General features: G+C 44.9%; 11 protein-coding genes across 11 annotated transcripts; 5 read left to right on the top strand and 6 right to left on the bottom strand.

Moving 5' to 3' along the window:
• Window positions 1-2,795: 2,795 nt before the first annotated feature.
• A1O9_09450 (uncharacterized protein) lies at window positions 2,796-3,098 on the bottom strand (the record flags this gene model as incomplete). The annotated part of the gene is made up of 2 exons (XM_013401420.1): window positions 2,796-2,847; window positions 2,899-3,098. The coding sequence occupies 2 exons, from the start codon at window positions 3,096-3,098 to the stop codon at window positions 2,796-2,798; spliced, it is 252 nt and encodes an 83-aa protein (XP_013256874.1).
• A 13,686-nt stretch (window positions 3,099-16,784) lies between these two features.
• A1O9_09449 (uncharacterized protein) lies at window positions 16,785-17,400 on the top strand. Its single transcript, XM_013401419.1, has 3 exons — window positions 16,785-16,893; window positions 16,963-17,058; window positions 17,204-17,400. Exons 1-3 carry the CDS (start codon window positions 16,855-16,857, stop codon window positions 17,249-17,251), a joined length of 183 nt encoding a protein of 60 aa, XP_013256873.1. The 5' UTR covers window positions 16,785-16,854; the 3' UTR covers window positions 17,252-17,400.
• An 894-nt stretch (window positions 17,401-18,294) lies between these two features.
• Window positions 18,295-21,873, bottom strand: A1O9_09448 (uncharacterized protein; the record flags this gene model as incomplete). The annotated part of the gene is made up of 1 exon (XM_013401418.1): window positions 18,295-21,873. The coding sequence occupies one exon, from the start codon at window positions 21,871-21,873 to the stop codon at window positions 18,295-18,297; it is 3,579 nt and encodes a 1,192-aa protein (XP_013256872.1).
• A 1,047-nt stretch (window positions 21,874-22,920) lies between these two features.
• A1O9_09447 (uncharacterized protein) lies at window positions 22,921-23,603 on the bottom strand (the record flags this gene model as incomplete). The annotated part of the gene is made up of 2 exons (XM_013401417.1): window positions 22,921-23,029; window positions 23,089-23,603. 2 exons carry the CDS (start codon window positions 23,601-23,603, stop codon window positions 22,921-22,923), a joined length of 624 nt encoding a protein of 207 aa, XP_013256871.1.
• A 1,631-nt stretch (window positions 23,604-25,234) lies between these two features.
• Window positions 25,235-25,509, top strand: A1O9_09446 (uncharacterized protein; the record flags this gene model as incomplete). The annotated part of the gene is made up of 2 exons (XM_013401416.1): window positions 25,235-25,255; window positions 25,291-25,509. 2 exons carry the CDS (start codon window positions 25,235-25,237, stop codon window positions 25,507-25,509), a joined length of 240 nt encoding a protein of 79 aa, XP_013256870.1.
• A 1,832-nt stretch (window positions 25,510-27,341) lies between these two features.
• On the bottom strand, window positions 27,342-29,611 carry A1O9_09445 (uncharacterized protein; the record flags this gene model as incomplete). The annotated part of the gene is made up of 7 exons (XM_013401415.1): window positions 27,342-27,530; window positions 27,597-27,944; window positions 27,990-28,133; window positions 28,183-29,139; window positions 29,186-29,238; window positions 29,320-29,451; window positions 29,500-29,611. 7 exons carry the CDS (start codon window positions 29,609-29,611, stop codon window positions 27,342-27,344), a joined length of 1,935 nt encoding a protein of 644 aa, XP_013256869.1.
• Window positions 29,612-30,315: 704 nt separating this feature from the next.
• On the top strand, window positions 30,316-31,028 carry A1O9_09444 (uncharacterized protein; the record flags this gene model as incomplete). The annotated part of the gene is made up of 2 exons (XM_013401414.1): window positions 30,316-30,357; window positions 30,411-31,028. 2 exons carry the CDS (start codon window positions 30,316-30,318, stop codon window positions 31,026-31,028), a joined length of 660 nt encoding a protein of 219 aa, XP_013256868.1.
• A 3,301-nt stretch (window positions 31,029-34,329) lies between these two features.
• On the bottom strand, window positions 34,330-35,152 carry A1O9_09443 (uncharacterized protein; the record flags this gene model as incomplete). The annotated part of the gene is made up of 3 exons (XM_013401413.1): window positions 34,330-34,532; window positions 34,606-34,910; window positions 34,971-35,152. 3 exons carry the CDS (start codon window positions 35,150-35,152, stop codon window positions 34,330-34,332), a joined length of 690 nt encoding a protein of 229 aa, XP_013256867.1.
• Window positions 35,153-36,681: 1,529 nt separating this feature from the next.
• A1O9_09442 (uncharacterized protein) lies at window positions 36,682-37,776 on the top strand. Its single transcript, XM_013401412.1, has one exon. The coding sequence runs from the start codon at window positions 36,742-36,744 to the stop codon at window positions 37,708-37,710; it is 969 nt and encodes a 322-aa protein (XP_013256866.1). The 5' UTR covers window positions 36,682-36,741; the 3' UTR covers window positions 37,711-37,776.
• A 1,315-nt stretch (window positions 37,777-39,091) lies between these two features.
• On the bottom strand, window positions 39,092-40,831 carry A1O9_09441 (manganese transporter; the record flags this gene model as incomplete). Its single annotated transcript, XM_013401411.1, has 2 exons — window positions 39,092-40,159; window positions 40,208-40,831. The coding sequence occupies 2 exons, from the start codon at window positions 40,829-40,831 to the stop codon at window positions 39,092-39,094; spliced, it is 1,692 nt and encodes a 563-aa protein (XP_013256865.1).
• Window positions 40,832-45,808: 4,977 nt separating this feature from the next.
• Window positions 45,809-46,413, top strand: A1O9_09440 (uncharacterized protein; the record flags this gene model as incomplete). Its single annotated transcript, XM_013401410.1, has 2 exons — window positions 45,809-46,174; window positions 46,221-46,413. A coding segment is annotated over one exon (290 nt), but the record flags the coding sequence as incomplete, so codon positions are not given.
• Window positions 46,414-60,688: the final 14,275 nt, after the last annotated feature.

Here is a 60,688-nt window from a genome sequence, read left to right as displayed (position 1 = left end):
AGAGCACCACTATCACATCTTAGCCTGTAAGTCCTACTGTAGTGCCCGCAAGCCAAGAGGCAAGAATTGGCAAGCTCGAACAGGAAAATAGCCATATTATGGGCATTCTATCGGACATGGGCGACTGGCTTGATAGCTTAAAGTGGGAAGATACTGAAGAGCCAATCTATGTATAAGCATACCCAGAAACCTCCTCAATATACCCACGACGTACGCTTCGGGTATCCCTGTTCGATCCTGAGCAGTGACTATCAATCGCACTATTTTTCGCGTATAGGCAGCCGTAACTTTTTCACTAGGGGGTCTGAAAGATTAGAGATTCTTCGGCCAAGTCAATTTCCGACTATCTCAAGCGAGATGCTCTCTGAAATGATGATTTCGTAGTGTACAGCACTAGGGCTGTGCTATGGGCGGCCACATTAGTGATGTTGCACTGACGATTGGCCCATTGGCTTGGCTTACTCCAGCCGACAATACGATTGTACGCATGGCTTTTTACGCAAAAGTGGAACTGACGGCACCTAGATGTTAGATATTGATAGTCAGGGGGAACCAAAATCAGCACCACGCACCATACGTGGCGAGACGACGGGATGGTGGATGTCACGAGTCATCAGCAAAATCGTAATGTCTCCAAAGAGCGCATCGGGCGTCTTCCGGGAGAATTTTTCTCGAGGTCTACCTCGGTCGACCCATGTCCGTAGCGTGGGTATCGGCCATCGAAAAACCATTAGACACAATAGCGTAGTAGTTTGGAAGCTGTAGGCCTTGACTTCTAGCATTTACGGCGGGCAAAAACTTTAGACCCCTTCGAGTGGAGAGTCATGTGTCAAGCACTACAGACAGCGCCTGGTGGTTCTTGTGTCTAGATCGTACCGAAGTTCGTGTCTGCTGCAAGCGGTCGATCCTTTGGTTGAGCGCAGTGGCAGTCTCCTTCGATTTCTATAGACTAGAAGGGAAGCCTAAGGGATCCTTACTCCAACGATTAACTCGACTGAACTCATACCGTAATCTTCTCCTCGCTATACCTACAGCGCGATACACCTAGCATTCTTGGTCACTACTCATTACGTTGTCTAAATCTGTGAGTTTTAATCCGCAACATTCGCCCAAGCGATGCTGGCGAGCATATCGTAACTTCATGTTTCCCCATTTTCAGTCACTATAATGAAAATCTATCCTCTCGTAAAAACACATAGTACTTCACGGTTCAGGCTGGAGAGAGGAGTAAGATCTAGATTTGAAACAGTTTGAACAATTTCGTTGTAATGACAACCGCCTACGAGATATCCTTTACAAGAGAGTGAAAGCTTTCGAACTAAAATAGGATTGTGATATACTATATGGGGTGTCAACTAAAAGTGCGGACTGGTCGAGATAGACCCGCCCTTCGCTTAATGAGATGGTTCCCGCTGAAATAATAGACCATTCAGACTAGTTAAATCGTGCCATTGAACGATGCGCTACCTCCGGAGGCTTTTAGTAATGCTTATCCAGCCTCTAGGAACATTACGCTAAGCGCTTTCGTCAATTTGTCACTCAGCCTAATATATACCCTAAGGCTGCCTAGCTTTACGTTACTCGTCCCTAACTAGGTTCGAAAGTTTTAGAGTTTTAGAGTGGGCGATGGAACAAGCATCGCACGATACCTAAGTACTGAAAGTTAATTGAGCGTTGAAGGCATTAATCTATTTACTGTATTTAATGATGCTAGAATCGTCCCTAACTAACTGAAGGGCCTGTGATGCCGAAATGCGATTCGACGGTAAGAGGTTTGTCAGCCCTTGAATCACCGGAAGAAGAGCCTTCAACTCCGGTTCCTAGACATATTTATCAAACTGCCTCTCTAGTCGCCAGTCCGAAGATTGTTTCCATTTTCCAGCCCCGGGATCCCCTCTAGCTGCAGCATTAGACCTCATCTGTTCCCACTTTGACTCCCACTCCGGCGGTAGCTCCCTAAAAACGTCGATCATCGCTTCAACCAAGGGGTTAATTCCCCACTAGCCGTAGGGTAAAGCTCCGAAGATAAGATAATAAATCTAGTAATACATTTTTATTAATTAAGTTTAAGCATAAGGAGCGGAAATCTCACCACTAAACCTACACGCCATAAGTCTTATTTATAATTAAACTTGCCGGTAAAAATCGATTCGGGTGCTTGCAAGCCTCCAGGCTGTGCGAGGGTTTAAGGTACGGCATTGTTATCAAATGCCTCACCTAGATCGATAATGCGAATGTTGTCATCGTCTTCCTCGTCATCAAGTGGCTAACCAGTCCACAGTGCTGATTTGACCAGTTGGGAAGGGATGCCTTGTCCGAGGGGTTTGTCATCTAATCGAGCTAACTTTTCTGGATTCGGAGGCCCAAGTACTTCAAAGAGTTCTTCTTCGGATAGGCGAGATAAGCGGCCGTTATAAAAGGCAAGGTTTTTCATGCTGAGATCTACGCAAGTTAGATTAAGAGATATAAATATCCTGCGAATGCGAAGTAACAAGACCACAGGCGGAAGCGGCTATACCTCCGTGTGTATAACCAGCCTTATGCATAAAGGCAACAGCTTCCAGCATTTGAGTCGATATTCTAATAATAACATCTATATCGAGACGCTCCCCAAAGTAATGCGCGTCATTTACCATTAAGTTAACAGTAGGGCTAAGAAGTTCGAACACGAGACACTGATGACATCCATTGGGACCTTTATGGAGGAAATCGTCCAGTAGTCGAACAATATATTCAGAACCTAGTTTTTTATTTAAGTATTGCGCCAATGCTCGTAGAATTTGAAGCTCTTGAGACTATTTTGTCCTCTCTGCTTTAGCGATTTTAACGGACACCCATTGCTCGAGCCTACGCACTGTCAGCAAAGCGAAGTGAATGGTGGGCAGGTGAGCGACATACCTATAGTCTCTAGCAACCCAGACTATTGAGAAGCCACCGTGGCCCAGTTTATAGTATATTTTATACCGGCCGTCTTTTAGAGTATCTCCCAGGGCAATAGGATGATATCCGCCCGGTCGATAGTTAAGGAAGTTCTCCTCCTCGAACACGACGTTCGATGGATTATTATAGAGCTCGTGGATGTTTGCGAATCCGCTCATTTTGAGCAGTAACCTAGTTAGAGAAGTGCGTCAATCCAGCGTTAAAACTTAACGAGGTATTAGTTTGGCAAGTTGCAATCGAGCCCAAGCCTTAGCACAGGCAAATAAGTCACTTGTCAAAAAAATCTCCCTAATTATATAACTATTTAGTACTCGAGAACGGATAGTATTTAATTTAATTTAATTTAATTTAATTTTATTATAGTCTATCCTAGCCGCCTTATATAGTAGCAGCTATATAGCGTACGACTATAAGTATAGGTATCTCCCCCCGTTTCGTTTCTATAAGATAAGCCGCTCCTACTAGAACTACTTCTACCTCTACTCTACGTAGTTCCGACACCCGTACTAATAGCCTTAATAACTATATCTTACGTCTATATACTTATCCGGCCTTTTCTAACCGTCCTCTTTCTTCTATTTACTAATATATACTCGTCTACGTTAAGTATATTCGAGTACCGTAGACGATACTATTCGGAATTACTCTAGTAGTCCCGTTCGAATTATTATCTTTATCGCGCGTACGATACTTAAAGGGCTATAGAGAATATACTTAATATCTATATATAGAGTTTTACCTATCTATATTTTCTATTATTCTTCGTACTAATTTCGATATTCGAGGAGGATATATCGTACTATTTAGTAGTCGTATTCGTAGTCGTATTAGTCGATATCGGTCTTATTAATAGCGTAAAGATATACGCGTAGGCCGATTTTACTATTATATATCTATATTATAACCGAGCTAATTACTCTATACGTACCTATATATACGATTAAGAGACCCTTTCCGGAGCGGACTTTAAGCCCGAATAGCTTTCGTCCGTATTTTACCGCTTCCTAGGATCGTTTCTATTCGATCTTTATATTTCGCCGAATAGTAGTCTTTATAGTTACTATTAGAATCCGAGGTGTAGAGGCCTCTACGTAAGGATCTAGGTTGTTCATTATACCCGTCTAACCTGTAGCCTCTTTCGCCGCTCGATCGGCTACTTCGTTGTAGTTATTTCTAAATAGTACGTAACGAGGTAGCGTATATACCTAGTAGGTATATACGCTACGATGGAGTCTATGGCTTAGCTGCCTAGATAGGTAGACTAAGCCTATAAGTATATAAGTACCTAGAAGCTTATAGGTTAATAGGATATACTTAAAGAATTATATTTATAAGTTAAGGCTCTCCGCTTTCCTTGATCCTATACCTCTTTTACAACGCTAACCTCATCGAAACATGTAAGAGCGACAATACTGAGGCCGTGGGATATGTCGACGATAACGCGATCCTCGTAACTAGACCAATACCACAGTACAACTGCAAAGTACTCAAAATGCGTCATCGGCAAGCCGAGAAATGGGCCATGCAACACGGCTCACAATTCGCACCCAAAAAATATGAATTGGTGCATTTCAGCAGAGATCCGTGGATGAACACCACCCATCCCCTCCACCTACCCCAAGCTGTTATCGTGGCTTCACCCTCGTGCCGATATCTCGGCGTTCAGATGGACTCCCAACTCACATAGGACTATCACCGTGAGATAATGGAAACTAAAGCCACGAAGCGGTTGTCGGCCCTGTCAGCTCTCGCATCATCCATATGGGGGGCCGGTCTAATTAATCTACGACAACTATATAGAGCGATGATCGTCCCTCAGATGCTGTTCGGCTGCTTAGCGTGGCACATTCTCGGCCGCCGAGGCGGTAGAGTCAACAGTGCCATGCTCAATGTAATCACAAGAATTTAGTGTAGGGCGGCACAGATCATCACCGGAGCCTTCCGAACCACGGCGCGTACGGCGGTTGATGTAGAAGCCAACCTGCTGCCAGTAACACAACAGCTGGAACAAACAGCCCTCGAAACGACGATGCGCATTCGAACCACCCCTCTCCACGCAGAAATGGCACTCATTGGAGACAACGGCGGGATGAGCACCTTAGATCGTCTTTCCAATCTCCTCGAAAAGAAATATCACGTTCGGCTCGACCACCTAGAAAAGCGCCAACAGCATGTGGTGCCACCTTGGTAGACACCACCAGACACACACATTGACCGCTCAGCTGAGGAGGCCATCAAGCGACACGATACCATAGACTCGCGGACACTGCGCGTATATACAGATGGTAGCGGCATCGACGGTCATGTCGGTGCGGCCGCGGTCGTACTCAACATACCCGTGGTAGATGTCTTGACGAAGAGAACCGCGTACATGGGTACCACAACCACCTCGACCGTGTACACAGCCGAGCTGCGAGGCATCGAGTTGGGACTCCAGATAGTACTAGATGTCCAAACAAAGACAAACACACCGGGCCGATGCGTCATCTTCACCGACAATTAGGCCGCCATTCAAGCCATGGCTAACCCCCAGTGCCCGTCTAGACAATATATCCTCGTACGCGCGGTACGACTACTAGACTAACTCCGAGATAAAGGGTGGGAGATTTAGCTTTATTGAATCCCTACACATCTTAGCGTGCCCGGCAATAGTTAAAATCCTAGATTACGTATAGCTACCTAATAGGCAGCTATAGGCAACTATAGCTACTACCCTATATAAAGATACCTAGGTACCTAGTTAGTTATAATAATTAAGCCTATTATAACAATTTAACTACAACGAAGTAGCCGATCGAGCGGCGAAAGAGGCTATAGGCTAGACGGGTATAATAGACAACCTAGATCCTTACGTAGAGGCCTCTACACCTCGGATTCTAATAGTAACTATAAAGACTACTATTCGGCGAAATATAAAGATCGAATAGGAACGATTCTAGGAAGCGGTAAAATACGGACGAAAGCTATTCGGGCTTAGAGTCCGCCCCGAAAAGAGTCTCTTAACTATATATATAGGTACGTATAGAGTAATTAGCTCGATTATAATATAGATACGTAATAGTAAAATCGGCCTACGCGCGTATCTTTACGCTATTAATAAGGCCGATACCGACTAATACGACTACGAATATAGTCGCTAAATAGTACGATATATCCTCCTCGAATATCGAAATTAGTACGAGGAACGATAGAAAATATAAATAGGTAAAACTCTATATATAGATATTAAGTATATTCTCTATAGCCCTTTAAGTACTATACGCGCGGTAAAGATAATAATTCGGACGAAACTACTAGAGTAATTTCGGGTAGTACCGTCTACGGTACTCGAATATACTTAGCGTAGACGAATATATATTAGTAAATAGAAGAAAGAGGACGGTTAGAAAAGGCCGGATAAGTATATAGACGTAAGATATAGTTATTAAGGCTATTAGTACGAGTATCGGAACTACGTAGAGTAGAAGTAGAAGTAGTTCTAGTAGGAGCGGCTTATCTTATAGAAACGAAACGGAAGGAGATACCTATACTTATAGTCGTACGCTATATAGCTACTACTATATAAAGCGGCTAGGATAGACTATAATAAAATTAAATTAAACGAGGAGGAGAGGATATATTTCGTAGGAATCCGGAGATATAGACGGAGAAGGTATATAAGAGGGTAGATTTACGTCTTAATAGGTCTATAATACTTAGTAGGCTAGGTAGATATAAGATTAATCTATTAACTAACTAATTAATAGGTCTATAATGCCTCGAGCCTACGATACTCCGCGATGGCCTCCCTATCGACTACGAAGGCCTCGAGATCGAGCGAGCTAATATCGACGTCGTCCTAGGTACGCGCCCGGCTTATAGTCGTATAGGCGTAACTAGACGCGAATATACTACTATCGAGGCTAACGGAAATCTTATCTAGGGTTAGCCCCTACGTCTTATATATAGTTAAGGCGAAGGCCATCGTAAGTAGTATCTACGTACGTCGATGCGGCACTCCGTTTACCGAAAAGTAAGCGGTAGCTAGCCGTACTAACATTACCTATATATCCGATAAGTATTAGTCGATAAAGGATAGTCGGGGCGACGTACCTTAAGACCGCTAGGAGTACTAAAGGTAACTCGTACCCTAAGCTAGGTAGCGAGTAGATCGGCGCTATATTAGGTCGTAAGTCCGTCGAAATCCGTAATAATCCCTATAGACCTATTCGATATATACTAAGATATTAGAGTATTATTTAGAAATATTACCTTCGCGCCTACCGAAATATTTAACTAAATAGAATAGTTCGTATACCTCTTAAACGAACGCTCCGACTTACTATAACGAATTATAGTCTCGCCCTCGAAGTTTACGCTTACGTATATAAAAGTTAAATATATAATATCGTATAGTATTACCGTTATTTTAGTATTAAGAGCTACCGCGGTAGATCGTAAACCGACTAAGAATATCGTTTCTAATATAATATCCTTACGTAGATAGGCGAGCGACCGGTTACGTAATAATTTTAATATTACCGGCGTTATATCGCCTACGCGGATAGTATTAAGAATATCGTAGAATAGGGGATCGGTAGCCTACTTCTACGACCTACGTAGAAATAAGGGCGTAAATATAGACTAGTAGTAAGCCTTAAAAACCTACGAGCCCGAAACTAGCGGAAGCTATATTAAGTCCCTAAGTAATATAATATAAATAGGACCGAACGAAGTAGTCCGTCGGTAAAGACGCGTAAATAGCTTCGTAATAAAGTTAAGTAGCTCTACTTTAAGTATTAATACCTTATTAATAATAATAACGCGAACCTTACGAAGTTAAGACTTCGACTCCTCGGTTAATAGGGCGAGGCTTTCGTATCTATAGCTAGACTTCCTAGAACGAATACGTAATATAAAGTAAACTATAGTACTATTAATATTAAGAGCCGCGATACTCGTAGGCGCTATCTTAAGGGAGTATAGGCGCTTAGTTTTAAACTATAGCTTAAGCTAGTTTAATAGAAAATTCTTATCTATATTAGCCGCGTTCGTAATAAAGAAATATATTTCTATTTATATATTAGGCGAGAATCTTACTATAGAGGTAATTTTATAATATACTTAATACTAATCCTCGTTTAAAGATAAAAGGTTTAGGGTAGAGGAAGGAACTAACGCTTCTATATTAAGAATTTTTAAGCGGTCCTCTAATTAAAGGCGTACTCGAAGTTAAATAGTTAATAGAAACTTCTATACCTAGTCGTTATAAGACTTAGTAAAGGCGGTCTACTATAGCGTAACTATATCGCGGTAAGAGTAAAGTAGGTCCTAATACTCGGCGGCGCGTAACTATAAGAATCGCGATTTATAAGTCTAGTTAGGTCCTAAGAGTTCGTCCTTCCTCTTCTATGAGAGGATAGCTAATAATCGGTAATAGAAAAACGACTCGCTATATTAAAATATTCTATATACGGTACGAAGAAGTAGGAGCTATTACGACGATAACCTTAGTAAGTTATTAGTAAGGTTAAGCTAGGCCGAGTAGGAGATAGCTTATAGACCTTTAGACGTAGCTAGACCTTATATTCTATCTCGTCGATAACTAGTCGAATACTTCTAGGGTTCGGAGCTAAAGGAGGATAGACTATATATCTTATATAGTACTCGAAATAAGTTATACTATTAAAGGGTAATAATCGGGGGCGCGTAGCGTATTTTTCGAAAGTATCTTTAAAGAAGAGGTCGTTATCGCTCGTAGCGTCTAGTATTAAAGAAACCGGCTTAAGACTATATATACGGTCCTTCGGAAGCTACGTACTTAGCCGAATACTATTACTACTAACGCTAAATATTAGCTTTCCGAGTAATAGAGCTATAACCTCTATACTACCTAATCGTCGGGCCTAAATATAACGGTTTATAGTCGAACCGAGTATGCTACTATATAAATTCGACGGCTTAGCCTTTATTACGTACTTCGTAATATATCGGGCTAGGCCGCGGCTTATATAATACTAAACGTTATAGTAAGCCTACTATACTAGTAGTAGGCGCGGCGAGTAGGGAACTACCTAACGATCCGCGTCCCTTAGGCGTTTATACGTATATCGTAAGTCCTTAGGCCTCTAAAATATCGTCTAGGATAGGTTCGCTAGAAAATCCTTCGTATATTTAATGTTAGTATATCGAAGACGTCTACGATATAGCTATATAGAGTAACGATAGATCTAATATTTCTAGATAAGTTTAAATAGCTCGGGCTTAGTCGTCTTATCTAGTATATTAGCCCGAATAAACTCCCGGCCGATTATAGCTTCTATCGATTCCGATACCTAGTATAAGTAGTAAGTATAAATAGCGCCGCGCTACTAGAACTCGTACCTCTCTACCTACTTCCTTAACCGGCTAAAACCGCTTAGATACTTCTTTCTTAGGAACTTATTCTTTAAGTTTTAAAGACGACGGTAGTAGTATATAATAGCCTTCTATAGCCTATTCGACGGAGTCGGATTTCTATTACTAGTATCTACTAATATATGTATATAGTTCGGTTACTACTCCGAGAACGTTAGCGTAACGAATAATTATAGCTCGGCGAAAGCGTTTAATATAGCGCCGATCTTTACCTCCGCGGTTATAAAGAACTAATTCCTAGTTCGAATAGATAACGGGACCGTTATCGTTATTATCTCGTTAATTATCGGGCCGTTACCGTACTAAGACTACTATATAAGCTTAGTAGCGCGTAGCCTCTTCGTCTACGCCCGACGGCGGAAAGCGTATACGAAACGAAAATAGTTCTAGAATATCCTTCGTTACTTAAGCTATATATATATAAAATAGGGCTAGTAGTAATTATTACGATAGTATAGAATTATCGATCCGAGCTTAAGCTAGATATCTTTAGTTAATGTATACCGTCGACGAGGAGTAGTAGCTAAATAAGACGCGGAGTCGTAGGCTCCTTGACTATTAGGGTATAAGGTAGGAAAGAGTAGTATTTTCGTTTTAGCTTCTAATTCGGCTAAGTAGTCTCTAGTTCGAAGGGCGTCTATAGCGATTAGGAGTCTACGAAAAGAATAGTTCTCGTTATACGTTACGAGATTAAACTAGGACGAATCTAGTACTATATTAGGCCGACTATCTAGTAGCCGCTCCTTCGAATTCGCTATTATAGAAGGTAGTATCGAGTAATCCTATACTATCTATAGTATAGCCTATCGCTCGAAGAAAGGGTTATTTTAACGTAGCTAGGTCGTCGCCCGAGAGAGTCGTTCGACGTCTAGACTTATAGGGCGCTATTCGGTAGAACTATATAAGAAGGCGCCTAAGACGCCTAAAAATAGGGCTAGGGTAGCTTTGTTCTTTAATATAGTTATACGCCCTACGTAGGCGTAAGTAAATTACTTAAGGAGGATATTTTAGAGGGCTAATAATAGTATAGAATAAATATAGAGGAGTACTTACTCGTTATACTACGATATATTAAATACGAATTAGGATTATCGAACGTTCTATAAACTTTTTCTAGGTTCGAGGAGAGGCGTAGAGGCGATAGATATAGACGGTAAGAGTACGATATTTCTACGAGTATCGTAGGCTAAGGCTCTACGAGAATAGGAGGCCGGGACTTCGTTTTATAGCGGTAATAGACTAAAATCTATTTCCTTTTTATTCTATCGATCCTTCTCGTTAGTAGAACGCTAAGAATAGAAAGTAGGCCGTATTCTACGGCCCGATCGTAGTTAACCTAGTATACTTTCTTAGGGAATATTAGAATACTATAAGAGCTATAAGGAGTTATAGGGAACTCTACGTTATATATATCGATAAACCGTCTATATAATTATAGAAATATCGGTTCTTATAGAGGCGAATCTTCTATTAAAGTAGATCGATTCGGAGGTATATTATATTAATATTTAGTATAACGTTAAAGACTCTATATAGTAGGATAGGACCGATTATATATAGAGTATATATATTATATAGAGGTCCTAGGTTAGGGGGGCTCTATATACTTCCGTCGTATATATCGTTTAAGACTATCTAGACTAAGATACGAAAGGCTATATATAGAATAGATATATCGTATAGGTATAGTAGTAATACGACTATAGATAGTCGTATAGATCCGAAGATAAGCGGCGCGATTAAAGGCGCGCCTATAGTCGGAATATATATACCGCCTTATTAAGTTATATCGCGCTAAGCTACTAGGTAGCCGTAACGTAATATTTTAGGTTATAAAGTATCGAATAACGTCGAGCGTAGATAATTATAGCTCGATAAGAAGCGAGTCGGCTATCGTAGATATAACGATATAGATAGGCAAGAAAGCTAGAGGAGTAGAGATATAAGGAGAATATCTAAGACCTAAGTAGCTCGGGTTCGTTTATACTCTATATTACGCCTAAAAAGTAAGACTATAGCGCTATTAATACTAAATATTACTAGCGGCTATCTAAAAACGTTAAGGCGAAAGACTAAAGTATATATATTATATAGAAGCTAAGACGACGTATAATAAAGTAGTATATTATTACTATAGACTAATAAGGTACTAGCGCCTAGAAATTTATAAATCGCGATAGAAAAACTACCTACTCGTTAGATATCGACCGACGAGTCCTCTTACGCCTCGGTCTTAAGGAAGACTAATCCTAAGTAATATTAATATCGATCGTAGAGGAGTTTAGAGGCTCCGGAAATTCCCTCGAGATAGACGGTAATAAAGGCGACTCGGTACGATATAAGGTAAGGACGGCTATATTATCGTCTTTATTACTAACGAAGCGGAATAGAGATAGTCGACCCTTCGTTATCGAGTTCGAAGCTTTACCCTTATCCTTAAGCCTTAGAGAAGATACTACTAGCGACGAGTCGATAATCGGCGGTAGAAACTTAAGTATACGCGGCTTCGTCGGGATTATAAATACGAAAGACGAAGACTTAGACTACGACCGCGTATTCGACCTTAAGAGACTAATATTTAATAGAAAATCGTACGCTATATACTAGATTTATACGTTAGCTACGTTACTTATAATTCGTATAGAAGGAAAGAGCTACGTACTACGATCTTCCGGCGTCTCTAGCTAAAGTTTTATATATAGATTAACGAGCTTATCGACCGTTAGGAAAGGTAATAGATTCTTAAATTTACCTCGAGCCGCTTAGACCGGTAGAGTTAGCTCTAATATAACGACCCGCCGCTCCCGAAGATTATACTAATTAAATTAAATATCTACGAAACTAAGACTACTTTCCTTATCGACTTTATATAACTTCGTAGTAACTACTATAGTTATAGATAGTAAGATATCGGTAAAGAGTAGATCCTTAGTTTTCGTTAAAGGTACTACGAATATAACGTAGAACTATACCTATACGAACTTAGTAAAGGTTATATAGGAGTAGTAGACGAACTTTCGGAGGAACGTAGCGCTTAAGGACGATTATACTAGATATATAATATATATTATCTATAATAAGCCTTAAGTCGTCCGATTTCCGATAGTAGATAATAATATCGGCCGTATTCCTAGTATAGTCTCTATACTAGTAGGTTATATTACGTTACGTACTAAAGCCCGACTTCCTATCGGCTCTAGTAATAAGCTAGAAGATTACCGTTATATAGCTAACTTAATAAGGAGCCTAACGAATAGTAAACGGAGGAAAGTAAGGAGGAGCGAATATAAAAGTAAATAGTCGTAGTAAAATATCGTACTTACGATTTTAAGTTATATAGAAGTAGCGAAAGGATTAAAGATACGAGATCGCGAGAGGAACTAAAAGTAAAGAGATACGGAGTAGAGTAGGAATAGTAGACTAATACGGTAGAATAATATAAAAAAAGTAAATAAAACTATAATACTAATTCCTCTTATAACGTAGATAAGAGTAGCCGCTATAGGTAATAAGAACTCCGAAAGAAATAAGTCTCGGCCTAGCGAGTAGAATACTTATATCGAGAAGGAGTTAGGGCGTAAAAACTAGCCGATATAGATAGCTATATTATATAGGAAAAGCGAGCTCGTAGGGGAAACGTAACGAAGAATAGTTAACTAATAGATAAGATAAGAGGAGAGAGAGACTAATAATATCGTATCGTAGAAGGTAGTTAGCCGAAGGAGGATAAAGCTATTCTTACGCTTAGCTACCGCTAGGATATCGTAAGCGCGAGAGATAAAAAAAAGAGAGATAAAAAAAAGGAAAACTTAAAAAAAGAAAAGAAAGCGGAGAAGCGCTCCTAGGCCGAGCTAACCACGACGGGCGTAGCCGACCTAGCTAACCGCTAAGACGAGATTATAAGGGTATAAGGAGTAATTAAATTAAATCAAATTAATACTACCCCTTTAGAAGGAACGAAGTTACGTAAAGAAATTAGCTAAGAATTTTTCGCCGGCTCAACCAACTCTCATAAGGTTAACGGAAAGTCTCATGGAATTATTTCGTACGATTGGAAAGATAGGGAAGCTTCTAGTATATTACTTCAGTGTATATATACTCCTACATTCTAATGAAGTCGAAGAAGATCAATAATTAATATATACTTCTACTGCTGTAGTTGTTGGATGACGGAACAACGTTATTCCGTTGTCGAGAGGCATGCAGAGACTCATGGAATCACGGAGTAGCAAAACAGCGCCAAAACGCTGGTGATACCACTGAGGAGCGAGTGAAACAGGAGTTTCTCTAACTAATGCCGACTAGATCACTTTGTAAGAGGATTTATATAGGATTTAGAACAGCCTACATGAGGAGAGAGAATCAGAGACCTTGAACCGTCCATATGAGACTCACTTGCGGCCTGTTGTGAATTACGGCAGTGGAAGCATATATATATATGTTTTTTTTATTTTATATCTTTCTACTCTCTCAGAATGTAGAGAGTATAAATACAGTGAGAGTAATACTCTAGAAGCTTCCTAACAATTTCCAAGCACGCGGAATAATTCCATAAGGCTTTCATCAATAACATGATAGTTGGTTGAGCCTCATATCACAACACGGCCGACAGTAATTCACAACAAATTGGAGCTCTTGAATTTTAAACGCGATAATCTGGACAATATAACATAGAGGCGGCTAAAGATCCTGGGGTTGGTGATGAGCCAACAGCTGCGCTTCCACGAACGCTACGCACGAATGGCGTAGCGAGGGTTGAGGCCATCGTAGCACTAAAACGGCACCGAGCATTATATTCATGGCAACCGTGGCGCCCGCCGTCGACTTTACATCGTTTGTCTGGTCAACACCAAGCTAATATGAGGACAGAAAAGCCTGCTGAAACCCTTTCAACGTCTTGCCACCCAAGCAATCGTGAGAACATTCCGGGCGGTGGCATATACGTATTGCAGATAGGCTGAAGCAGGCATCGAACCACTATACAGGTGATGGCAACGACAAGCACACCGTACGTGGACTCGGTGGCATACCCTACCGCGTAAATTTGGAAAAGCCAGCGGCGCATCGACATGCAGAACCCCATTCTTGTATCGCCTCTGCGGTTACACGCACAGCACCACCTGTTCACGACCTTCTCACGAATCGAAACGATTAAACCCTACAGTCCCATGCCATTGGTCGACCGAGTAGAGGTTTATATTGTGGAAGATCGTGAGCAGTCCATCAAACAGGTGCAGAACGGTCAATTCATAATCCGGTGTATCTCGATTTAGTCCATTTTCTGCGGAATAGTACAACGTACGTTCGAAATTCCATTGGGTCCCTGGCACGCGTGAATCAACCTTAACGAAATAGCGAACATATGCACAACATGTGACCAAAAAGAACAGCACATCGCGGCAACCACGCCATCCTCGATTCCTGGCAGCAGTACGTTGTCTCACCAACCGACTGGGGTACAAAACCGAGAAAGACTCGTTCCGGCAACACATCGACCAAGCTATAAGCGTTGAACGCGAGCATTGTATGACCGCCTCAGCCAAAAAGACGCCAGATTACTGGTACAACTCCGGACTGGCAAATGTCGCTTAAACCACTACCTCTGTCTCATCAATGCGGTCGAATCTGAGACGTGTCAGCCTGATTGTTGTAGCGCTAATTTTGCGTATTTTGATTTTCTCTGGTAACGTCAAATACCACGATGAATATCTAGAACATCTTGGCAGGAGATGCTATATCCATTAAAACCATGAATCACTGCCCTGATCACGCCAATCAGCCCTGCTTCGGAGGTTGGCTTCGCACTTTGCCCCTGAGTACCCCAGCTCGTTCTTAATCCCAGCCTATCATGGCTCTCCCCGCTGAGGCCTTTTCGCGTATTTCATCATCCCCATATCCTGCGATGACTTTTCGACATACAATTGGAAGCCTGACGCGGATAACGTCCTGTGGCGCCGCGAAATTGGCCCGCAAGAGCATCATACTGATGACGTCACGGAACAAACATCGAAAGGGGCATCAATTCTTTGTGGTCCAAAATCCGCCGAATTAACAAAGGATTATTTCTAAAAGGAGATTATAACGCCATAGGTATCAACAAGCATAATATATGAATTTATCGGTGAGAGCCGAGCCAAAGTCAATGCTCGCTTTCCCCTCTTCTAGTTATTACTTATTAGTAACAGCTCAGTACGAACCGATGTAGCAGGGGGACTGGCACGGCAGTATCCGCTCGCGGGACCTAATAAAGTACTTTGTCCTCACAAGTTTTGACATGGCACACTAATTTTATATAGGTCGTCGGAAGAGCAACACCTTGAATGTTCTGGAAAGGGCGTCCAAATCACCTATTGCCCAATTGGATGTAAGCTAGGGAAGTGATATGGATTAACGTCTTGAAATTTAACTTAGTTTGGGGGCTCTAACATCAAGGCGCTGCAAATATCAGGACACCGCTATCTCTGTTTTGTCTTGCACATTTTCTAGAGCTCGGTTCATTTTCCTTTTTGTTGCTGACTTGAGCTGTCTGAACTGACCTTCTATCCTTCTCCATGTTATTACTTTCGTAGCGAGGAACAAGCGTGAGTTGATTGGATGGCAATAGCATTCTCTGACTCTTATTCATAAGATAGCAGAGCCGCGCTACCTTTTCCAACTTGAATATCGACATAGATTCAGGACAGGAATACATTTATCGTTCCAAAGGCCAATAATGGTATCAAGCCGATGCCGGTAAGCAAGCCTTTAGCAGGACCAAGGCTACCTGGGGCAGCGTTTGTTGCAGCAGCAGCGGCGCGGGTCGTAGAACTAGCGCCCATAGTCACGCTCGAGCTAGCTGCGGGTGTAGTTCCACTTGAAAGGGCCGCAGAGGCCGTGGCTAACATTGTCGTCGAAGAGTCCATGGTGGCAGCGGTTGACATGACCATCGAAGAGTCCATGGACATTTGTGTGAGGCCACCACTGGCAAAGAGGAACGCTGGAATAATGACCGCCTTGAATAACATGGTGGATGATCTTTGTTTTATGATGGGTTTCCGGTTCTGACTCTGAAAACGACAAGAATGGACGAGTAGAGCTGTGAATTTAGATGGCTTGAATGGGAAGAAGATCGGTAATTCTAAGAGATGAGGCACACATTGAATATTTAAATAGCTTTGACATGCCTCTGGACCCATCCCCTTACGCAACTCTGGATGCAGCCTCAAGATCCTTAGGCATGAGTACCCGCTTTTCCAGAGGCTCAAATTAGGGCATACGACAGATTCCACCATCAGTCGAATGGCTCTAGCCCCTTGAAACTTCTAGGGTTTTTGCCTCTGCATTTTGGGCCAACGAAAGTCCCAGTCTTGCTCCAGGACAACTGAGATCATTCCATAGCACCCTAACAGATTGCTACCTAGGATCTTACCTCTACGACGGACTCCGAAATGTTCGGGTCCAACGCAACAACGCCCCGCTCCTATACCGAACCCAAAAGTTTTGCTCCCAAGATGCCAGTACTGCTCAACCCACCAAAGGATGACCCTATCTCATTTGACGAGCTTAGTAAGTGCGACGGTATGTCAAGAGATGAATACACATAAATCTGTACGCCCGTCGGAGCCACTGATATTTGATATGTTCCAGGAACGGACCCGTCCAAGCCGGTGCTCATCACAATCAAGGGCACCGTCTTCGATGTTTCACGACATAGTACATATCAACCAGGAGGATGTTATCACGGTACGATGACCACTCTCGACTTGTCCGTTGCTTTGGAACTGCGCGCAGTCGAATGAAATCCACATCCGCAGCAGCATCGATACCCCATTGATACGGTAAGCATATCCGACAATGAGGAAGAGAGGCTAACATGCGTTTTGTTCAGTCGTCGCCGGCAAAGATCCATCTCGAGCCCTCGCTATATCCAGCTTGAAGCCTGAGGATTGCGTACCGGACTGGTATGATCTGGAAGACATGTACAAGACCGTCCTGAGCGAGTGGTATACATTCCTTAGCAAGAGATATAATATTGTCGGCAAAGTACGTTTATCTTTATCAGGCCGTCCAAAATCAGCATCCCAGCTATATTTGCATTACCGATATAGCTCGAAGCTGGGAACCACTTGCTCTATCTCTTTTTGAAAATTAGCCATTGCACACCTGAAGCACACGTGAGCTACATATGAAAGCTAAGAATAAATACTGATTTTCCGTACCTCACAGGTCCAACAATCTAGGATCACAATGGATATAGCCGGCGACATATTGATATTCAAATAGCGAACTATGAGTACTTCTGGAATTCTGTTGGGGTGGCATTGCAATATTGTGTTCTCAAGTTTTTGAGATCGAGCCACGACTTGCTTAGACTTTTCCTTCCATTGCAATCATCTTTGCCTCTTCTGTGCACAATAACGTACTTCTACATAGCCATTTTAGTTCTTCTCTTGAAGCACGGGTGCGGACTTGGTCCACCTCATCCTTGCCCTTGATTATTGTTGAAGACACAACACTAACAGAACCATACGGGAGCGCCTTGTCACAACAAACGTGATCGGAATTTATGGCGATCGAGGTGTATAGGACATCCCCTCTGAAAGAAAGGGGGAAAACAAAGGAATGAAAATAACACTGACCACTTTAAGATATGTGACAAAGAGCGAGGGGTAATGGAAAGCTCACAGAAAGGAAGGCTCTTTGTCTAAATGCGAGGCGCAACCTCGAAATACCCAGAATTTAACTGCTTAGAGAGAGATACAATATTCATTAGCTTCCAACAGAGCCTCTACCCTACTAGTGACCATTAACTTGCATTTCCCCCTTCCTCATCCCTCGGATATCAGTATTTATGATCAATGCTGTGCCTTGGACGGCTCAATCAGACCAGAAGTTCCTCCACCCCGTAATACTAGAATGCTAGTAATGATCGAGTGTCCTGTTGTAGTTGTATTTGCAGATAATGGGGATATTGAATGATTAAGGATCCCTTTTCAACAGGTCTTTCTCAGTTGCTGCCCTGAAACCCAATAGTGGCAACCGCGTCCTCAGCAGTAGACTGCTGAGGACGACACTAATGCTGCTCAGAGCCATGGCCAAAGCTGCCCAAACAGGATCAAGCCGGATGTGGCTACCACCGCTCTGAATTGGATACAAGACTCCTGCAGCTATGGGCAGTGCTACCATGTTGTAGAGCACCGCCCAGAAAAAGTTGAATTTGATTCTCTTGAATACTATCCGGCTGAGATCGATGAGCACAAGTAATGAAACTAGATTTGAGGAGACGAGGACGAAGTCGGCAGCCGAGATAGCCACTTCAGAGCCGGACCCAATGGCGATGCCGACATCTGCCATGGTAAGCGCAGGAGAATCATTGATTCCGTCCCCGATCATAGCAACCACAGCATGTAAGTGCGCCTCATTCTGACGGGCTTTGCGGGATGTAACCTTGGCCCCAGCCTTCTGAAGGTATTGAATTTTCTCCGCTTTCTGTTCTGGAAGGACACCCGCAATAACATTACTCTCGTCAATCCCAGCTTTGCTGGCGACTGCTCGGGCGGTTTTCTCGTTGTCTCCCGAAAGCATCCAGACGTCTATTCCCCGATTGCGTAGCGCATGGACAACAGCAATGGATTCTGGTCGTAGGGGGTCCGAGGTGGCGGCAATAGCTGACAAAGAGAAAGGACTCGGTTGTTTATCGCCGTCGGATGCGTCAGCGGTGGCTACCAACATGACTGATTTACCTTGTATTTTCCAGGAATCAAGTTTCGCTTGACGATCAGCAGCTAGAACGAGGTTATTTTCCGACATTAAGGCTTCATTACCGACCAATGCTCTGATTTTGCGCTGAGGCTGTGACCGAGCAAAAAGAAATCCCTGCATGCCTTTGCCGCCAACCTCCTCCACTTTTTCAGCTTCAAAATTCGTAAATTTTCGCGACGCTGAAAAGGCGACGACGGCCTTGGCCAGTGGATGACTGCTGTCATCCTCGAGCCGCTTGAGGACACCTAAGATGTCCGCCTCGTCGAGATGGCCTTCGTTATCCGCGAAGAACTCGAAATCCGTGATCTTGGGCTCCCCGCCTTCTGTCAAAGTGCCAGTTTTGTCAAAGACAACACAGTCCAATGCACTGGCTTCTTGAAATGCCTCTCCTCCCCCTTTGACGAGGATCCCCAGCTTCGCTGCCAGGCCCCCTCCAACAAATAGAGCCGTCGGCGCAGCCAACCCAAGACCACAAGGACAAGCGATCACGAACACGGCAATGGCAAACTGAAGCGACCAAAAAGGCCAGCCCCCAACGTCGGTATCTCGATAGCTGGAAGGTAGGACTCCTGATACGCCGAGAGAAAGCCAGATAACCCACGTTGCAACTACCAGCAGGACCACAAATGGAACAAAATAGCCCGTCAGAAGATCCGCAATCCTTTCGACTGGAGCACGCTTAGTTTGCCCTTCACGAACTACTTGTATAATTGAATCGAGCATTGACTTTCCAACAACCCCAGTTGCTCGAGTAGTAACGGGAGCGACCTTGTTAATGGTACCGGAGTACACATTATCTCCCACTCCTTTACTGACTGGCATGGACTCCCCCGTCAGGCTCGATTCGTCAAACTTCGACTCTCCTTCCAGAACGACTCCATCACAGGGAGGAGAGCTGCCATTTACGACTCTGACGACATCGCCTGCTTCAATTAGATCCACGTGGACCGCTGATGTTGAGGGATGCCCAGTCGCGCTGTCTACTGAAACCAGAAGAGCTTCAGTTGACTGCAGTTTAGCAAGGGCGCCCACTGCGTCGCCCGCCTGGGCCTTCATATATGCTTCAATATATCTGCCTATGAGGAGAAACATGGTCAAGAAGACCACTGAGTCGAAGTACGACGGGGCTGGCCCATTCCCTTGCATGGACCGGCGCCGCGTGGCTGCGACGATGGCTTCTGCAATGGACGCAAAGTAGGCGATGGATGTCCCAAATGAGATGAGCATATTCATGCTGCCGAAACGGTAGAATCTCCTGAGAAGAGGCACTTGACTTCCCGGCCTCCATAGCGCGCGTAGTTCCTTGTATGTGCGCCGATGAAAAAGATCCGCAGCAAAGAAGTAAACGGGCGTGGCCAGAATGAAATTCGCCCACTCCGCCCGTGTAACACCAGCAAGCTCTTGCATGAGATATTTATATCCGGGATCGTCGCTTTTAACGAGGTTCATGTAGACTATGCCAATGATAAAGGCTGGGATGGCCACAACCACAGACAGAATGACCCGATTGCGAATATGGAGTTGTTCACGTGCCATCATCTTTCGGGCTCTCTCTTCCAGGGTCAAGGGATGGTGGATCGTGACGCTGAAGGAGGCATCAATATCTGTAATTGCAGCTAACAATGTCCTAACGGTGAATTGAGGAGGGTTGGGAATGTATGTCACCGTCAAGATAGGGTCTTGCAACGTAGGTAAGGTCTCGATCGCCACCGAACCCATATCTTTCATCGAATGTACAATGCGACCAGGACACTGGTCACAATGCATCCCGTCAATTCGGATCGAAACTGTGCGCTCTGGGCGTGTTTCGTGCGAGGACTCGACCGTAGATAGTGTGTCGAGTTGGGCACCATAGCCAATATCTTGGATGGCTTTAGCAATGTCTTCGACGTGATCCTTGCCCGTGAAGTGAACGGAGGCGTTGTGATTGATTAGGCTTACGTCTGCTCTGGAGACGTAATCTAGTTCCTGGATAGCCCTTGTAATGTTCCCAACGCACGAGCTGCAGGTCATGCCGTCAACCATGTATGTAGCGTGGTACAAATTGGCGGTGGCGCCTTTAATTGAGGGTGGTGCTGTCACGAATTCTTGAGCCCAATCGAGAGACGCAGTATAACCAACAGCATCGATCGCATCTGCAATTTCTTTAACACGATGTTGTGCATCATTTGCATCATACACCACCATAGCGCTGTGAGTGATAAGGCTAACATCGGCAGATCGAACCCAAACAAGTTCCTTTAGTGCTCTGCTGATGGTACCGACACATGAGCTACAGGTCATGCCTTCGACCATGAAATTGGCTTTGAATCGCTTGGGTGTGCTTGTGAGATGGTCCACGACAAGCTCAAGAGTCTGAGCCTCTGTGGAGTCCTTGGAAAGTGTTTGACAGTGCTGACAGGTTTCGAGGTGACGGCGCCTCTTGTTCACTTCGACCTCACTCGCATGAGAACGCCATCGGGAAAGGGCTTGTTCGAACGAAGGCGGTTCAAGGCCCTGTTGCAAGTTAAGTGGCAGATCAGGTGGTGGCGAGTCTAGGTCAGGGACCACGTCGAAGATTTCATAACCTGCATCATCGAGGGCTTGAGCTATCGTGGCGAGAGAAAGCGAGCGTGAATGCCTGACTGTGACTGTGTGCGAGACAATGGACACCTGCACAGAATCTGGCGCGGGTCGCAGACTCGACAAAGTTGATTCGATCTTCGAGACACAGGTCGGGCAGTGAAGGTTGGGGATAAGAAAAGTGGTCTGCGTTAGCTGACCACCCAATGAGTTTCGACGAAGAAAATTCTTCATCCTTCTGTCGTGCTATGATGCTTGCAGGTCTGGAAGAAGAAGTCAAGCACTGTGTGCTTGGCGAGTTGATATGGCAGCTACATTCAAGCCAGGCGTGACTCGAGATTAAGTAGGCCGATAGACGATGACAGGGCCTTACTCAACAAGAAGGGACCTGCCCATGCGCACTTTTCGCGTAAAATTGACACATGCCCCCCATTGGGACTGGATGTCAATGCAGTGGTACCAGCCGATTACCAATGCCAATGGACACTGGAATCGTATGTCATCCATCCAGGCGCCTACAGGCCCCCTTGAATGGACAAGTCCATAGTTCATTGATTGCGTGGTTTGTGCTCGTGTAGAGAGGTGCAAAAATCTGGTCCGTTTTATCTCGTACCGAGTACAGTAGTGCAAGACCAAAAGTAGGCAACTAAGCCATACGCCCGACTCCCTCCCCTCCCCCCCCTCCTCCCCCCACAGCGCACAAATCCCGCATCCCTTACCAGGGAACTGGGGTGTGGGGCTAGCCAAGCTTTGGGTCACGTTTTACTTCCAAGTGAGCCCCTTTCTCCACCCAAAAAATACCCTAACCCTTGTCTCCGCCCTTTCGGCTCCGCGTGAAGGCGAGAGTACCAAAGAGGAGTTATTTCCTATGTGGCGAAACAAGCGGATATATTATTGCTTCGTTCGATCGGCTAGCTTCGTCTGGTCTTTCAGCCAAGTGAGAAATTCCAAAAAGAGAAGAATCCTGAAAACAACAAAGCATTGCATTGCATTGCATAACTAGACCAAGCTTATGATTCAAGTTCCTCAATGATCGAGCCCAAGGCTCAAAGTATCTATACAGTATTTCCTCGTTCCATAGAAACTTCTCTCCTTTGAAGGCTGCTTTTAAGCATCAAAACTTTCCATCACAAAAGCCGGAAGATGATGTGGATATGAATTGGATGGGTAAAGACCGAGGCTGCACTAATGTGACCAGCACTTTAAAATGCGAAATTTGGTTTGATTTAGTTTGAACGAGTGACCTAGAGGCGGAGTGCAAGGTATCCCCCAAAGCATGCCCTAAGCGTTGACTTTTCGGTAAGCCCAAATGGACAAAAGCTCTCCCAAGAACATTCCCAGGAGCAGCGCCATCATGTACCCGGCGTTGAGGGTCATCACTCCAAGCATGCTGTCATGCGAAATTTTGTTAGCATTGAGGCCTTGAAATGGATATTCGAGTTCACCTACACGAGAAAGCCGAGGGAAGCGTTCAACACCTGCAGCACACTTTTAATAAGTGCCCGTGAAATGAACGATGACCCCGGACCCCCACTCGACTCCGGGTTGACCGTTTCAGACCAAATCCCGGTCTTTGCTGGGTTCTCTTCGACATCCGCAGTCGTCTGAGGTTGCTGGTGCAACTTTTTGGCGGCCTTGGCCTCAACGGCCATCAGAAGCCGTTGGGAGAAACTCAGCATCACCAGGAACAACATGACTGCAACATATCCGGAAACCTGTGTTGGCGTGAAAAAGGGCGCGAAGAAGGTGTCCCCAATACCAAAGTGAATGGATGATTGCATTCCCTGCATTGCCGGCATTGCCGGCAATGCCAAAGGGCTCGAACTTTCCTCGTTGTGCGGCGCAGCTTCGGTCTGCACGGCTGCGGGAATGATAGAAGTGCCACTAGCAGCCGCTTCCAGAGCGGTAGCCAAAGCGGTAGCCACCTGCGTAGCAGTTGTCATGGGCATGCTCATTCCCTCCATTCTTTAGTAACACGATGTCAAAAACAAGTCAATGCAACCGGACAAATGAGAAGGGATCCTCCAGGGATAGGACTAACAAAAAGGTGTAGACGAATTGAAAAACGCGAAAAGACTGTAGAAGCTAGAAGAATGTGCTGGCTGGTTCGACGTTGAGGTTTATAAAGGGGGAGGTTGCAATCGATGGGCGTTGCTCGGGCAGGAGTGGCCCTCGCTTGGCGGGCTAGAATTGTTTGACATTCACCTCTTTCTGAGACGAACTTCACATGCAAACTCCTTAGTGGTGCCAAGGTTTCCTCCAGGTTAGGCGACTCTGACAACCCCCGGGGACACTCTACGAGTAATATTATATCTTGACTTATTATTAAGTAAATAGAGTGTAAAATTATAAGGAAAAGTAATACTTATGTGATACGATAAGTAAACTTAGTGAGCAAAGATAAATTCACCTGAGGGTGTCATTAGTTTATTGCTAACGGGGACTCGTCAACGAGTAAGACAAGTGTCCTGGCAATCGACAGATTCCCCTAACCTGGATGAAACCTCGGCGCCGCTTATATACACAATTACTGGTAGAGCTTGAGGCCACTAACTTTTATGTGGACCCAAGTCAACTGTATTCTGTGCCAGAGCTAGTTACGGGCCGATGCTTTACATCTCTGGGGTTATATCCGTTCGTATTACTTGATATATTGCTACTAGAGTGAGGGGGATCGTTGAACATCATCAATACCAGCTTGACAAATACATTAGCGTATGGACAGGTACACCCAAATGGGGCCTCCACATGACGCTTGATTCGACAAAGGCAAAGGGGTTTAGTCCCTTATCAATCTCCGTAACGGCGCCCGAATAGATCAGTGTGCACTTTTGCTCTCCTAAACTTCCAATAGACAAGACTAGCCAACTAGTCAAAGGTAAAGGTAGACGCTTCGAGGAGGCTGAAACGACCGCGTTGGCAAGCGGACTAAGACAGGTGCTGGTCCTCGTACTCCGACTAGCGGTGCAACGTCATCCTTGTGCTCCTCAGTCTTAGTTTTCGTTATTGGACATTGAAATACGTGCGCGAGTGATTTGTGCCTGTCGGTCACTCATGGGCTTTCCCAAACAGTTCGATATGCTTTCGTCCTAGTCTTCGAAATACGCGCCCTGAGGGATTTGCGCGTTCGGCTACTCATATGCAGAGTACGAGGCAGATCGACATCCCCAGGTCGCTAACCCTTGAAAATTACCTGAAGAATTGGTAACTCGTATTTACTCGTGAACAGCTTCACTGACATGTTAGCTTCCGTTCAATTCTCTTAACCTTTGGGGTAGCCGTGTCAAAGGTTTCATCATAGTTGGGCGACTTCGTCAACCCCCAGGACACTGGCCTACAGCTATACGATGGTTGAGCGAAACCTCACTCTTTACTACGCGAAATTCGCTCGGGATCGTGAGTCAAAATGCGTTCTTATTGCGCGATTCCGCTACTCTGGAATGCTTTAAAGTGCGGTCATGCTGTCCCATTACTGAAACCACCAATTGTTCGATATCAGCACCGAATACCTCAAATACCAGCACCGAATACTTCAAATATCAACACCGAATACTTCAAAACCTCTGGAGCAAAATGACCAACACATACAGCTACAATGTCTCAATGTCCTGTGGAGGTCGGTGTAAAGCTGTTATTTGCCAACGTTTATAGACTTACGAAAGTCTAGGCTGTGCTTCCTCCATCAAAAAGACCCTTAATGGTATACCCGGGGTGAAGCAGGTAGATACCTCTGTTGAACAGCAATCTGTCACTGTGGTTACGGATGATAACGTGGCCTTCGATGCAATCTCGCGAGCAATCCAGTCGACAGGAAAGGAACTGAAAGGTGGAGAGGTCATAGCAACTGGAGAAGCGAGCAATGGGGACTAAGACGGCTAGTAGGAGGTACAAAGACTAAGCACCATGGTGACGAGAGTTGAGCAAATTGGCGTTCTGGCCACTTGCCCTCCACTCATAACGTTTACCACCATTGATGAACGACGGATCAGGTATCCTTTTGGTGCATTAGCAACAAACTTAAACGAGCTCGTTCTACTGGTTTGCAAGGTATTCCTATAAACGGCTTGCATCTAGTTCAAACTAAGTCAGTTGTCCCTCTTCATCAACATTCCAATAATTTCACAGCCTTTGCAACCGATCGGAATCTCTTACCATCACAAGATAGTAGTTCTCCTGGCATATATCACCATCTAGCATGGGGGCCGTGATCACAAAGTTAACAGGTTGAGCTTGAGGGAACCCATAACTATGCTGACTTCGGACATGCATTTGAGAGAGCCGTCAGAAACAAGAGCATCAGAGACATGTATTTCACGGAGTCTAGTATTATGACAGCTTCTAGCTGGAAGGACTACCGTTATAGACTTGCTAAGGCAGAGAGTGGGCTGTTTTACTATCATACAGTCACAGTTATTCAGTTCCTCGTAAGTGATATGATCGTCTTTAGGATCATTAAGCTGCGCCGGCGCCCTTAGTGAGGAACTGCTAAGGTCCTCGTAGTAACCGCGTGGTTTGGTGAGATTAGGCGATGACATTGAGTCGGGTCTCTTTAGAGTCAAGTCCTGCTTGAGGAGGAGGGATCTCTGTCAAGGAGGACGGTATACTGTACAAGAAGGGGAAGGTCAAACACGTAGGAAATCTGAACGCTGTACCTGAGGCCGGGGACCGACTTCTAGACTCGCCCAAGAAGGATTTGTCTACCTAAGGAGATTTCCTAGAGAATTAGATGATAGGCCCGATTAGCCTGCTTCGCCTCTTTACGCACAAATGTCGCAGCTGCTACGCAATCCCAATCGAGGTTTGATGGGCTTGGCTATGCTAAAGAAAATTGCGGTCTTAGACGTTGGCCACGCGTTCCTCCATGCCCATGACGATATTTTTAGTCAGATCAAATGGCTCGGTTGTTTCTGGTCCCAGGAAACGCACAATTCCCGCAGCCGTGTAATAGACACAGGTAGCCGAACTGACTTCTGACAGTGGCGGGTCTTTCGCGGCACCAATTGCTGGGAAGCACAAGTCTAACCACATGCATTTAGCTTATGCCAAGCCTTCCGCAGGAATGAATGTATTGAGGACTCTGTCTTTTCTATCTGATGTTGGCTGTTCAAGCATATATATAAATTTGCTAGTAATTCGATCTGTTTCCTTGAAATTCCCATGACTCAGAGATGCTTATTCTCTGGCGCCATCTAGGCGGCAAGCAGGCACCAGAGTAGGCACCAGAATAGGTAAATCAATAGTAGGAATAGGCGTCAGGGGTCTTTCCTTGTCAACATTAGGTGATGGTAATAATCCCTCTGGATGGCACGCAATATATATCCGTTCATGTCGATCGAGAGAGACCATCCGGTTGTCGCCTTTACAACACAATGAAGAGTAAGTGAAACGAGAATAGAAAGATGAGATACTGACGAGGACAATCAGCAGATATGGTGCTGGCCATAGAGGTCCCCTCCGCCTGCGAATCATTCGTGCCAGGATTGTTGGGCGCATTTTGGATGGATCCTACCATATCCAGCATTCGTTGCTCATCCTCTACAAGCACCACAGCCATGCCGCTCTGTTGATCAATTCAGGAGAGTTTCTACCTGTCGGTGAATTTTGGCTTACCACAAGATGCCATTGTATATGGCAATGAAACAACCACGCTCCTGGATTGTCAGTGACGTACCTAAGAAAGTTAGTAAATTGAGTTATCCGCCCTATAGTCTCTCTACACACCTGATAACCGCCCAACCTGAAGCCGGCAAGTCGATTGTATCGCGATACGGCGGATTCTGGAGATTGATCATCGTCGAAGGTGCGTCAGTAACAGACTGGAATGGAAAATCGCCCTCGCCTGCCCCAAGGAACCAAAATTTGTGGCCGTGTAGGTGCATCGGATGGCCCATCTATATATAATATCTCGTGAGCCGGAGATCGCTATGTTATTGAATTGAACAGAATGGCGAACTTACCGTGTCCATCGAATCATTCGCGACCTTCATAACAATATCAACGGTAGCGTTGGCGGGGGTAAGAATTGTGGTGGCTGCACTCCAGCCGTCAGAGACAGTGCCATAGATAATTGGTCGAGCAGGCTCTGCGAATGGTTCCCCATTCGCCACCCAAGTCACTATGTCTGTTTGGTTGATTGTAAAATATCGAGTAACGTTGGCTACCCCGGATGGTGCCGTGTTGCCCACGAAGGGAGCAAGGGCCTGGTCGTCAAGTTCGACAGTACCCAATGTGGCGGACCCGTTGACGAGCATCCACGGCGAGACAAGGTCACTCATCATAGTCATGTCCGTATTATTGGCTATATTCTGGAGGAATTAGTCATATCATAATGCCCTGGGTCATTGTCTCACATGGTATGACAAAATGGCTTGGCCTTCGATGACTTGCTGCATGTCGCCATAGGGATAGGATGCAAATCTTAGATAATAGTCTCTGGGGTTTTGGTCAAGCCGTACCATCACTGAATAGCGCTGGCCAATGGAGATGTGCAGAACCTACCAGAAGGTTAACATGGATCGCCGGTACCACTTGCCGTCGACAGACCTGAACCTCTTGAAGAGCCACATACAGTCCATCCGCTGCATAGACGAACATGGAATGACCGTCCAACGAGACACTGAGTCTGCTGACAGCTCCGGCGTTGAGCAGATGTAGAGCAGTCCAGCCACGAGATGCGTCCGCGGTAAACGTGAAGAGTTCCGATGTAGTATTCGTACAAGTTTCGGGTGGAAGCGAACTCGCGTCAAGGCCGGGCCTAAACATTATTGGTGGACTGCAACCGCGTGGCCCTAAAGCCATTTGCGGTATATCTGACATGGTACTAATGGTAAAGTCCTCTGTGCCCGCCGGCGTCGTAGATGACCCAGTCGTCATCATAGACATCATTGTCGAAGACATGGCACTCATATCGGATATGGCAGTGCCGGTTGACGGGCTTGCAGTGTGATCTGACCTTTTTCGCATGCTCATGGACATGGCATTTGTTGTCATCGAAGGCATCGAAGCTGTATCCATCGAGATTGAAGCCGTGTTGATTCCGCTGGTCATTGATGGCTCCATTGCCATCGGCATAGTGTCAGGGTCATGAGGATCGTTGGCGATGCTAGATTCTTCAAGGCCCAGTCCTGGTCCGGCTTGAAGTATGCTTTGGGGTATACATTGGACTCTTCCCTTTCCGTTCGCTAAAAGACTGTCGACGCACTGAGGAAACGCACCAGTCGTGAAATATTCATCATATATCTTATCAGAGAGCTTATGATACCAATCAGCTAGCAGGAGAGAGGTTCCGCTGCGCTCAGCCTGTAACATCATATCAAACTCCGAACTGCTCTGAGCAAGATTTTCGAATGGACGCGGCCGGGATGGGGACGGATGTATTAAGAGCGGCCCGCGTAAGGCGTCATCGTAATAGGCTCGAAAGTGAGAATGGTACCAGTAAAATCCGTACTCACCGGCCGTGGAGAACTGATAGGTGAAATTACCTGCTGGCGGGATTGGAAACTAGGCACGCGTAAGCATGGCACAAGGAGATAAGTCTCCAACCAACCTGGGTCACGCCAGGAACACCATCCATATTTGGTGTCCCGCGCTGGAGAAGACCTAGCGTGATCATGTCAGTCTTTTGCTGAACCGCGTAGACCGCAAGCCAGCCTTCCAATGGGATTCTATACAGCGGCCTACCATGCCAATGAATTGTTGTCTCGACAGGTAAATCGTTCTGGACAAATATTTCAAGATCGTCTCCTTCGTCAGCTTCAATCAAGGGGCCCGGCTGTTGATCGTTGATGAGGTACACTTCGCGCGCAACTCCATCTGGCTAAATGTCAGACAATACGTGAAATATCATCCTTTCAGGCTCACCAGGGCTTCGAATGCCTGTATTCAGAATCAGTTTGTAAGAACGAGTGGCGCCCAGAGCAGTTTGCACTGCCGAGCAGGCAAGCAACACAATTAAATGCGGATATGATGGCATGTCGGAAGGAAAAAGTGAGGGTAAAAGGATCAAGGAACTAACTAGTGGAAAAATGAACGTTGTAAGTCGGGGGAGGAGGGCAAGATAGGCAAAGCATAATCCCGTGGATGTTGTCCGATAAAAATGAGGCTCGTAGGCTTTCGATTGCAGTCATAGCCCGTATAACATTTGCGGCGTCATTTCTGCGTATTTGCTCGGCAGCGACAAGGTCCAGTGGTGACAATCAACTAGACGGGACGCCACCGCGGACTTGCAGCATTCCACCTTGATTGCCCTCCTGAAATGTGTGGAGAATGGACCCACTAGCTGACCAACCAACAAATTGTTTGTCAGATGGAACAAAGAACTTTTGACGTTCGAATGAGCGGAGCAGGGGCCCGGCTTTTCTTGGCGAGTTCGCTATTGGTTCGCTGGTAAAATAAGCCAATTATTCCTCCCTGCCGTTGAGGCCTTTTCGCGCATTCTTTATTCCACTATCTTTGGCTTTAACGAACTTTCCGCCTGTAGGTTGGAGCTTGTCATGGGTAACACCTTGTCAAATAGGGCGAGGCCGCGATTGAATCGCCAGCTCCGATCAAAGACGCTTAGAAACTGACATCGAACAGGACTGAATGTACTCCCGTTATTTGCAGTTCTCCACCGACCGATTTCACAAAGAGTTACTGGTATTTAACACTGCAAGGCCATAATTATCAGAAATAAGCATGACACTCGAATTGCTCGGTGAAAGTAAAGCCGAATTAATGGTAAGAGCACTTCGGCGCACAGTAGGACGTTTCCTGTTGCTGATTCGGCCCAGGCTGTTGCCAATATTTTGCTTCTAATTGCCGCCTTGTTCGTCCTGAGCCTTCAGCATTGTGTCTACGGACAGCTACCTTGCGATGAGGTCGAGGATATCTTCGAAAAGTACATCATCAAAACCACGGAAACATTAATGGCCTCGTATATGGTCGGAGAAAGGCTGGATATTTACTACATATTGAATTTTGTTACTCTGTCATCAGCAAGAGTCTGGGCCTGGATGACAGTGGGTAGAGTGACATTTGTCGAACAGCAACCGCTTATGGCCTGGAAGTGGCGCGCTCAATTCTTCATTTCACTCCCGTTGACCGTTATGTTTGATATCATGATGTTTGTCCATGCAGCAAACACCATGCACAGTACAGCACGACGAAGTACGCCAATGTTCGCTTTCGAATTCGCAGATTTGGTCCTTCTCTCTTCATCAATTACAGTTCGTTACCTATTGTGCATCTCGAACCTTGGCTGCCTTTCCTATAAAACTGGAGCCGAAGTATTGGCCCTCCCGCCCCCGGACGGAGAAAAAGAAGCCTTAGTAGTCGAGTCCGAAGGAAGTAATGGAAGCGGGTCTTGGTTGTTCTACGCAGAATTATGGACAGGTAAGGACAAATTATGAGATATGGTCCCGAGCCATTCTTGGGTGCTCAGACGCAGTTTGGCTGTTGTTTTGTCATGCCCAGTTTCGACCATCCCATTACTTGAAATCCAACTGACGCCCAACACAGATGTTTCGAGATGCGCACTTTCTCTCCATTACGTCCTTACTTGGTCCATCTCCTACGTTTCCTGTGCGCATGTAATACGCGATGCGGCAATCACGGTCCACAAAATTACAAAAGATATTGATGGCCATCTCCACCGTCGACGTGTATCACGGTTGATTGACATTACATTTCGTAATGCTATCGAAGATCAGCTTTGTGTTGCGGGTATGTGTGCTATTTGCCGCATAGAATTCATCCGTCGTTCGCAGTCACTACAGAGGGACACTAATAATCCTAAAGTCCTCTCATGCGGACACGTTTTCCACCGACAATGCTTACTTCTTTGGTTCCAATCTCAAACCACCTGTCCACTTTGCCGGGCTGAGGCCGGCGTGCTGAAGGCGAAAGATTTGACAGCCGATTGGCGAGTTCTCTTATGACAATGTTGGGATACACGGAGTTACACGGTTGCGTAAGATATGACGCTCATCCTATTCAAGACCTCGTCGATGGGAGACTGCATATCTCAAATGGCTTGTGTTGACTGGGAAAGAATTCTTCAATGCCGAACTCAGGCTCAACAGCACAGCGATGGGTTCAGATAGCTTCTGAGGGTACTCTATTATTCAGGTTGGCCACAACTACTGTAACTTGCTTTGTTTAAAATATTCTAGATTATGGTCCAATCTGCAAGTCCAAGCTGTCCCTACCATCGCAAAACTGACGCCCCAAACTTAGAAAAAGTCAGTGCGAACTTAGACGTAGCCATCACCACCTAGATACAGATTCTCTCCAGCGCTTCGCTGGCAGACATATAAGAGACTAAATTTTGAACAGAGGACCCGACCTAGTATCCGGAAAAGTCATTGCTACGGAAATCGAAAAACTTGAAAGAAAACTGGGGACGACGCTGGACCTATAGTTGAACAGTTCAGCTCCATGGGGGCAATTTGCTGGAAACATCTAGGTATTTTGACAGTAGGGATTCAGGAAAGAAAATTAATCTTCTGTTACTCATTCGGGGGACCAAGCACCAACCATCATTGTGAGTGGTAGGCTGAAAGAAACATCCATGAAAATAATGACCACACTACCGCCTTATGCTACTATATTACGGAAGACGCTGTTACCTGCTGATTGTTGCCCTTACCCACGACGTAAATAGACTTGCATAACGGGCAATCATAATGCTGGTTTTTAAACCAACCGTCCAGGCAACTTTGATGGTAAACGTGCTTGCATTGCAATCTTCGGACCTCATCTTGGTTCTCTAAGGTGTCCAGGCAGATAGCACTAAGTGGGATCAGTGCATGGTACTCAAGCATAGATGTGACCTACCAAACTTCGGACGAGTCAAATTGGCCTGGTGTCGAAATTTCCTCTCTTCTGTACTTTCTGGAGTTTTGGTACCGCTGAGCTGGGACCGCGGACTCGAGGTCCTGTAGGCTCATTGTGTCCCTGGGCGTGCCTTCCCCAGCTTCAATATCTCTCGTAGAAGCGCGACTTCTTTTTCGATGGAATAGGGTACATCTGTAGATGCTTCAATATCATGGGAAACACTGAAACTTCCGCGCAGTTACTTACAGTATGATAGATAGCACTAGTACTACCACTATACCAACACCTACTATGGCCGGGATAGGCGATTGTGGTGCTGATGAATTGGTCTGCTGAGAGAAATAGTTGTTTGCTATGTTTTGGGTCATGATCAATATGATTCATACGTTCTGCCTCTTTCCATCTTCAAAAAGATGCTTCGACAATATTTCACAAACCACGTCATTTTATATACTAGAGCCCACACGCGAATGGGACGTGCAAGTTCAGTGGCCGTGCTGGTCACAAGCAGAGGCTTTAGCGACTTTACGCATCCCTCAGCCACATGCTTTCGCCTGCTTCCTTCGCCTAACCCGGGTGTTTCCTGCTGCCTCGATTTATTAGACCGAAGTGGCATGATGCGGGGGTTTCGCTTGCGCGCACAAGCTAAGCCCGCTAAGTTAGTGTTAGCCAAGCAGGATTTCATTAGATTGAAGTGGTCTGATCAATAAATAAGCTTAATTTAACATCTATTCTATCGGTCCGGCTCCAGGGCTGCAGCCGGAAGCCATGGTCGATTAGGCCAGGTGGACAGGCACGCCACTCAACTCATAACAGGTGCAGCAGCATTGCTGTCCTTGGATAGAAGACGGCGCGGGGAAGCAGAACCACCCCTTTGAGCATTCGTCAAAGAGTGTCAAGATGTATGTGAGGAAGGGCAGTGAATAGTCAAGTTCCAACTGAAATAAAAATGCCTTGCGGAAACTTTCCCCCGACGCTGTCGGACGAAATGCCATGACTAAAACATGTGATTCCTCATTTAATAACTATCAATAGGTTGGTGAAGCTACGACACAGAATACGTTCGTAACACGAAAGTTGTAGACGAGCCTGTAGAAAGATACGGGCCAACCAGCTTGTTATTTATGAGAAAGGTGATCTAGCTCCTAGAAGCTCTTAACTAAATCGGGGTAAGAGCCCATCAATTGGGGTGATATTGCTGTGAATTACGGCAGTGGGAGCATATATTGATTCTTGTTGTTCCCCTACTTCCTCAGAATGTAGGAGCATATATACACTGAAGTAACATACTAGAAGCTTCCTTGTAATTTCCAAGTATGCGGAATGATTCCGTAAGGCTATATGAATGTTACAGTAGTTAGTTGAGCCTCATATCACAACAGATATCAAAAAATGGCACTTCACATTGATGACAAGTCTTCGGAGGACTAATGGGACAGGAGGACAGTTCATATCATCGCAGATTTGCAAGGAAAGCTCATGAAATATGGAAGGGAAACTCTTACTGCTCACGAGTGGTCCGGCTATTTCTAGCCTCGTAGGTTTCGATCAGTTCTTCAAGAGTAGCATCCAAATGTAAATCGATTTTAAGCTTCAGTTGGGGCCGTAGTTACAGTCTGGACAACCACTTTCTATGACGCAACACAGATCGTTACTGTCGTTCCAGCGGCCTGCGCAACAAGCAGCACCACGGCACGGGTGGTAAATCTCAATTTGAGGGTAAACCCTCTATTGTGGTCAGATACAGTCCTTGAGCCTGAATCTGTTCGATCTTCTGCTTCTTTGTCTTCTGTACGAAATTATAGTGTTCTTGTTAGTAATCTGACGAGTTCAAGAGCGACGTCTCCACGAACACCGCCTGCTACATGTTCACCCCTATGGCAAATACACCGATAGCTCCAGTCCCCCACTGTAGGGTAATGTAAGGCTCCTGAATCCGTTCTCTGGATTGCGTATATACTCCAGAAAGTCCCTGTACAAGAGCTTTGCTATTCCCACATTGTCCGTGATGACAACAGCCCCATACTTGAGCCTTGGTTGGACAAGCTTGAGGGTAGGAAGTGCAAGAGGCGTCCAGACTGCGTGTTGTCAGCAGATGCCCGCAGGAGTCTATTGCAAGCTGGGAGGAACGTATTTGAGAAAGTAACGTACCGTCCAATAGCAGGAGGTCAATCCTCTCCAGCATGCCCTCGTCAACCTTCAATGTTTCCAGCAAATCCCCCTCCCGCAGCTCAATCCATGGTTCAACTTCATCACCTGCCTCCTTCCAATGCAGTCTGGCCTTCACTGCTTTAGCATGCTCCTTTTCTGTCGCGATCACCTTTCCGGTGAGCGAGGTAGTCCCAGCAGCTATCTTCCGTTGAAGGAGCACATTCTGGCCCACTGCCAACGCTAAATATATCGTCGACAGCCCGAAACTTGTCCCAGCCTCGATCACGTTGCATGCTCCAATACTTCTTGTAAGCAGATAGACAAACTGGCATTTATCTCGGTCCAAAGCGACAAACTTATCTCACATGTGCTCATCGGCGGTGGCGGACCATGTCTCATCAAACGCAAAGAAGCGAACAAGCCGAGTCAAGTAGAAGAATCTTTGGGACCAAGACTTCTCTTCCGCGTCCGATATAGCATGTAGCTTCTGCAGAAGTTGCTGTACTCTTGGACCTGCCACAACCGTTGTCTGTGAGTCACTCTTCATCATTGACAATGAATTACCGGGCGAGGTCGTGGCATCCAGCTACACTAAGGTGGAATGCGCGAGTCCAAGAGTCGTTCGTTAGTACGCGAAGGGCGTAGTCTCTTTATTAAAATCGGGTCTTGGGTTGCAGTCCAACCTGAAGAGGTTGGCACACAAAGGGTTGGGTTCTTTTGCGCGATTTTTGCGCTCTGACCAAGCACTGACCAATCCACCCAACTAGCAAGCGTGCTACACCCCGTGGAGCTATCTCATAACCGGGTGTGGGCAGCTGAAAGGCTGCCCATGTGTCTACGGCATCCTCAGTGCCAATCCGTGAACTTGAAGATTCCACCACTTCCGCCTCTTACGAACTAGTACCACAGTAGTTGCAGTCGTGATCAAAGGTCTATGGCCATTGTCGGCCCGAGAAGTGGCGGACCTATTGGCCAGTAATGGCGCGGGATCAAGTTCCTCTGTTTCATTGACAAATGCCTTAATCCATCCGTATCCTCGATGCGGGGCAACCTCAAGCGTTGAGAAAGTTCGTTTGCGAGGATTGAATTTGTGATTCATGCCACTTACTAGCGTGCCGTCGTTCGAAGTGAGTGTATGCTCACACATAGCGATGATACCTGTGCGGGACGCGGAAACTGGTGATGCGTGGTTTGTGCCTGTTTTAGTGCCCAAAATGCTTGTGCCCATATGACCCCTCTCTGGGCACTTTGGTCGTGATCCTGTAATAAACTCGACAGAGTTTTGAAAATATTGGAACACGCGGAAATGGCTCGGAGTGTCGTCAGCAGCCGTAGAGTACTCAGCAGCGGCCTCCTTGGCTACGCCTGGCTAAGGGAGGAATAACGAATAACAAATAGCGAATCGCGATGGCTGGAACATGTGCAGGGTTCCGCTTCCTCGCTTTTGATTCCTGGTCTTCTTTTCCCCTGCTTCTGCCTCTGCTTCTGAACCCCTTGGCCCTCTCCGTCCTATCATCTCCCTCGTCGTCCCCCAGCTCCTGCTTTTTACTCAATCCTTTACACCTTGTCCTAGCCACCAAAACACTTTCCAACTCGGTCACAATGCTCATCCTCCTCTCCATACCGTAGAGCTGGGTCTCCAAATCCTCTGGCTGCCTGAGTTAAAGAACAGCCATCTTGCTCGTTCATCTCTGGAGTCCTTGAACCCTCCATTACTATCACGTCCTCACCATCCTCCGGCTCCACGGCACACGCTGCGCCTTGCTGATCTGGCCCTCACCTAACCCGTATCTCACTCCAATCAGCGAATCTCGTCTGACCCTTGGGCCTAATTGCAACACCATCCCACCAACCATCCCGCCTGTCTGCTGGCCGACAAGACCTGGACGCCTGTCCTGCCACTCTCTTCCTCCAATTGTCTCTATCTTTACATGTCGGACTCGGACCTTCTCCCCTTACCTCCTCTCGAGGCCCAGTGTAGCCCGAAGAAGTAACAAGTACACCAATACCTTTACAAAGCCTACACCTCTCTTCACCAATACCTTTTCCTTCACAACCCCAACTACCATGCCCGACCCCCCAGACACCGAAGCCTTCACTGACATCACAAACACTGACGATCCCTCAACTTCAGCAATGGACAGCTTTATCTCCTCCTTTCAGAGTGAATTCGAAGCCACCAACACTCGCACTGCTTCTCGAGGTCCTAGTGCCACTCAATCTACCACTTCAGGGGACGCAAGTGCCACTGTAGCTGCTACCGGCTCTGCTGCCACCGCCTTTGCCACCTTCACCTCTGCCTCTGGCAAAGGAGCATCGGGGAGTATAACTGGCAACCCCTCCAACACCGCCAGCAACGCCGCCAGTAACACCAGCGAAGGCGCCGTCACCGTCAGAGAAAACTCCTGCAACAGCATCTCATGCTCCCTGGCCTTGAAGGCCACCATTGCTGTTCCCATCGTCGTGGCCGCTATAGCGGTCGCCCTTCTGTTCTTCTTTTGCGCAAGGAGGAGGAAGGGGAGAGCTGCTAGTGCTGCTGTATCAAAAAAGAGACCAAAGAAAGCTAGCAAGAAATGGTCCCGCCATCTACGCGCCTTCTCCTTCGACGCCGAGTTACTCATGGGTGGTCGCTTCTCCAGCTCCAACAGCATTCGGAGTCGAGACCCCAGCGTGCGTAGCGCAGGCGACGATTCCCGCAACGGTGCTCACAGTGCAGAACCAAGCTTGCGCAGCATTGAGAAAGTGGCTCCTCCATACAGAGATGCGATTTCAGGTGCTCAGCCTATGAACCCTAGTCCTCTCCGTCATGTAAATCCAGCCATTGCTGCCGCGGCAGACCCCATCCCTCGCTCAGTCTCATCAGCCACCGCACCATCTCCATATCGAACAGTCGCTGGGGAAGCGGATAATCCTCCTACTCCCATCTCCACTCGAAATCCTTTTGCAGATTCCGCACCCGTCAGTCCAATCGACGGCTCTCCTTTCATCGAACCCCCTGAGGATGAAGAGGCCGCTGCGGGTGCGATCCGACCCACGATGAGTCGTGGATCTTCCCTCTACCAGAGCGTTAACGCGGACGACGCCTCAGATGCCGCGAGCATATGACAAGCGCAAATTGGCAGAAGTGTGTCGGCCAGACAGGTCGCTAGTGCAAGTAATGGCAGCAGCTAATAATAACGTTTTGATAAACGTGTTAAATTGTTCCTTATGTTATTAATCATGGCGTGGCGTTCGATTGCTTGAATCGTTTCATTTGGATGGGTATCTCGTACTCTCCGGCTACATCTCTCCATTACAGGCATCATATCGAGAAAAAAGGAGAACCATCGGGTTCAAGACGGACCCAAAGAATGTTTGAAACGCGGATATATTTTGTGATGTCTGATATAGATACCTTGTACATGAGAGCATCCAGGGATGGGAAAGAAGAGAGAGGAGTGAGCGAAGGCATGCTTGCGAGTGATGCGACGGGGCGAGTTCAGCAAAAAGGCAGAGCAGAGCCGGAGGACGAGAGTGAGATATTGAGCAGGGGCGACAAAACTCTTAGATGGGAACCACCAAACAGATGGGAAAGGGAGGGGCTGGCGCCGGTAGCTATGCTTGTTGGCTATGCTATGCTCGGGATACTACCTGAAATTATCAATGTCGAATCTTTCGCAAAAGGACTCATTTCCTGGAGATGATGGGTATCTTCTATTGTTCGTTACTGTGACCCCCTTGCACCTTCCTCAGGTTCAGCTGCAGCTGTTGATCGTGGTCATAGTGACACGACATATACGCACGGCTTTCGCTCCTCATTCATGCCTTCCACTTATATCAATCGACCCAAGGGTACGCCCATACCGCGGCCTCGTCTACACAGCCTCGCAACACCACTTGGTGAAAGTGCGGTGAGAGGCTGTGAGATGTAAAAAGGTGTGCACCGTTACGACTGTATCACGAGAAAATGACAGGAACATGCAGGAACACGGACATTGCGTAAATCTGGGAGACGGGGAGCCCTGCGGCGGCTCCATCAGCCTTCAACCAGTCCATGAGATCATGTTTGAGCACTTCCAGGTGCCTTGCGTTCTCAACGAAACAATCTCTTATCGCATCAAAATCTTCTTTGGATTGAGGTCCGATCTAGGCTTCCTGGCTATCAAACATCATTTGACCTGTTTTCAGCTGTGGGAAAAAGAAATCCTTCATCATCAAGACAGCCTCTGAATCCTGGTTAACGCGTTCCACGCGTCTCAACCCACCAACCCACCCTTCTCAACAACCAACCACTGAACCAATTCGCTCTCAATTAAGCTCAAATGGCATCCAATCAAGAAAGTGCGAAGAAATGGGTCCAGGTATCTCCAACTGCAACTACTACTTAATCTATCTTGCGTCCCCCGGGTGTGACTACTATCTACCTTCTACGTATATGTTAAGTAACCGACCAGCCCCACCATCCAGTCTAAAAGACCCAATCATCTTGATCGAAAAGTTTATCCGATCACACTTTGCCTAGACCAACCAACACCAACAATGCCGCGTTCATCACCACCAGGACAAGCCAGATGGCTACCGCCAGCGCCGTTGTGAGCCAACCATTACGCATGTTGACGGCTTCTCCTTCACCTCGCCTCCCCTGAAAATCAACCCGAACGGTCATGATACTGCTGCGGCACGTGAAATACACAAGTGGTACCGTCACGAAAGGAAGGATGACGCTCAAGACGACCTGAGTTGCCGTAAGTGTCCTGTTCAAGCCGTTTTTGCCGACTGCCCCAGCTATGATGATGCTGGGAACAATACTGATAGAGCGGGTGATCAATCTCCTCATCCACGGCTTCACGGTCCAATTAAGCATTCCCTCTGAAACCATCTGTCCTGCCATTGTGCAGACTATACCGGCGGAAGTACCCGAAAGGAGTAGAGCGAGGGCGAAAACCGTGCCAGCTGCTTTGGAGAGATTTTGGGAGAGTAGATCGTGAATACCGAAAAGATCTGCCTCGGTTGCCTCTGTTTTGGGGTAGAGAGAGGCTCCGGAAACAATCAAGATGGCTGAGTTGACGAATAGTGCGAAGGTAAACAATGAGGTGCCCAATTCCACAATGGAATATTTCATGCAGGCTCGAATGGCATAGATCGATGGTATGTATTTTTCCTCTTCGTCATCAGAATTATCGACGGCCAAATGACCATTCTGGACATCAAAGTGCTTCAACCTTGGCTGAACGACCCCTGACCCTAAGAATATCGAATGTGGCATCACGGTTGCACCAATGATACCGCAAGACAAGTAAATACCATTGTCTTTGATGATGGCCGAGGATGGAAGATAACCTTTGAATACTTCGCCGACTGAGGCGTCCTGAATGTATGATAGTTGAATGCAAAAGCAGATCACGACGCCGAGCACCAGGGCCATAACGAAGTATTCGAACAATCTCAACTTGGTCATGGAGCCATCAGGGCGATAGAAGAGTAAGAGAACAAGGACATCGACGAGAGTGATTGCACACCCAGCGACGAGGGGTATATGAAGCAAGAGATTCAATGCAATTGCTGAACCAACAACCTGATATCAATTAGTAGGAACAGGAGGTAATTCTGTACTCAGACTTACCTCTGCGATATCCGTGGCAATGATGGCGGATTCGGCAAAGATGTACAAAGTAATGGTAAGCCATTTGGGTAGATGCTTTCGGCAATTTTCAGCCAAATTCAACCCCGTAACGGTGCCCAATTTGATGCACAAGGACTGCAAGAAAATAGCAAATAAGTTGGACATCAAGATAATAAACAGGTGTTTATAGCGTGTGGCGGCACCGGCTTCGACGTCAGTGGCATAATTGCCCGGGTCGATATAGGCAACGGCGATGAGGAAGCCAGGCCCAATGAATCCACTGTACTTGACTAGGACGTCGCGTGCTTTGAAGATAAAAGCCTTTGGTGATCGTAAGTTCATGGATTTTCGTGAAGGTCGTTGATCTGGAGAGGCTGTCATAGGATCGAGTTTGACACCACTGACTCCTTTTCCGGATGATTGATCTTCTGCCTGGTCGACGGGGTTCACCCATTCTTCTTCTTCATGATTGATTCCAAGACTTGATCGATCTGATCGTTGTTCTCTCAGATTGACAATGCCATTGAGGTCAACCTTGGTGGTAAGATCCGAGCTCAAATGATGTGGGTTCTGATTCCAATCAGGATGAGCCGATATATCGTCTGACCTGGAAGGGTAATTCATGGTGAATAAGGTTGATACAAAAGTAAAGTCAATTGAGAGTATAGGACAGTAGACAGTACGGAATAGGTAGAGTTATATGAGTCTCGGAGTGCCCAGACACATTCGAACCAAACTTTCAAGGCTTCAGACGCGGATTCTCCCGAACTCTTCTTGGAGTGAGGGGAAGATGTCGGCTGATTGGTTTTGAGAAGGCCGTTTATCAATCTGAGCCACGTCCTACGCTTTGGGATTTGAGTAGTACCTGCTCACCAAGTACGAGCATGGTCCGCCTGCGAATAGGACGTCAGCAGTCAATGTAAGCAGCGGTAAATCTAGGGACAGAAGGCCTGGGCGTGCATCTGGGGGTCCAGGAATCCCTTGATACGAGTTTGACACAGGTCTAGTTGGAGCTTGGCGAGAGCCGGACTTGCACCACAGTAATTGCTGCAGTGTGATATTGTAGACAGTCGGTGGATGAACTTTCTGCGGGTGCTGTAGCATATGCAGGTTTCTGGTGGGTTTTGATTCGCTTGCCAATGCATTGGTAGATATGATCTACGGTTTTGGGTTCATTGGTTGCGGAAAGTATGGAAAGTCAGTCCCCGATAATTAAAGGCGGCGTACTTGTACCTAGTGGATTGAATATATGCCTGCCAAGATAGCGAAGACTGCATGGGATATCTTTTCGTGGCCTCTCGGTGCTTAGTTAGTAATCGCTACTTGTAGTGAGAAAGTATAGTTGATTAAGATCAACTAGGGAAAAGAAGGTTTAGCTTAAAGAATCGGAACGGAGAAGCATAAGTACTTGCTAGGCAGTACTACGGTGCAGTATTTGTCAAGAAGTGAACTATTTCCTCAGCTAGCCAGCCTTACCCTAGATGAAATCGTAGGGTTTTCCCTAATAATGAGGTTCAACCTATGTATCTAGTCTAGGTAGTTCTCCTTGGAGACCATCTTCATTAGCCCCTCGATGCAGCTAGGTAGATGTAAAACAGGAATGAATAAATAATATGGATAGTAGGAGATAATATCAGCGTCTCGATCTCGGTTGGATCATCGATAAGAGCCGTTAGGAAGGCGGTATCCGCCTTGGTGAACAGCAGGACGTAGTGACCCCATCTCTGGCGAGGCAAGAAGTGGTATCCTCATCGCAAATGAGGCTCCTACGCGTCTCTTCGGGCTTGGGTTAATAATATCAATCAACAAGATATAAAGAACAAGGAATGGGAGCGATCAAACCAGCCTGGTTTACTTTTAGGAAAACAAATATAAAGTTAGGTCCACAAAGTCTTCCAAGAAAAGCCAGCTTCACTCCTAAATCTGAGAAGTACATACACTTGCTGGCGCTTTTTTTCAAATCTCTAAATAAGCATCATGATCGAATTCAACGGTCGTGTACAACTGGCTCACGTTGATTTTCGCTGGCTTGTCCATATTTTGGTGCGAGTACCACGCTCCAATGTTGTTTCACCGCTCCCTCTGTTCGGCCAGTTACAGATATTACTCGTAGAATACAGTTGGTGGTGCCGAGGACTCACGTTTTCGACCATGTCGACCACGGCTTACTGAGTCTCCTGCATCTGTGGCTGGCCTCCTTCAGCCACAGCCCATCGGAGCTCCCCTATACTACCATGGCACTAACCGGATCCAGCACCAAGCGCTCATTGAGCAGACGATTTCACTAAATGCGTTTCCACCTCTATAGGGCAAAAGGTTTACATGAGGCACCCGGAGAGACCTTGCACATCGGAAAACAATTAATAATGAGCCATTAGCTTCAGAAACATAACATATCATTAATAAAGATAGTAGACGTTAAGTGGACTATTCGCATAAGGTCGGCTATGCAAGGAATAGAAGGCTAGAGTTGAACTAGCTTAACGCAAAGAGATCTATGTACCTTACTCTAGCCAGCTCTATAGGGTTAAACGTCATTTTGTACTCCGTAAGGGGAAAAGTCATAGGGAAAATTTAAAAGGGAGGGGAACTAGGAGCCAACGGCTCGCGTTCTTAATATAGTCGACCGCACCTTAGCGGGCCCGCTGTACCTACCGCTTAACGCTAAGCTAACTCGCGGGCGGGTCATACCATATATGGCGAGGATCTCTTCCCAAATTTCTAACACGTCCTCTAAGCACGATCACTATTTACCGCCCTCTTAAGCGCCTTGATAGGGGACCTAAGGGCTTTCTTATTCCAATCCCACCCTATACTTTATATACTCTTGTCCAAATGTGTCCTCTTTTAACGCTTCCGCGCGTCTTACGGTCGTCTAGTTTAGGCGCTACATTCGTTTATACCCATCTTTCTCCGACCACCTCTTAGTTGAGAGGTTCAAATCCTCGTCACTCTACTAGTGTCCGCCTCGTCTCTTAATCCTCAGTGCTCGCCCCTACCTTTAATCTCCTAGTTACTACTCGACCCGTACTATACATTCGTTCTCTATGGCACGGCGAAAGAACAAGATTGTGATTCCAAGCGCCAGAACAACTACTACTCTAAAAAGTCTTGATGAACGTCCGTCTTAGGCTGGCATACCGGAAAAGCGAAGGAAATACTCTCACTCGCCTACGTCTGTAGGAAGTAGTAGTAGCATCGAGAGGCTGCGATTTAGAAAACGATTGAATAATGACGTGCGCTCGAGCGTGTCAGAGCCCTCGTCTAACGGTAAAGATAGGGAGATATATTCGGAATATCGTCCTACTCCGGAGACTAAATGTTCTTTAGATGAATATAATAGCAAGCAAAATTTTATTAACTATAAGTAAATATAAGAGTTCTAACATAATACTTCGTACTAATAATCTAGACTATAGCTTAATAATTAAGGTAGGAGAGTTCGTTTTTATTAAGAACGACTCTACGGAAGATTAGATAGCCCGTGTAGAAAGAGTCTGTAGGAAAAAAAGAAAGCTCTATATTCGTTAAATAAGGGAAGATAGTTAAGAAATTATAATAGATAATAAGTTTACCTAGCTCTCGGTAGATACTATCTAGGATTTAGTTTAACTAAGGCCGTAAGTCTACTCCCCGATTATAGAGGAGTATTAGATATACAAGACCGCTATAAATCGCCCGCTCCTATTACCTCTAAGAGGTAAGCACGTACCTTTATAGACTAGCTCGGTAGAGAATAGTAAGTCGAACACTACCGAATCCATTTTCCGCTAGACCCCTTTCTTAGACTATAATATCGTAGGGACAACCTAGTACCCGATTAATAATCTAGAGGGCGATACCTACCCCGTTCCTAAGATGACTACTAAGACTAGGTTGCTACCTCTCCAGCTAAGGGAATCTCGACAATAGAATTTACCTCTACTATAGGAAGTATTGGGTTATTATCGCCATTATCCCCCTATCATCCTCTTCGCTACTAGCTACTAGTCAACTAAATAATAACTAGACTGTAAGGTCTGAAAAGGAGGGAAGTAAGCACTATAGGTAAAACGTTTCTACTAGGTATTATAGAACGTTCATTCGTTGGAAATAAGTTACACGAAGCCATCAGCCAAAAGCGTTTCGAGAATTAGAGTATTAGCATTCGAATCCATTTTACTCGGTAGAACTAGGAGCATTCGACTTTATAAAACGTCTAGGTCTTTCTATACCTCTTAAAGTATTTTCATCATTATCGAAGGAAGGCTTTCATCTTCCTCTTTCCTTAATCTACCATAGGGGAAAACTACCCTCCTAAGCCTATTAATCTATAGCATCGTTTAGAAACTAAAATTTAACTTAAAGAGACAACTAGTTTTAGGATAGATTTAGGAAATTAGCCTAATAGTAATTGCTTAATAAGCTAAGAGAATTAGGAATTCGGATATAAATCCGCACTATATTAATAAGATTAAGTCATTATACTTCTAAAATTCAAGAGTACTATAGGGGAAAGGAAAAGATCTACTCGCTAGGCCGTAATCTCCTCTTCTAGTGTCTCCGGCTTACGAAATTACTCGAGTTAGTAAATACTAACTAGCTCCGTAGAGTTAAATTCCATTTAAGTTAGGCTGCATCTATTAATGACTTTAAATCTATATCTATAATCCGCGGTGTCTCGCTACTAAAGGAGATCCGAGATATATATAGAAAGCGTAGGAGTTAGAGAGCGGAGAAAACTTCCCCTTACTTAGTCTAAGACGTCGAGAAACGCAGCGAACACGGGTAGAGGAAGTCGCTCGAGCCTATATATACAACTAAGTATAACGTTAATCGTATATAGATAAATTACTTACTTAGTAGCCGATATCCCTTTAATCGGTATTAGGGCAACTACCCCGGTTAAGATCGTCTCCTCTAGCAAGATATAGTTTCGGGCGGCAGAGAGCCGATATTATAGCTATAATTTCTTTCGCACGAATTCGTCGTCCTATAGATCGGGAGAGCCTCGCGCCATGCTCCATCCGCGTTAATAAGACCCTACCTAATAAATTATACGCTTAAATTAGAGAATAACAGTAAGCACCGCCGTTAAAACGCTTCCTTCTTACTCCTCCTCGCAACCAATACCCCGCCACGACCTCCAATCATCCGACCTAGTAATCCTATATCCACAATAGGCCCCTTTAATGTCGATTCCCTTTAAACACAACCCAGCGATACTATAGACCTTAAAACGACGTCACTCTCTCTTACGCTCTTCTAAAACCCTACTTTACTTCCGCTAATCTTTACAGCCAACGAACCATCGGCCTATATCGGTTCCAAGCGACCTCCACTTTCATCTACCTACACTACTTACCTACTCTCTCTCTAGCGATCACACTCCCTCGATCCCTATCGCAATACTACTCGCAAATAAACTACTACTATCCTTCCTACCACCTAACCCGGGACCTTCTACATTCTATCTCGATCTAGTCGCCGACTACGCAACTAAGCCGATACATCGTTCGTTAGGTCTAGACTATAAGTCGATAGGTAAGGAAAGGGAAAAGAGGACGACTTCTACAACGAGAAATAGGTCAACCGGGCCGAGACCCAACGCCCTAGTTTCTATCATCGCCGACGGCTACGACTTCCTCCCCGTATCCTATCGCTATAACCGCGTCAGACGCCGCCGAGGTACATTCTCGCCCAATCATTTCACCCATAATTTCGAGCGCATCCTCTTCCACCTTAGAAACAGAACAAACATCTTAACTATATTCTCCCCAGCTAGCCTCCAGGCGTTCGCGAATAGAGATGACTCGGCTTGGCAACAGACGGAGATCGAATGCGATCATAGTTCCAAAAGAGCTAGGCGTGGTTTAAAAGGAGAAACCACAATATCCGGCAGACGACGCTAGAGCCATAAGTCCAAGACGGAATAGTAAGGACATTGAGATACTAGAGCAGTATATCCGAGAAAATCTCAAAGAGGAGGTCTATATTCTCTCATATATCCTAAACTATACTGACCTCCTCCCAGACAAGCTCGAAATATACAATCTTCGCTAGCCGCACTGGCCGAAAAGATTGACGAAGTAAAATCTAACCACGACAAACTCGAAAATGCAAACCGTTTCCTTCAAGACTATATCGGCGGTCTAACGAGATTAATATTAAGATACGACCCGGCCAGAGTACAAGCGCGAAGAAAGGAAAATTATAAACGCTATTAGGACATCCTAATTTCCAGTAGCCAATATACCCGCAATAATCTAGTTTTCATAAGCACAGCATTAGGGTCAAGGAGGGAACTAGCGAATTAAGCAGAAAAGCCACTAACTAATGCTGAAGGCCATCGATCTTTATAATCCCGCTAAGCCATTAACGGAGATATCCAACAGTCTAGCTCCGGAAGATGTACGACTAGATTAGGACTAAGAAGTAGATCGTTACTGTGTCGCGACTAGTCCTCGTATACGGCCGCGAGCAAGCCAACCGAAAATAACGCTCCGCCTTAGCATTAAAGGAGAGCTAATTACCTCCTAATCAACTAGTAATAGCGGAATCTCGATAACTATATTAGGTTGCCTTCGTACATTATTAGTTAGTTATTAAGTTTCAGTTAAAGGGTTTTTCGAGACGCTCTCTACAATAAATGAAAATTAGTTACGACTAGCTTTCTAGGAGGCGCCGCAGAGAGGGTAAAACCGATCTTGCAAAGGTAAAGGAGCTTCGTCTCAAAGTACGAAGAAAGTGCAAGTCCTACACAGTATACATTCCAGAATCTAGCATTATATCTTATTAAGCTAAATAAGTATAAGCAAGCCGAAGAGCTCTACCTATAGTACAGTACTAACTAGTAAGAGAAGGGCACGGGAAATATATTTAGCTCCCTATCGAGATAGGTAGCTCACTCTAAACACTACGAGAAGGCGCGAATTATATCAGGGGGAATAACTAGCCTTTGGTAGAGTAATAATACTCCCTATTAAAGCGAGGGATCGTGAAATTATACTAGTAATAGCGCCTAAGACTAGGCCTCGAAAATCGCATGAACTTAATATCTATTGTACTTATCCTATACAGTAAGTGTAGACTTTAAGTAACTCCTAGGGACAGGTAACCCTCAGGGCTACTCCAACGACCCTAAGATAGTGGTCAAGGCAGCTGGGCAAGCAGCGGGGGCTATATTTCGATGACTCACCTAACGACGTAGTTAGGTTAGTAGGTGACCACGGCCTCCACCCAATCATATTTCTCAACGCTAGCCTCAACCGCTAGAGTATAATTCACTAGTTGCAAGTAAGCACACAGCTATTAAACGCTTTTTAATCTTAATTCCTAGGCTATAGTATACCTACTCACTTATGTCGAATAGGGTCGCTAATGGGTTCGCTCCGACTTCCACTTACGTCAGAGCTTAACCATCCCCCGACTAGTAGGTTCTGATTTCAAAGTTAATTAAGTTCCAGCCTATGGAAGTTGCCGCCTAGGACTGTTTCGGGGCATATTCTTGGCAGCTATTATGCCAAGTTTTAGGGGCCAAATATTATGCCAAGGCGTGCAAATCGCACCCAATTTGGCTGTGAAATCGACTGGTTTTGCATCGAGTTGCATTAATATCGATAAGTTTGCACCTTAACGTCGTCGACGCCGTTTTGTATAGACCTTTTTGGTGTTTATTCCTGCTCTTAAGTCCTCCTCTTTTAAGTGCTCATTTATCACTCACTTATCGCTCAAATGGCCAATTCTGCCTAGACTGCTCCTGCTGGGTGCTACGAGCACCACCGCGCGGCCGTAGAAAGGTTCGTGAACTCGCTGTCAGTCGCCTGGCGGCAGGATCCTACTGTAGGAGAGGTATTCAAGGACCGCAAAGAAGCTGAGGCTCGTCTGTAACTCTTCTCGCTGGTGCAAGGATTTAACGTCGTTTATCGAGGCGGTGGTAGTACTAGTCAATTAGGCCTTGAAATACGGTGTGTTTATTTTAGCTAAGTGACTAGGAACTATCGCGCCTTGGAGGATCGAGTAATTCGTAATAAAGAAGGTAATATTACCTCTTAACGTAGGCGTGACGGTATAAATGTCTACTAAACCGACTGTAATTAGCGGATAAGGATTGCCTAGGTATTAATCGATAAAAAGAATAAGGTATAGGGTAAAGAATGGCGCCTCACAAAGGCCTCACTAACTCACTAAGGTCACGAATTACTTAAAACCCCTTTAGCTACTTATCCTACTTATAAAAGGAGTATTCCTAAGTTCTAGGAGCTATTAATAAAGGCTACTACTCATCGACGTACTCAAATTATGTACTCTACTTCTCGTAGGATCTTAGAGAGTAAGGATTTAGCGCTGTATCTATCTAGTCGAGAGTTTTATAATACACTAAGGAAGACACGCCTTAATGGCGAGAACAACTCGGTTTTTAGCCTTATCGCCGAGTTATAGGAGCATTAATAGATCTATTAAACTAGGGTTAAGGTCTATACCACTAAATAGGGCCACTTTAGCGGTAGAAAACTTATTTAAGTCTAGTTTACTCACCCTAAATTAATACAAGTAACTCAGCGCTTTATTAGTGACTTTTACCTTATTATCGATGGGACCTTTAATATAAACCGCCTAAAACTACCTCTTCTCGTCGCCGTGGGCCAGTTAAACAGTAGTAAAACCTTTCCTACGGCCTTTTCCTAGTGTCCTAAGGAGGATGAGGCCTTATACAGCTTTTTTTAGTAGTGCCTCAAGGATCACTACTTTAATCGACTAAATAAGGTATCCTACGCACCCCCTCGAGTCATTATTAGCGACCAAAGTAAGGGTTTAACTGCGTCGATTCTAAGGGCCTTTCTATAAGCAAAACAGTAGTTTTATGACTAGCACGCCGTCGAGGCGATGGTCGTAAAGATGACGCAATTGGGCGTTCTAGGAGATGATATAAAAGTAACTTATAAAAGCGCCTACTGGCGATATATTACCTTAAAGTCGATTGATGAACTTAGAGAGAATCGGCGTGGTTTAGGCCTCGCTGTCGGCCCTCAATTTGCAAGGTATTTAGCCGAAACTTAGGTTCCAAAGGAGGACAAAGTCATATATCTCTATACTTATAAATTAGCTAATTTAGGCTCTACCGCTAGTCAAAGGGTTGAGTTATATCACGATACCGTTAAGGAGCTGTCAAACGCTCAACTATTACTTAAGGAGTCAGTAAAACGACTCATCATTAAGATTAACTTAATTATCAAGGATATAGACTAGGGTGAGGCCTTTTCGGCAGGTAGCTACTCACTGCTTACGCAGAGCGCTCCTTTTCGCCTACTCTGCATAAGCGTGAGCAAATTTGCTCTCAAACGCCTCGAGCGCCAATGGGCTACTCTCGATACTCAAATCACTACAGGATATAAAGTAGATTTACCGCCAAATAACTGTGAGTATAAGGATTTACTAAGGTTTAGCATTGCCTACGCTCATTACCTAAAAAAGGCCTATATTGAGAACTTAGCGATACCGAAAACGATGATTCATCTACGTTAGTAGCTAAATGGACCCCCTATTCACTCTGTTAACTGGAGACCTTTTTATACCGCCGTTCAAGAGCAGCCTATATCGAGTTCAATTGGCAACCAAATACCCTCACTTATCGCTCAAATATCTACGGTTCGAGGCCTTTAGACCCTGAGTAGAGGCACTAATTGGATATCCAATAAGGCTAGGCGGACCGCTGGATCGAGAACAACTCAATATTTACACTACAAAGTCTCCTACGTTAGGCAGAGAGTAGCTACTCTCTACAGCAAACCCCTCTATATCCACCAGATGCCCGTAGAGAGGGTCCTCTAGCTCGCCGAGGCGGCCATAGACCCACCAACGAGCGAGCACTCACGGCCAATGAAAGGTCTACACAGCAAGAGCGGCGGGAGTGACAGACAGCCCTACAACAAGAGCGCTCGCAAACAACTCAGGTAATAGAGCAAGCAGTGGCGGTAGAGCAAGCAGATATAGGTTCGAAGGCCCAAGGATTGCAAGAGAGGATTAATACTATAGAAACTACAGCAGAAGTAGCCCTTGAGAGCATTCCTAAGACTCCCCCAAGGTCTATAGGTCTGTCCTTACCTATAAGGACGCCTGAAAGGCCTCGCCCGCGCCGCCAGTGCTCACTAGAGGCAAAAGGCGCAGGTAACCGACTACAAAGACAGTTAATGCGCGTGACCAAGGGTTCATTCATTAAGCAATAGTCAAATATATACTCATTTATCAATATTGATGCAATTCGATGCAAAACCACTACAAAATTGGGTGCGATTTGCACGCCTTGGCATAATATTTAGCTCCTAAAACTTGGCATAATAGCTACTAAGAATATGCCCAGAAATAGTCTCTCTTCTTCTACATCTTCTGCTCTACTATATTTATGCTAACAAGAGAGTCCCCTAGATCCAGGGGCAAGTACGTCACGTGACAGAGAGATTCGGGTTGTAAGCAATCTAAATTTAGAATAGAGTAAGTAAGCACTTAACGTATGGCTTATAAGCAATCTAAATTTAAATGAATAAAGGTATAGGGATTTCGAGCATCTATTAATAGCTATTACTTTCTTTACAAGCTTAAAGAGAAACGTAGGGGGAGCTTTTCCGATTGTCTCTCCTCGTACTCGCCTAAAATCTAGAACGAGCTTTCTAGAACTTTACCAAATCCTCCCTACTTGGTACTCTCAATTTCAAAATGGAGTTCCTAGCTCCCGCTAACTATACGGCCTACTAAAGTTTACAGCGTTTCATGATTAAAACTCTTGACCTTCGCGCGAGCAGTTCTTACACATATCTCGCCATCGATTATAATATATTATATTAACGTTATCTACATATAGCAGCTTAGATTCTCGCTTACTATATATAGGTTAAAGAATTTCGATAAGCTCTCCTCCCTTTATTATAGAATAAAGAAGGGGCGTGTAAGGGAGAAATATCTCCCAATTTAGTCGAAAGTAGAATGCCCGCTAACATCGGGCCTTCTCCCCTACTCGACTCGAGAGTAGCTCCACTCGATAGAGATTACCCACTAAGCGATACAGTTGAAAATATTAATTTACTGGACTTTAACAACAATCATAGGCAGGCAAACCTAGACGCCTTACCTTACCTAGAAACTCGTTCAGAAACATACATCCTCCCTTTCAAAGACGTTAATACTACTAACGATGAAGAGACGTCGAGAAGTACCGGTGGAAACTATAAATCGGAGGGTCCGAACTCCGGGCTAATCACTCCGTCACATATAATAGGTAACATAAATTTTCGACATATAAGCGTAGGAGGTTAGCTACTTAATAGAGAGCCGAGTTCCGAAAGTGATATTACTTTCAACCGAAGTACTCGTAGGTATAGCACTAAAAACGTTTTAAATATAGAGAATTAGAAATCTCCCAATATTGATTTTCTACCCTCCCCACCGGAAGAACAAGAGTATTAGCAAGAAAGAACTTTATCTATAAGTTTCGAGGCTAATAGCGTAGAGTAAGCAGAGGGGAGAGAGAACGAGACACAAGCTAAAGAAAGTAGGAGAGATAGAAATGCCGTAGGGAACGGTAGTGGGAGACCGCAGCAGGACGAAGGACAGCAAGAAGATATTAAGGAGCAAGAGAACGAAGGACAGCAAGAGGACGAAGGACAGCAAGAGAATATTAAGGAGCAAGAGGACGAAGCACAGTAAGAGGATATTAAGGAGCAAGAGGACGAAGGATAGTAAGAGGACGAAGGACAGCAAGAGGACGAAGGACAGCAAGAGGACGAAGGACAGTAAGAGGACGAAGGACAGCAAGAGGACGAAGGACAGCAAGAGGACGATGGACAGCAAGAGGACGAAGGACAGTAAGAGGACGAAGGACAGCAAGAGGACGAAGGATAGTAAGAGGATATTAAGGAGCAAGAGGACGAAGTATAGCAAGAGGACGGAGCACAGCAAGTAGGTTTTGAAGAGTACATAGACCTAGAAGAAGCGGACGACGATAATTACGAAAGCCAGCCGTTAATTAAGAGTCCGACCCTATTACGTCAGAATAAGCCGAGGAACTCTACGAGAAGGGTACATACTAATTCTATTAATCAAACGAGACACTCAGCCAATCGTCAACCTAAAAAACGATCTCTTAAGGACCGCGTTCCTGAAATCCCTCCCCTTAAAAGGTCCAAGCTAGTAATACATATAGACCATAAGTTCCGAACACCTAGTACCACCACTAAAAGCATAGAGATCCCGTCCTTTTTAGAGGACTAGGACATAAGAAGGGCAGCCATAACCAACGATAATCAACCACCTAACTAGTCTATTAAAGCTGTCCGGGTATAGAGACGTCTCTCTAAGAAACACAGTTTAGGATTTTCGCGCAGTCGAAAGGGACGGAGCACGCCTCAACGTAATACAGAAAAAATTACTACGATAGTCCTAGCGGTCGCTAATTACTATACCTTTAGCACGCTAAAGGAGGTCATAGGGTATTTACAATAGGACAGAGCAGCCGCGACCTCCGAGATTTTTAGCAAGAATCCTAAGGTCTTAATGGAAACTATAAGTACTATTAAAGAGGTAGGCCACTTAAATAGCTATATACGACGATTTACATTAGCCCGTTTAGCCAATATTTACGTAGGAATAGTAGCGAACAAAGGACGACTAACACTCGATAACGACGGAGCGTCTCCATCTCCGCGTCCGGTAGTAACTAAGGCGCACAAAGCTACAGCCTATAATACTATAATCCTACATATCTAGGGGATACTATTCCCCGCATAGAAGAAGGGTATCAAAATAATAAAACGAGGTTTAATTAATTTATCCGCTACTAATACGTTATAGTAGAATAAATATAAGGCCCGACTCTATCGCTAAATCGAAGCCGGTCAGCGCTAGCTTAGCCTAGCCACAAGATTTAGTTAGTCCACCCTTAGCTTAATTACGAGAGAGTAGTCTATCGGAGATAGTAAAGAGGTAGCTAGTAATAGCATATAAGTATTACCTTCGAGTAGTTACAGCGGAAAGCTAAAACGGTTACAGTTTTAAGGAAGGGTTATCGATTTCAGAATACAATGACCTATTAGACGGAATTAACGCTGAGAAAGGACGATTTCTTCGACAACTTAACGAAACGCTAGATATAAGTCTTTTCGATGCCTTAAAGGATCGAAGTCGGGCGAAGAGTCTTCCTTTATTACAATTAATAGACCATAATATATCCGCACGAGCGGACAGTAATCCACGATAGATCGATAACTTAACCTCTATATCTAAAATTTTAGTCCAGCAACCTTAGATTAAGAAACCCCTTTATCCCCCGCCGTTACACAGTCGATAAGATGAAGGGAAAATAATTAAAATATCAAAACCTCTTGCTAAGCGTGAGTATTACACCTTATCAATATAAAGAGATCCCCAATACCTATCATCTTCCGCATTCGCTAGCAAATCAATCCTTACGTATCCGCAAAATCCCCTTTATTTCCATTTCTTCTAAAAGGGTTAGCCGGCCACCGCGTAGTATAACTAGAATTTTCATAATCGACCAATTATTAGGTCCATGCTATTCACTTTACTTTTCCCGTTCGGAGACACTCTCGAATTCCAGATTAATCAAGCTTAGCATTCCGGCTAATGGATAAAAGGTGCGAGAAGATACGTTAGTTCCGATGTACGAGACCTACCGGTGAGGGAGAGGTATTTTAATGTTTTCTACCTAATTGCAACGCCAGACATCCCAATTCGAAGTTTCGGCGGCCACCTCGTCGGTCTCGGGAAATTCTAAGCAGATCTAGACGTCTATTCGTCTTAGGCTAATATACTAGAGAAGCGAAGGAAACACTCGCACTCGCCTACATAGGTAGCAAGTAGCAACGGCATTAAGAGACTATAACTTAGAAAATCAGCAATCCTACGCTCGGCTTAGCGAACCCTTATGCATATCGTAAGCAATATAAGCAAAACTATAAGTCCTATGTAGGGACCCACAACTTAGCCCCCTAGTTCCCAGTTTTTAGTGTTTCGCATACTCGGAAGCTCTAGTTCCGGGCTTCCCTACTAGGTTATTATTACTAGGAGTACTCTCCAGGGCCGCTTTTCCGGCCAAGCTACTACCTAGAGCAGGCACCCTTCAATCGACGAGTAACGTAACCGCCTCTTGCCTATATACTACGTAAAGCTAAGGATCACATATAGAATCACATAAATTTCTTTATATACCTTTATAATTACAAGACAGCCGTTCAAACTAGGTACCTCTTTATTAATAGTAACCGCATATTAACTACCACATTAGCTAACGCATAGACCATACAAAACTAGACCTAACGACGTAAATAACGGGAACGATTGCACTAAACGGTGCCTTAATGACTCGAAGGCGGCCAGGAAGGTATCTCTAGAGGAGATAATCCATTAGTCTTCCGCCGGGGTTTAGATTTCCCGTTACCTACTAGCCCGTACATTTCTCATGCCTTGACCGCCGAAGGAGGAGAATGGATTGGGCGTTTCTTATAGGGGTCTAATCGGGTCATGCGTACTAGAAGGCTAGTTAAGTAAGGTAGATTCATACGAGCAGTGCATTAGGCAACGGTGCCTTTATGCTAGCTTAACGAATAGGTTAGTTTCACGCCAATATGGCTAGGTAGAGAAAGATTAAATTTAAAGGGATAGGACTAACCTTAGTAGGGGTGGCCGACCGAACTAACTATAACAACGTTAGGTATAACTAATTAGAATAGATCCATCAAGAGCTATACAGATGTCCATCCTTAAGATATAGAGGCCATGACATTAGACAGGATAGCCCTAGCTTACGAAATTTTACTAGCTTAGAGCATAGGGTCACCCATTCCACTCGGGAGTTAGCGAGCATAGATCGAGGGACGAGCTAATAGGTCCCTAAGGATGTAGTGAAGGGGAGATAGCATATAGTAAACCTCTCACTACCTTTATCTTAGGCAAATAGGGACTAAGGCCCCATTTAGCACTACCCTCCCGCGGTATAATGATTCCCTTCCCCAGCTCCATTAAGTACCCTACTCGATAAGAGGCCAGATATTACAAGAACCCGAATTTATAACATCTCCTAAAGTAGGCTAAGGCTAAGCATATAGCCTAGTAAAAGACGTAAGAGAGGAGACAAGTTTCACTAGACTTACAGGCCAGTGTAACTTCAAAAGGTTTTGCTTTAATTTCGGTAAGGGTGTTGCCTCCTACCTAACGGCCTTAAGTAACCCGCTCCGAGCCTCCTGCCCCCTTATCCCGAATTTCGAGAAATATAGATTTAGGTAATAAAAACCCTTTCCTAGGGCTAGTTATACTCTTCGGTCGCTTTGTTATTAATACTAGGAAATAAACCAGGGATCTAAAACTCCTACGCCGGCGTAGGAGTAATTATATATACTAGACGCTTTTTAGTCGGTAGGTAGAATACTTATTTTAGTAATTATACTTATAGAGTGTAGCGATGTTTCTCGACTCGGTTCTGGCCCGTAGCCACCGTTAGATTCCCATTCTTCTAAGTATCCTTTAGCTTCTATTGCGCAATCCTAGTTGTCAAAACAGGAATAGCTGTAGGTAGAGCTTTTACTACTACGATTGTTAGACTAGTGTTCAGCGCTAGAACCTAACTTCGGGGAGTACTGAGCCCAACTCCATCGAAGCATTTTATAAGCATTTAAGCCGTAGAAGCACGCTCCTCTAGGGTTAAGATCGCCATTTCCCCGAATCTTTAAAACGGCGTCCTTATTAGAGGCCATTAACAAGACTTTCTCATAAACTTCACTAGTGGACTTAAAATATTTCCACTTATAACGGAATCCCCCGACGGCAAGTATCCATAACATTATAACAAAGAATAACCAAACATCAACCTTATAAGTCTGCTCCCCTTTCTGAAACATCTCAGGAGCCATATAGAGTAGGCTACTAACAAGAGTATTAGCACTAATAACACGGTTACTAAGGCTAAAATCCCCTAGTTAGAATTATTGTCCGTTATTCGGTTATATTACGTAGAGAATATTCTCTAGCTTAACATCTCGATGGACGAGACTATGTAAAGTAAGATAGTCTAGTGCTTAGAGCATCTAATGGAAGACGGATTCGGAAACAGGCTAGTAGGCCCCGCCCTCTATCAATAATTCCAATGTACCTTCTTTAAGACCCATGAATATCTCCACCTCTAGCCCGTCCCAACCTTGTGACGCGATATAATCAACGATATATAGCTAACATTCATTAGTTCACCTATACAAGGCTTAGAGTCTCACTCACATAGCTAATATTAGCGAGATTTTCCACTTCTCGCTTCAGTGCATAATATACAGACTACCTCCAAATTTCTAGCTAATGTTTTCTTGCGTCCATAGGTCGCTTCAATATCTTAATAGCCATGAACTTACCCGAGTCCACATTAATAGCTTTATATACATCTCTATACTACCTAGATCCGAGCGTATCTATTTTTACGTATCTCATCGTCAAATACCGAGTTCCTAGTGTATGAGGTCTAGTCCCTCGCTGAGAGGGCGGGATCGTATCCGCCTCATCGACGGTCCGAGCGAATCGAGGATTTTCTTCATAACCGAAGGCAATATTCTCTTGGTTTTTAATCCTATTCATTACGTCAATGCCCCCTTAATGCTATTCCATCGCGAACTAGATAAGATTCCGCCCCTCGCCGCTAATTCCAATTATCGTGTTTAGCCTCTTCCGCATAATAACTTTACGGACGCGTCCGTACTCGAACGGCGTAACATTCTCACCGTAGACTTAAGTTATTTAGTTATGTAACCTATCATAAAGCATAACAATCTTGGTATCTAAGTCTAGTTCGAAAGAGCACTAAACCTTCGAGATGCTGGAGCCTGCCACAAAGATATCCGCGTCACCACGTCCTAGCGTCGCAAGAGTACTAGTTCCCGACTTCGAGCGGACGTAGCTAATATCGAGAGCAAGTCTACCGTTGTTGAGTATTGAGACGAAGGGCTCGTTAATCGGATGAGCGAGGACTTCCTCGGCCCTCTTATTTAAAGGTCGGAGGGAAAGTAATGCGAGGAGATAGGGATGAGAGCGAGGTATATTTTGAGATATAAACCTAGGCAAAATTCTAGAGTATAGACAGCGAGGAGCAAAATGTAGAATATAAATACCCTTTATTAAATATAAGTTATTGTCACGAGGCGTCAGGCGTTTTAGTTAGATAATACTAATTCCTTTATACCGAGTAATAACCTTAGTCTAAGCGTTAAAGTGGGGTTGAGCCGGTTAATATAGTTAATTCACAGCTAATTAATATTGGGGTAGGCCTTGCGTCTTTAATCCCTTAAACCTTCGGCCGGCGCGTATCATAAGTCATCCACGTTTCGCTCAAGCTTAGCGGTATCCCAAAATAAACACACAGTATCCGGTCAAAATCGCCTTCGAGCAAGGTCGTTAAGGTTTCCATCATTCCGCAATGCCCTTCTCCTCACATTATTTGTTTACCTCGCTCTTCGCATAATCTAGCTTTCACTATTAGCCGCCACTTCCCTATAGCCGACACGATTCGAGGGGATGGACTCACTAGGGCTGAAAGAGCTCTAGCAATACTAGCCGAAGACCAACAACGACTTAACCGTGCAAGAATACGGTTTAGCGACTCTCCGCCATCATACACGTCTCGTCAATCGCACAACTCAACTCGATCTCAGAGCCCTAACCAGCCGAGCGAGGAAGAGCAACGCCGCGAGGAGCGACGGTGGCAGTTAATAAGAGAGTAGGATAAGTCACGTCCTTACTATCAACTTCAGGATCAGGAGATAGAAGAGCTAAAACACATCTTCGAAAAACATAAAAACGGAACCCACCGTATACCCGTCGGAATAAACTTTAACCAACTCATACACGAGAATGTAAAGAAGCGCTAGGAAGAGCAGGGCATCTAGAATCACAAGTGGAATGAGACTACTTCTACTAGAAGGTGGAAGCATAAAGAGCCCCTAGAGGCCGAATTAGACGCGAATATAGACACCGACATAGATACGGCATCTCAAGCTACTATTTTCTCATTTAGGAGTAATAGGCCGAAGTCGAAAGCTAAACGGCTAAGAAGTAATGAGGAGAAAGAATAGATTGCGGAGCGACAAGCAGCACGAGAGCGCGAACGCGAGGCGTTACGTCCCTTTTTCCAGTTTATTTACTAAGTGTCAAAAGAGCGAGATCGAATTCAAAACCTTTCGAAGAATAGGGACCCCGGTGCCCCAGCCCCCGCTAACATCAATACAAAGGCTTATAAGAATATAAGGAGCACCTAGATAAAACGAAGTATTTGGAACAAGACATGGGGGACATTACCTAGAATGTCCTAGAAGCATAAAGAGACTCTCGAGGAACTACTTAAAGTAGAATCTACTAGTTCTCCTACTCCTATTCAGGCGAATCCACTTAGGAGCGGAAGACATAAAGCTTCACCTCCCGCACGCATCTTTAGCACTCCTTCTATTGAAATAAGTTAGCGACAAGTCTCCGACAGAATAGATACGTCTCTAAATCGATAGGCTACGGATATTAAAGTAACTAGATTAGTGAATAGTAATATTAAGTCACCTCCCTATCAGCAAGGTAGACGGGCTCTTCGATCTACGGCGAGGTAGACAGCACAACCAAAGGGGCGAAAGCCCACTCGGAAAGATGCAAATATTCAATCTACTATAATCACGTCTCTTAGGCCAGTACATTCATCAAAGGTATTAAAAGTAAGCATCAAAAAGAGGCCCGGGATCCGGAAACCGACCGCCGCTAAAGAGGCGACCTTAGATAGTCCGCCATTATTACCTCAATCGAATACTCCTAGACTACTTATCCAGACTACTAGCATACCACCGCGTAGAAGTAAACGATTAGAGTCGCTAGAATCCAGCATTATGAAAGACTCGCATACTGTCGCTCCTACGAAAGTACCCAAAAGTCTATCTCGATCAACGCTTAAACGCACTACTATAGGTGCACCGAAATCCGTAGGTTCAGGAGTATCCAAGCGAAAACGTTCACATACAACACGACAGGCAGCGGAAGGATAAAAAGTAGATGGTTACTTATGTCGTTAATCCTAGGATGCTACCTCGGGAGTCCACTAGTTTTACACGCAAAGCTACATTAGATGGGATCTCTACGGTCGAAGCTCTAAGCCGAGGATTCTAAACAGAACAACTAGCCTTCACCAGCCCGAGACGTTATAGGGAAGCAACCACCACACCAGCTCCGAAGAGCGACATATTACTAGTGGCTCTAGCTTTAATGGATATAGCCATTAATTCATGGCGAATCCGACTACCACAAGCTCTTATGCAAGGACGGTAACAATTTAGCCGAGAAATTATAGTTATTAAAGGATGTAGGCTTAAGTACCGCGGAGCGTCGAGCGACAGGTTACAGCTTCACTACATTCTAAGTCGTTATACAAGTCCACAGCCTACTTTACCATTACCCCGTATACTAATTTCGCCTTACTCACCTACTTACCTCCAGTAGTATTAAATTCCCAAAACGGGCTTTTATAAATCGGCTTAACGAAGCTCGAGATCCTTGTCTATCCATATACCATTGTCCTCGAACTCTCTCTTAAGTTTCATCCAGCCTAATGTATCATATACTATACCCTTTATATACTTATTTCTAATCCGGCAAGGTCTCTTATTATACGGTTGTCGGCTTATTTGTTTAGCTAAGTACAGATTTTAATGCGATCTTAACTTGAATCCCTATCAATACGTACTCTAATCATACGGTCATAGCTTGGAGGTAGGATTACTCGACGGCCAGAAGCTAAGTCGTCACCCACCGACGGCACAATTATACCTAGCAACCTAGTCATATACAGCGTATTAATAAATGGGCCTTATTCGGAATTGGGTTCTAAAGAAGAGGGATATAACTTATGCTTTATTATAATTTCAGGTCTAGGTTCTTTACTTTATTCAGTCGCTATTTCTTGGCCGAAAGCATAGTATTAACTAAATTCTTGTCTTCGGGGCCTAAACAGGCATCTCTCACTTATTTCCTTCCAGCTCGTGAAAGAAATTCCTTCTAGGTGCCATCTCTATAGGCGTAGATTAATAGGTATCTAGTCCCTTTCTCGGTATAGTAAGAAATAGTAACGACATCTTAGGTCTCCGACGGGTCTTTTAATGAGTAATGCGGTTTTATGCCCCTTTAGAGATTTCTTTAGAATCAACATACTCAGAAAGATAGTAGTGCAAGAAAACGCACTAGATTTTGGCCTTAACCAGCTAAGGAAACTAATTAGAGGTTACAAATTTTTCCGTGAAGCGAAATTCTACCGTTAACTCACTCTCTCTTCGATCGATTTACCAGCAGATTCCGCCGACTTCTTAAAGCCAGGTCCAGCAGCCTCAGCTAGCTTTTCGAGACTTATGCCACTATACTTCATAGATACAGCTCTAGTTGCATGGAACATTTTCGCATAAGTTTTGTAATCAGCTTTTAAGGCGTCGAAGT

Source organism: Exophiala aquamarina (assembly GCF_000709125.1).
Source record: "Exophiala aquamarina CBS 119918 chromosome Unknown aczIA-supercont1.10, whole genome shotgun sequence".
NCBI classification, from domain to species: Eukaryota; Fungi; Ascomycota; class Eurotiomycetes; order Chaetothyriales; family Herpotrichiellaceae; genus Exophiala; species Exophiala aquamarina.
The sequence above is the reverse complement of the archived record's forward strand: the minus strand, read 5'-3'. Positions and strand labels throughout refer to the sequence as shown.

Coding starts and splice junctions, on each gene's coding strand:
- A1O9_09449 (XM_013401419.1), top strand. CDS start 16,855: ATGACCCTATCTCATTTGACGAGCTTAGTAAGTGCGACG. Junction 16,894..16,962: donor CGAGCTTAGTAAGTGCGACG/GTATGTCAAGAG, acceptor GATATGTTCCAG/GAACGGACCCGTCCAAGCCG. Junction 17,059..17,203: donor ACCAGGAGGATGTTATCACG/GTACGATGACCA, acceptor CGTTTTGTTCAG/TCGTCGCCGGCAAAGATCCA.
- A1O9_09442 (XM_013401412.1), top strand. CDS start 36,742: ATGGACAGCTTTATCTCCTCCTTTCAGAGTGAATTCGAAGCCACCAAC.